General features: G+C 44.5%; 1 protein-coding gene across 1 annotated transcript; it reads left to right on the forward strand.

Moving 5' to 3' along the window:
* The first annotated feature begins 2,357 nt into the window (after nt 1-2,357).
* PRPS1 (phosphoribosyl pyrophosphate synthetase 1) lies at nt 2,358-23,945 on the forward strand. Its single transcript, XM_004000771.5, has 7 exons — nt 2,358-2,640; nt 12,237-12,420; nt 13,526-13,624; nt 14,922-15,046; nt 18,416-18,589; nt 21,530-21,689; nt 22,831-23,945. The coding sequence occupies exons 1-7, from the start codon at nt 2,519-2,521 to the stop codon at nt 22,921-22,923; spliced, it is 957 nt and encodes a 318-aa protein (XP_004000820.1). The 5' UTR covers nt 2,358-2,518; the 3' UTR covers nt 22,924-23,945.
* The last annotated feature ends 47,982 nt before the right edge of the window (nt 23,946-71,927 follow it).

Consider the following 71,927-nt stretch of genomic DNA (forward strand, 5'->3'; position numbering starts at 1 on the left):
ACAAGGTCCATGATCGGCAGCCCCTCACTAATCGCCCTTATCTCACAGGCCTTATTTTCCATATTTTCTCTTACAGGTGTGCCCCACTTCCACCGACCCAACAGTCACTCTGCATCAGACACACCAACCATTTTACTATTCCACAAACAAGTTAGACACTCTCCTGCCTTGGGGTCTTCGCACCTGCGTTTCCCTCAGCTTGTCCCAGATATCAACATGGCTCATTCCTTTATCTCCTTCAGGTTTTGCTTCAAATGTTATCTTCCCAGATAGGGTTTCTCTGACTATCCCACTTAAAATTATACTCTCCCTCTCCCCTACTACAATCCTGGCACATTATCCCACTTCCTTGCCTGATTTTCCTCTACAGCACTTATCACCATTTGACATATTATATATTGTCTTTATTTACACATTTATTGTTCGAGAATGTAAGCTCCATGAGAGCAGGATTTATTTAAAATTTTTTTAATGTTTATTTATTTTTGAGAGAGAGTCAGAGGATGAGCAGGGGAGGAGCAGAGAGAGAAGGAGACACAGAATCCGAAGCAGGCTCCAGGTTCTGAGCTGTCAGCACAGAGCTCAATGTGGGGCTCGAACCCATGAACCATGAGATCATGACCTGAGCTGAAGTCAGACACTTAACCAACTGAGCCACGCAGGAACCTGAAGAGCAGGGATTTTTGATTGCTTACTGCCATATTCTCAGTGCCCAGGACAGTATTAAAAGTATTCAATTGGGGCACCTGGGTGGCTCAGTCGGTTCAGTGTCTGACTTTGGCTCAAGACATGATATCAAGGTTCACGAGTTCGAGCCCTTTATCAGGTCCTGTCCCCCACTCTCTCTGCCTCTCCCCCACTTGCATGCATGCACATACACCTTCAAAAATAAACATTAAATTTTTTAAAGTATTCAATATGTATTGAATGGATGAATTCCTTGGGCCCTAATACCTTCTAGTCCTCTCAATGCCTAGCACAGTGCTTTGCATGCCATAAAGCACTCAGTAAATATTTGATGAATGAACTATGATGGAAGACTACTAATATTCTGCCTTGAAGTTTGCTTCCTGCTCCAAGTACCCCTATACACCTGGGCCTACATTAAATTCCTGAACTCTTAAAAGTATGACAAAGGGTCAGTAGGAGAGGTCCTCCATGGACACTGCTGAAAACGGCAAGAACAAAGCTAGGATGCTGCTTTGAGTATTTTCTGCCTTTGCCACTTGGACAAATCCCTTTGCATCTCTGGGTCTTAGTTTCACCATATGTAGGATGAAGCTAGGAGACTAGATGATTTCTGAAGTCCGTTCTATTTTTACAGCTTGTAGTTATGGTGCTCATAACTAAAATTGTATGATTCTAAAATTGTATGATTTTTCTCTTCCAACCTGTGATTGGAATATGCTTACTGAAAATGTGGTGTCAGAATAAAGGCCCTCTTTGGTCCAATTAGCAAGCATCATCATAAAAATAATAAAACGTGGTGTAAAAGGCCATATTAGCAACATGCAGACATGACAGTGAGGCTCCCATGAGGCAGATAAGACCAAAAACTAGGTTTTCTGATTCCTTCAGGGTTCTTTATCTCAAGTCCCATACATATATTTAATTTCCTCTCCTTTCCAAGGGTTAGATAAATCAGATCTTTATCGGCAAGATATTTTGGAAAATCCACACTCCTTTACTTGTTTGAACACACTTGGTCTCAGCATCCGAGACAAAACACAACTTTCTCTTGCCGTGTCTCTGGATGATTGAGGTGACATGTCCTCAGTCACTTTCCCCTTGGGACTTGTCTTCCAGGCAAAGGCAACACAGTACAGTTGCAAAAGGTAAGCATGCCCTTTGAATGCACCTGTGGTACGGGTGTCTCTCTGTGATGTAAACGTGCTTTAATTCAGCCCTATCCTTATAAGGAGATAAAAATCACATTCAGAAATATGCAAACTCTTGTTCAGAAACCTCCCCTTCATTCTGACAAACTGGCTGCCATCCTGATAAACAGATTTTCTTAAAAGGAACTGTAAACCAGAGCCAAACTTAATTTCTGGCACTGAAGGAAAAAAAAAAAGCGTGTCTGATTTCCCGCTTGCGAGAAAGATCTGGCACTATGCGTCACCAGCATCCCTGCACTCCCCAATCAAACGTGGTTTGCTTTGGCGCTCCTGAGCCAGCTCTCGCCCACAGCCTGGCTACGGGGGCGGGGCTATACCTTAGCCTCGCCCCTTTCGTGGCCTCCAGCCAATACCTGAGACAACTGGAGGCAGGCAAGAGCCACAGTGAGGACCCGCCCCTCGCTCCCGTTCAGCTAATCAGGGCGGACGGGGTGTGGATTTCTTTGCTGACCCCGCCTTCCTGGCGGTGGGCAATTTAGAGCCGCACGCCCGGCGGGAATGTAAGATGGCGGAGTAGCAACGCGAAGCGGTTTGGACCTGAGTCTGTGGGCCGACTTCGGTTCCGGTCTCGGCAGCAACAGTGATCGCTGAGCAGAGAGTGCCTAGGGTGGTTGGCCAAGATGCCGAATATTAAAATCTTCAGCGGCAGTTCCCACCAAGACTTATCCCAGAAAATTGCTGACCGCCTGGGCCTGGAACTAGGCAAGGTGGTGACTAAGAAATTCAGCAACCAAGAGACCTGGTAAGGACGAAGTTGGGACCCCAACCCGGGGCGGCAGGGACCCCGCTTGGGCGGCAGAGAGTAGGGGGATGGGGCCGCCGCGTGAGTTCTGAGGGACCGCAGGGAGGGGGGGAAGGGGAAGGGGCAGCTCTGTGGCAAGCGTGCCCCACGGGCTGTTTCCGTTATTTTACCTCTCGCGGGAGGGTCACGTTCATTCTCACCGTGAGGTGGGGTGGAGTCAAGATGGAGCATGAGGCGAAGCTGTCGGGTTTGAAGTCAAGGGCCGGAGGACCCAAGGCGGGGTAGTGGCTGCCTAGAGCTACGGGAAGGGAAAGACGCTTAGCCTCGGCCAAGGGGACACGTGGCTTTGTCGCTTCGCTGTTGAGCTATCCTGACTGGACTGGGTTCACTTTAACTCTTGGACCAGCTTGCTTGGGAGAACCTTACTGCGTAATAAGCCCTCCTGGTGTTTCTTTTAGAGTCTAAGAAGCAGCTTTTCAATTCGAAATGGTGTCGGTTGGGTTTCGTTTTGAAGGAAATTGACATTATGTACTGAGGGCGCCAAAATGATTACTAAGGACTTCCCTTGGATTGGCAAGCGTTGGCTTTTCACATCTTTAGAATCGGAGCCATACTTAAGTTAAATCTAGTTGATCAAATAAAGTGATGCATTAACTCTGCATCCTGATTGCCAGCATCTCAGCTTGAGCCATCCAAAAATTTGGGGGAACCTTAGTTCTCGAATCCTTGACCTTTCCCAGTGCGGGTACTGGTACAGATGATACAGAAACATATTTTTCAGTAGCAAAGTCCTTCCTGAACTCGTCCACTCCTCTTAGCGCTGTTGTGAGGATTTTAGGAAACAGTTTTCATCGCAGAGTGTTAAGATAATGGAGGAAAGATAACACAGTGGAAGACCGGAATTGCATAGTACATTGCAGCTGGAATTTTTTTCATTGCCTTGCTAATTAAACGTGCTCCCTCCCCCCACTCCCAACCTCCTCTTGCACCTTGGGGCCATCTTAAAAGATAACTTAGTTATTTCATCCTTTCAGTGTGCCTTCCACCTAAATGTAGAATCTTCTGGTTCTGATAGGTATACTTTGTGTTTTGTGGTCCTGTTGATCAAATCAGAGCCCGGATGCAGTCATCTAGTCAGTCATCTAGTAAGGGGAAAGTTTACACCAAGTCTAATGGTCAGTTAAATTAGTTAAGGTTACTTTCAACATTTTTTCCTAAATGCTTTTTTTTTCCTTTTTTTTCTTTCTTTAAACTTACTATGGAAGTGTAACTCCCCTATCCTTTCTAGATCTGCTTATAAAAGCATTCATCTGTAGTGGACAGCTTCCTTCTGGATACTTGATTGTTGTACTGCTGGTTGTGATGCAGATGATAGTGCAAACACTGACACCATCTGTAACTAGGCAATACTTTAGTCAGAAGAGGCTAGCCAAGCTGCTGTCTTTAGCTTTGACCACACCATTATGACACCCTAATAATGAAACCATACAGGACCAGACATTGCATGTGGCAATACAGGTGGGGACAAGAATGATTTTCATTTAGAGGGGTTTTTTGCCCGCCTTAGAGAACTATGGTTATTAAATCCTCTTCCTACACTTCTAGGAAAAATCCAAAGACCTTATTTTTCTTTGTGTTAACCCTTCACCCTCTGTCATAATGCAATACTCTAGAGCCTGAAACTATATTGGGAGAGGGGGAGGACGAGAACAATTCAGTGTTCTGACCGATCTGGATTCATCAGCAATCCCCATCTATTTCTGAAATCAGGCTGGTTTCATTTTTAAACAGCTGGACAGAGGCATGCTTGGAAACATTGGTTAAGATTAAGCCCAATGTGGAAAATGGCTGACTGGTTTCCTCGTTTCAGGCTTAATAGCTTTTTGGTTCCCTAGGTGTTCTGAAATCTTCATTGAACATAATTGAGTATGTTGCCCGTGGAGCTTCCCTCTTCCATCCCCCACCCCCATCTTTGGCTCTTCTGCACTGTAGAAATGGTAACTACTGCCCTGTGTGACTCTTGGGCTCTGAAGGGCATAGACAGAGCAGCTCAGTGGGTACTCTGGGTCATCAGATGGAGAACTGCAGAGCCCATCCTCAAATGAGACAGTTTTGCTATTTGGCAGAGTCACAGGGGTTGGTGCTCTCTCAAGCAGAGTGGCGTTACTTCTCGACTCAGGAGCCTCCCTTGCTGTCCAGTTACGCAGGAAACATACATATAGGTGGGTGTATTGCACACAAAAAATAAGAGAGATTAGAAGCTCAGGCTCTGGAATCAGAGAACCTGCATTTGAAATCTTAGCTTTTCTTTGCCTCACCTGTAAAGTAATAGCTACCCATAGAATTACTGTGAAGATTAAATGAGATAAATTAGAACATTGTCCAACCCAATAAATGCACAGTGGATGTTGGTAAGCAGTTGTGGTGATGGTATTGCAGAAACTACAGAAGAGGACAAAGGGGAAAAAAGACCTCCCAGATAGTGCCGCCACCACCCAAGATCAGCTGTTCACATTTTGATTTATGACCTTCCAGATATTTTGTGTGTTTATGTACTTTTCCAAAAATGTAAGGTATCTATGGCTTTCATCACTTAGCAATATATTTTGAATAATTTCTCCCCTTAATATTTAGTCTACATGGTTTTAAATAGCTGTTCTGGTCTTCTTACAGTTTTACCATAATTTTAGATAACTGAGTAGTAGATATTTCCTGTTGTTAACTAATGCTTTTATATGAAAACCTTTGAACACAAATCTTTGTCCATTTCCTTAGGACAAATCTCTAGAAGGGGAGTTACCAAGTTAAGGGGTAGATGCCATTTTTCAGGCAACTGATAACATGTTACCAAATTGCCCTCTAGAAAAGTTGACCCAATTTCTGCTCTTGCCCTCTAGAAAAGTTGACCCAATTTCTGCTCTCATCGGCAATAATCAAAATAATAGTAATTAATGTATAATGAGTGCTTAAGAGGTGCTAGTTCCTATGCTAAGTACTTTATACATTTCTAATCCCCTCTACCCTGCTGAGAAGTTACTATCCCCATTTTATGGATGAAGGAACTAAGATTCAGAGGTTAAGTAACTTGCCCAATAGTGGGTACTATTGCTTACAATTTTTGTTGATGGAGTATCTCATCTGGCTTTTAAAACTTGTGAATAAATTAAAGTTTTTGATGTTTTTTTGATTCTCTTCAATATCAAGAAATAGCTTTGGTTTATTTGGTTACTGTGGATAGGCTCAGAGGGGGGAGGACTTTAACTTTGATTGTCTACGATTTTCCTAAGAACCTTGGTTAGTTAATCCCTTGGTTAGTTAATCCCTTGCATTTTGCACATGCCAATGTCTCCATCTAAATTCTTGAGATTTTCTTAAGAAGACTATCCACCTTTTAGATTTCGCTTTATTTCCTATTGTGTTTCTTAGCATTCCATGCTGGTTGGATGCACTGATGCTAAAGTAAAGATAAAGCAGAAGCTGTTTTTCTCATTGGATGGACATAGCCAGCCTGGCCTTGCCAGAAGATTGGGGGAATGATTGGCCCAAAGCCATTTGGAGAACACACCGTTAGTAGCTAGAGGGAGAGAACATGGAGTGTTACCCTTTAAATTGCTAAACTAGGTCTTTCCACCTGATAAATTGCATTAAAAGCAAACAGGTTTTAGCCACAGCTCTTCTACCATCAATCACTGCCTAATTTATCATCTCTTAGACTTAGAGGAAACCATAGAAATAATACTAAGATTTTTTGAGGACTCACTGAACTATTGATTGACCAAGCTGTATAATAGGAGTATAGTTTGCAGGTATTTTAAGGCTTTCTGAAAGTCTGTACCTTATAATACTACTGGAGGGGCAAGATTGATCTTGATTAGTGAGATTAGAATACACAGTAAAATAAGGCAGTGTCCTAGTTTTACTTACACTGCTTTATTTTGCATATAGTTAAATAAATAAAATTTTCAAGTTGCCAGATACATGTCTGGTCATAACACCTTTCTATGCTTCAGGATTTAGTCCTAAATTTGGTTTTGGGAAATGGCTGAACTGTTGGTTGACTATCATCGGGTAATATGATAACACAAAAGTGTTACTAGCAATTGTGTTGGGTGGTGAGCTGGTGCTTTTATAAAAATTATTATTCAAACCTTATGTGATGTTGGAGTATGATTTTTAAAGGCATACCTCTGCTAAATCTATGTATGTAACAAATGGTCTCTCATGTTTAACTTGGCAGTGATAATTTAATTTTATAATTAATACTTTAGCTGCTTTCAAGAAAGGATTTGAAATGTGTATCATGATAGTCACACGATTTGTTAAATAGATGCTTCAGAAGCCTTCTAGAACAAAGGCCTATCATAATTGTGCCAAGAATTTGGCACAGGGTAGTTACTGCAGTCTAGTGTTACTTTAACTGCATCCCTTGGCTTCCTGGTAGCCAAAGGGATAAAGCCACTTGCAGTGGATTATGTAGTTTTTCTTTTTTTCTTTTTCTTTTTTTTTTTTTGAGAGAGAGAGACAGAACAGCATGAGCAGGGGAGGGGCAGAGGGAGTGGGAGACCGGGAATCTTAAGCAGGCTTCACACCCAGCGAGGGGCTGGATCTCACCGGTTGGATCTCACATGGTGAGATCATGACCTCAGCCAAAATCAAGAGTCAGATGCTTAACCGAGTATCATGAAACTCTTTAGATACCTCCAGGCACAAAATTCTGGGAATTTCATGGGTGGGATCCTTAAATAATGATATTGAGTAACATAAGGAACAATGTAAACAATTATTATGGGTGTTTTTAATATTACTTCTGATAGTTTAGGCATTTGTAAAGAGAGATAAGCCATCATGTGTTGTTTTCTGGTCTTACTTGAAAACAAAGCTTTGGAATAGATAATTAGCCCTTCTCTTAGCCTCTTGGAGCTTTTGTTTAAATTCCTAATCAACACCACCTGGTTCTGGGTTGAGTGTATGTCTGGACCACAGATGATATTCTGTGTTCTTGACTGGAATAAGAACCATAGGTCTTCCATATCACATGTAGAGGATAGAGGTGACTTTCCTGGAAATCAGTGTGCCTGACCTTTGTTCTCCCCCAAGGAAATGGAGATCTTCCTCAAGGAGGTGAGGTATGGGGCTCACCCCACACTGTGGGTGGGATTAAATTTTTCTTGAGTTTTGAAGTTGCACAGGTATTTGAAATACTTGGTTCAGACCCCGGAGTTGTGCACCATAAAACATAGAAGGGACTCTTGTGGACTGGAACTTCTTAAAGGGTGGGCAGTGTTAGTGAAGGAGATCTGAGAAGTCCCTTAAACACCGCTGTCTCTTGTTTGGGCCTACCACAATGAGTAACCTGCAGAGCGCGTTCTCCTCCAGGAGGTGTGACTTAGCCTTGTCCATTGTGTTTTTTACATTTTTAGTATATTTTACTTATCCCAGTATATCCAAAAATATGATAATTTCAGCACATAAGCAACTTTGAAATTGAGATACGTTTTGCTTTTGTTTCTCCCACCTTCACAATAAATAGAGTGTGTATTGTATGCTTGTAGCACATCTCAATTCAGTTCCTCTGTCACTAGTGACATTTTAGGCGCTCCATAACCACACAAATCCAGTGACTCCCAGATTGCTCAGTGCCATTCTAGGACCTGCACTTTGGAAAACATGGGAGTTACTCTCACAGAAAGTGCTCCCTGGCTCCCTCCTGCTTGTCCATTTGAATTTTGAAGAATGTCTTCAGAATGTAATTTTGGCATTGGCGTAGTTAAGGTTGCCGACAGACTCCATTGTTTTTTTTTGTTTTTTTTTTAATGTTTATTTATTTTTGAGAGAGGGAGAACACCAGCAGGGGAGGGGCAGAGAGAGAAGGAAACCCAGAATCCCAAGCAGGCTCCAGACTCTGAGCTGTCGGCATGGAGCCCGACACGGGGCTCAAACTCGTGAACCCTGAGATCGTGACCTGAGCCAAAGTTTGGACGCTTAACTGACTAAGCCACCCAGGCTCCCCCAGAGTCCATTGTTTTTTAAGGCTGACCTTGGTGATTAACAGATGTCAACTTGGCTAAGCCGGGGTCCACAAAATTGCTATATCATTTATTCTGTTGCCTCGGTATCAGTATTTCAGGATCCTGCTGCAAAAATCTTCGTAGCTGTCGTATTCTGGTGCTCCCAACAGGTTGTATGTAGTTCCACCCAAAATGAAATCTCTGCCAGCTGTGTATCTGTGAAGAGGGTATGAACAGATTTATCAAAATCTTTTAAAGAAACATGTTGGACCCATTGCCTCTAGTGTGAAGTGAGTTACTTTGTGAGGAATGATAGAAGTCCGTCTTCTAAATTTTCTCACTAGTACACCTGCAGAAAGTTCACAGTATCTTGAGTGGATACCGAGAGGCATCCTAGTCCTGCCGGATATTCATTCGTTCATTGTTTGTGCCCTAGAGGCACTGGCTGGCTGGGGATACAGAAGAGTGCAAAAAATCTGGTCCCTGCCTTTGTGGAGCTTATGTTCTAGTGAAAGAGACAAGCAATAAACAAGTGTTTACAAAATAAAGTGATAACAAGTTATGATAAGTGTTTTTGAAGATAATAACTAAAGTGGTGAGGGAATGGCTGGGGAGGTCACTTTATTATGAAACATTTCAAACACGCAGAAGTAGAAGAGTATAGTGGTTTCCCCCAAGGTACCCATCACCCAGTTCAGCAGTTCTCAATTCCTGGTTTAATCTTGTTTTCATCTGTTTTTCCCCCTTCCATACACACCCACAGTTACTTTGAAACAAGCCTAGATAGTATATTGCCCTTGTACATTTTAGTAACCACAGTCCCATTTTCTTGCCTCAAAATGTTAACAGCAATCTCTTAATATCAAATACACAGTGTTCACATTTCCCTGCCTCATAATTGTGGGTGCTTTTCTTCTCTGTTTGCTCGAATTGGTTTGCAGACAAGGTCCATATATATATTTTAATTGGTTGATTATTTTTAAGTCACTTTTGATCTTTTGCTTCTCAGGAAGTCACTTTTTTTGATAAGAGGGTCAGAGGAGATACTTTGATTGAAGTCCTAAGAAATAAACCAGCTAGTTGTAGGAAGAGCATCCCCAGGTAAGTGGGAAGAAGTGCAAGGCAATGATGTGAGCAGGGAATGTTAAGGAAGGCCATGTAACTGATACATAGTAAGCTAGGGAGAAAATCTTTTGAGATGAGCTATCTCTCAAATCAAAAAGCCCAGAGTTTTCCAGATTCCCTCACAGTATTGCACAGTTTCTCAGAACATTATACAACTGGACTAGGTTCTTTGACTTAATGCAGAAATGCTTTTGTTTTTAGCTACATTTCTGTGACTTCAGCTTTCACTGAGGGCCACAGTTAATGCTTTATTTACTCAAGTACGTACAAAGCATGATTATGCGCTTCTGTGTTCAAGTCAAATTTTGAGATAGTTGTAGATCCACAGGTAATTGTAAGATATGATGCCAAGACGTTCTGTGTACCCCTTACCCAGTTTTCCCAAAGCTCCCAGCCATAGTCATTCCAAACTAGAGTTTTCTTGCAAAACTGTAGTGTGACACAAGAAGCAGGATATGGACATTGATGCAGTCAAAATACAAAACCATCCTGTCACCACAAGGCTCCATCCTGTCATAACCACACCCACCTCTCTTCTCCCTCTCTGTATTTTCCTTATGTTGCCTTTGTCTGGTTTTTTGGTGGCTCACTACTACTGGCCTTGTAAAATGCATTGGAAAATATTCCCTCCTCACCTGCATTCTAGAAAAGATGGTGCACAATTTGTGTGAATTCTTCAGATGTTTGGTAGAACTCTCTAGTGAAGCTGTTTTTGGTCAATCTTAGAGACATCCATTTTTTAAATTTTTTTTAAAAGTTTTTTTATTTAAGCAATCTCTGCACCCAATGTGGGGCTCGAACTCACGACCCTGAGATTAAGAGCCGCATGCTCATCTGACTGGGCTAGCCAGGTGCCCCAAGGCTTAACCAGTTTTTTAAATTCCCCTTCCCCCAAGAACCAGCTTTGTGTTTCATTGGTTTTTCTCTATTGTTTTTGGTTTCATTGATTTCTGCTGTTATGGTTAATTTCCTTCTGCTTACTTCAGGTTTATTTTGCCCATTTTCTACTTTATTGATATTAATTATTGAGCAAATCATGCACTTTTAACATAAGGATCCCCAGTATAAAATACTTCTTTAATTCAGTGCCTGAAGAAGGTTTATCTCCAGATATCCCAAACTAACGGGTTTTCTTCTTTGTTCTGTCTACCAAGAATCTCAGCTTCCCTGTTCTAATTGGTTTCTGGTTTGATTTTTACCATTTGCTTTTATTTGTCTTGCTTTACAATGTAAACTAACCCCATTCTTTTTATTTTTTATTTTTATTTTTTTAATGTTTATTTTTAAGAGAGAGAGACAGAGCGCGAGTGGGGTGGGGCAGAGAGAGACGGAGACCTATTTTCCAAAGCAGGCTCCAGGCTTCGAGCTGTCAGCACAGAGCCCGATGCAGGGCTCAAACTCACCCATGGGGAGATCATGACCTGAGCCAAAGTCGGATACTTAACCAACTGAGCCACCCATGCACCCAACCTCATTCTTTTTAAAATTAATTGTTACTTGAACTGGAAAAGAATAAATATAACTGTCTCCCTATATTAGCTGCTTCTGGCAATGGAATTCTCTCCTGTTGAAGTTTTTCTCTTGATCAGTAGGAGTTATCCACAATTCTAACCTACTCCTGGTTGATACACGCTATGTGACACACACACGCACGCGCACGCAAATACCACCACCTCACCTACAGGATTAATTGGGGGAAATGTGTTGCTCTGAGGTGTCACGGAGGTTATGATTTTTTAATTATAAGTTATTCTTGGTAACAACCCAAGCATGGATATTAAAACTTTCATTTTATGGTTAAGTGTAGCCCTACTCCATAATTAACTTCCTGTGGAATATTTTTTAAACAAGACATACTAATTGGAAAGAATACAGTTCGCATAAAATGGAGGCAAGGACCACATCTGTTTTATTCTCCATGTGTCCCTGGCACTTAGCACAGTGACTGGCATATGAACATTTACTGTTTGTTGAGTGAAGTGCCAATATGGTAGATGTGGTACTGGCTTCCATAGAAGGCATCGTTATAGAACAGTAGTGTGATTCATTCCTCACATGATCTCTCTACTTTTGTTATACGTGGATTGTGACAGTCACAGGCTCTGTATCCAATTTGCATGCACATGTCCTATTCCTATACATAATGAGACACAGGCAGCTCATTGAAATTATGGTCCGGTTACTTGTAAGTTCTTTAGCCAGGCTTTTTCATGCCATGTCTCATGTAACAATAGGTAATATTTGTATAGTACACTGGCATAAACTGAGGCAGTAAACTGCTTCTGGAACAGGGGCTCCTCCTGGGGATCTCCCAAAGTCTGAGGGGATCAGTGACCATGTGCAGCTAGAACTCATTAACAGCATACTAGTAGGGAAGTTATACTTTTTAGGCTGTACTGTCTGTAGAAGTGTAGTATGGTGCTTTAAAATCTGTTTTTTGTTTTCGTTCCTTTCTCGTTGTAGTGTGGAAATTGGCGAAAGTGTACGTGGAGAGGATGTCTACATTGTTCAGAGTGGCTGTGGTGAAATAAATGACAATCTAATGGAGCTTTTGATCATGATTAACGCCTGCAAGATCGCTTCAGCCAGCCGGGTTACCGCAGTCATCCCATGCTTTCCGTATGCCCGGCAGGACAAGAAGGATAAGGTGGAAGCAGAATCTACTTTAAAAAAAATTTTTTTTGTTTTAATCAGAAGAAGCACATGCCCAGAGTCACAAAAAAAACTTCCTTAATTCTCAGATACATATTTAGAGGATATTGTTGTTTTTTTTAATCACATTCTCTTAGGTATTACCCAATGTTCAAAACAATTGACATGTGATTGGTTTATATAAATCAACATCTTTGTAGTCTGTATTTCTTCATCGTACATCTGTGACTCTCAGCCCACTGTGACTTTTTAATTGTATCAAGAGGACTAAGCACCAGCTACCGTGGAGTAGAATATTTTTTAAACTGGTAGATCCTCTGGGACCCTCGTCATAAAACTTGAAGTCAGTTACATGAATACGTGGTCTCATTATACACATGCACATCTCCCCTTATTTATCTGGTATATTAGAGGTTAAGGTACATGTATAAAACTTTGCAGGTCTGTTCTAACAGTCAGTGCCCAAATTTTACGTACAATGTCTGGGAGAAGGCCAGACATTTTTATTCTGAGACTATAGTGCTCCTACAGAGTATAAAGGGCATGGGCTTTGCTAGTTTATCGTGCAGCAGGTGTGTTTATCTGTCATTTAAGGAGGTTGAAGTTGTTGGAATATTGACCTCAAGATGAGTAAGCAAGTGGTATAATTTGCACAATAAACTAGAATTTCCATTCTGTGATCTGTCTTTTAAGTTTTGACATGTTAGATGCAATACAGGTTTGCGTATGTATGTGTCAAAAGAGATTTTAATAATTCTTGTGAAAAAGATTTTTTAAGTCAGCCTAGTTTGAATAATTGAGCATTAAAACCCTTAAATAGGCTGAAAATATGTACATTAAGAAAACAAAAGGTAGGAAGGTATTTTTCTTCTCTGAAATATGTATCCTGATTTGGAAAAGTGATATTCCACTTAGTATTTGTGCTAGATTGCAATTTACTTATATAGTCAATGGCCATGGCACTTGCTATGAATTTCCTGGTAGCATGGTGCCGTAAACATAGTAGGTGCACAGTACGCAAATGTTTCTTGAGCAAATGAATTGTTTCTCAAAATGGCTTTTTGGTTTTTTGTCCTTCTTCTTTTGTCCCCTCCATTTAGAGCCGGGCTCCAATCTCAGCCAAGCTTGTTGCAAACATGCTCTCTGTAGCAGGCGCAGATCATATTATCACCATGGACCTGCATGCCTCTCAGATTCAGGTATCTGGAAGCTAAATATTCAGCATTAGAAAGCAGGGGGTGTGGGGAGGAGAGAGCTTATAATGCTAAGAGTGCACAGAAGCAAAAACCTGCCCAAAGACAGCTTAAATAAACTAGACATCGACATCATTTTAAACATCCTCACCTTAAGCATTGTTTACCATCTCAGTCATTTGGAGTGGTTGGATAAGGGAGGTGGTCTGGTATTCTGAGAAGAACATGGACTTTAGGTTCAGACCTAGTTTGAATACTGGCTGACACTTACTGGCTTTATAACCTTGCACAGATTATTTAACTACTCTGAACACGCACTGCATTGTTATTGTGAGTATTAAATTTATGGTATAAATGCCTGACTCAGGATAGGTGCTCAGTAATTGGGAACTGTTTTTGTCATCATTAAATTTAGAGCCACAGATATCAATCTACTTTCTAGCATAAACACAGAGTAAGGGGAACGCAGCATTCCTTTGTATTTTGTACTGTTTAAAGGGACTTTCAAATCATCATTGGAGGCTTATGGCAATCCAGTGAGGTACACAGGGTAGGTGGTTATGACCATTTTTTAAACGTGTTTTTATTATTTATTTTTGAGAGAGAATGTGCATGCACGTGAGTAGAGGGACAGAGGATCCAAAGCAGGGTCTGTACTGACTGCAGAGAGCCCAATGTAGGGGCTCAAACCCACGAACCGTGAGATCATGACCTGAGCCAAAGTCAGACACTTAACTGACTGAGCCACCCAGGCGCCCCTGATTATACCCATTTTATCGAAGAGGAACAGATTTCTTGAGAAACGCAACTAATCTGTAGCAACTAGTATTAGAACAGAGATCTTTTACCAGTTACTCTCTGTGACCATTTATTATAAATACATTCCACTAAGTTTACGTATCAAAGCGTCTTCTAACTGGTTTAACAGTTAGCTTTTGCTCCCTAACAGACCAGCCCAACATTTGATGGAATAAGGCAATAAGTATTACCTCATGGGTCTCCACATTGACTGGGCAGTCACGGTATTGGCTGAACTTGGCCGTTCTTCCCAAGGGCTCTTTCATGGTCCTGTAGTCAGTTGTGGGTTAGCTGAAGTCAGGCCTTGCCCCTCTTGGCCAGGACTCTCTTGGCCAGCCCAGGTTTGAGAAGCCATTTTTAATCTGCTACACTGAGCATGCCTTCTAATCAGTTTGAATGTCACAGGAAGGTATTCTTTGGGCCAGTTATTACCCTCTTTGTATTAGTCATTTATAAATCGAAGAGCACAAAAAGAAAGCAAAAGTGACTCAGCTTCTTTCTACAGGGCTTTTTTGATATCCCAGTGGATAATTTGTACGCGGAGCCAGCTGTCCTGAAATGGATCAGGGAAAACATCTCTGAGTGGAGGAACTGCACTATTGTCTCCCCCGATGCTGGTGGAGCTAAGAGGTACGGCCAAACTGTGCATTGTTCTCACAGTACTGGGGATATCTTTCAGACAGCTATGTCAGAAAGTTGACATTTTTCTAGCAAGCGACAGTTTTTAAGTTCAGTTGACCCTTGAACAGCATGGGGATTAGGGGCATCGACCTCCCCACCCCCTGCCCCATGCACTCCAAAATCCGCATATAACTTTTGACCACCTCAGAACTTAACTGCTAATAGCCAGCTGTTGACCAGAAGTGTTACCAAAAACATAAACAGTCAATTAACACACTTCGTATTTTACGTGTGTTATAGATAGTATTACAACAAAGCAAGCTAGAGAAAAGAAACTGTTGTTGAGAGAATACATTTACAGCATGGTACTGCATCAAGAAAAATCTATTTATGGGGCGCCTGGGTGGCGCAGTCGGTTAAGCGTCCGACTTCAGCCAGGTCACGATCTCGCGGTCCGTGAGTTCGAGCCCTGCGTCAGGTTCTGGGCTGATGGCTCAGAGCCTGGAGCCTGTTTCTGATTCTGTGTCTCCCTCTCTCTCTGCCCTTCCCCCATTCATGCTCTGTCTCTCTCTGTCCCAAAAATAAATAAAAATGTGGAAAAAAAATTAAAAAAAAAAAAAAAAGAAAAATCTATTTATAAGTGGACCTGCACAGTTGAAACCCATGTTTTTCAAGGGTCACGTATACTTCAGAATGGGTGTATCAGTAGCTGGGACACGAGCTGGACATAGTTTTACTGACCTGAGTCACTGCCAGAAAGTGACAGAAAGACAAGGCAGCCTAGAGGGGGTCCTTAAGTAGTTGCAGTGTTGTAGGCTTGACTGAACCGCATTAGTAACTTGGCACCACAGAGCTAGCAAGCAACACCACTGTGAACCCATCCAGAAGGCTGGGAAATTGGGGTTTCCAGTGAATGGCACCAGCTATTGAACCATGTGCTATTATTGGACAAATAGGCTTTCACTCCCCTCATGATGCTGTTGGTTCTACCCGTGTTAACCCTGGCATTGAGACATTAAGCAGGAGGGAAAATAAAATGTGGTAACTTTATATTTAAAACCAAGACCTTAACATTTTAAACAAACTGATTGCCAGGCATTGCCAGTTTCAGTGCTTCACAGCTCACATGGTGCCGACTAAGCGCTCTTGATTTCCTTAGTGGATCACTCATTAGTAATGCATTCAAAAATCTGACACATGTTCTTCTTGTTGTGGAAATAGAATGAAGAGGCTACAAAACACAGATGATTGGGGAAAGCTAATTCCAGTCTTTCTAAAGGCCATTTAAATCTTCAATGACTGTTTGTCCACAACCTCTTTATTTCAGTAACTCCAACAGAACTGATAAGCTGAGCACTTGAGTTCCGTTATCCAGCCAGATGTGTGGCTCTGTGAGTCTCATGTAATCGATAGTTATTATCTGTAAAAGTGACAGAGCCGAAAAAGCATCCCCCTAATGGCAGTTGTCAAACTTGTCTTAACTTGTTGGGCATTATTTTCACATCTTGCCATGGGACTTAGAAAATAGTCGTGTTTGAAACAAATTATCAAGCCAAGATCTTCTTTCCAAAGTTGGGTATAGGAAAACTGCCTTTAGTAGGTGACTTATTGCCACATGACCACTCTGTGTGTGTGTTTATAATTCTCTTTCCATAGTGGAGGATTTGCTGAGTGAGTAGCTATCAGTTTGGTCTTGGCAGGGTTTTTGGAGTAGGTAGAGGTCCCTGTGTGATTGTGGTTTGCACAGAGTTTTCCCCTCCATGGTGTAGGGAGTGACTTTTTCCAGCCCTTCCTGCTTTGTCAGTCACTGATTTTTTTTTTAATGTTTATTTTTGAGAGAACGTGAGAACGCGAGCAGGGGAGGGGGCAGAGAAAGTGGGAGACACAAAATCCGAAGCAGTCTCTAGGCTCTGCCCTGTCAGCACAGAGCCTGATGCAGGGCTAGAACCCACGAACTGTGGGACCATGACCTGAGCCAAAGTCAGAAGCTTAACTGACTGAGCCACTCAGGTGTCCCCTGTCAGTCTTTGATTTTGTTGGCCATGGAGTATGGGCAGTCTGGGATGCTTGAGCTAATTGAGCATGCATTTGTCTTGGATGAGTAAACATTACAAGGAGATTGGTTATTCTTATGTTCTATGCCCACACAATTCTAGTAATGGGGAACACAAGGTATGGTTCATTTAGATCAGGATACATAAGCTGTTCAGGTTGTGGTTTGGATCTTGCACGTTCTCTATTATATGGTCACAGGCTCTCCCCTGTCCAGCACAAACTCCGTTATGTGACCATAGGCATAATGGAAATCAGACATAATGCTCTGGTTGTATCAGTGCTGCATTAAAAAAACAAGACCTGGGACGCCAGGGTGGCTCAGTCCCTTGAGCGTCTGACTCTTGATTTTGGCTCAGGTCATGATCCCAGGGTTGTAGGATCAAGCCCTGTGTGGGGCTCTGTACCGAGCGTGGAGCCTGCTTAAGATTCTCTCTCTCTCTAAAATGAAAAAATAAAAACAAGACCCAAACCACAGGCTTCTTCATGCACGATGATGGCACAGTGGAGCATGGACCTACATGTTACTGGAACAGCGTGCTGTTATTTACATGGGATGGATTTCTGTCTGAGTGAATTCTGTGGTACTTTGTCATCAAAGATTTGTCTTCTGTGTCACTTACTAGTTTGGTTTATGTTATTTTGTAATAGAAAAATAAGATACTTTGATTTGTTGGAAATCCTTCGGGCTGTCCAAGCAAAATGTCCCATTTTCCTGATTAATTGGTACAGTGTTCCTTGTAGTGCTCCTAAAAGGAACATCCAAGCTCAGTGCCCATGTACAGTTGACACTGACAGTTGGTGGATCACTGGGGGTAAGTGCAGTGAGCGCACAGGCACTGGAATGGGCTGGGGACTTACTCCTCTCCTGTCAGAGGCTCAGGTTCACTTCTCATCACATCCGTGCATCCAGTTGGGACAGTCTGTGCACCCCTGGCATTAACTAAAGGAAGTCTTCGTTCTCTTCCCTTCTGCTGCCAGTCTATTAAATGAATGTGCCTTAGCATCCTGCTGCTTCCCAGGCATCTGGCTCTCCCCTGCTGTAAACCGGAATTAATTATAATTGAAGTCTGACTAATCTCAGGATACAGATGCATTAGTCTCTAAAACCTGCTTTGTGACGTTTGCCTTTGAGAAGCCAGTCAAGTAGAGTTGTTTTCTTCCAGCCCCAGGAACAGTTTGGTTTCGAAGAGTGGTCTCCCTGAAAAACAAACCCACTGTTTAGTCCCTGTGTTGGCATCTTTAGGAGACACACACACACACACACACACACACACACACACACACACACACTGTTTGAACTGTGAATGCGCCGCTGTCTTGCAGAGTGACCTCCATCGCAGACCGGTTGAATGTGGACTTCGCTCTGATTCACAAAGAACGGAAGAAGGCCAATGAAGTAGACCGCATGGTGCTGGTGGGAGATGTGAAGGATCGGGTGGCCATCCTGGTAGATGACATGGCCGACACCTGTGGCACTATCTGCCATGCGGCTGACAAGTGAGTGCCAAGAGGTGGTGGGGCCAGTGGTTAGAAGTGAAAAGCTAACTGCTTGCTATCTGCAGGTGAATTGAGGGAGATGAGAACTATCTTTGGGAGTTTTTATTACCCTAGGCTTGAATTGCAATATGCATCAATTGATGAATATTTTATTTTTCCTCCAGATTCACTTAGTTATTTTTTTCTTACTGTGCTCAACTATATAAAACATAAATTTGCCACTTTGACCATTAAGTGTACAATTCAGTGGCGTTAGATACATTCGCAGTATGTACAACTATCACCACTGTATTTCCAAAATGTTCTTATCACTCTGAATACTCTACTTTTGATAGTTGTTTTTTTTAAATTTTTTAATGTTTTATTCATTTTTGAGAGAGAGAGACAGAGACAGAATCTGAAGCAAGCTCCAGGCTCTGAGCTGTCAGCACAGAGCCCGACGCAGGGCTCAAACTCACGAACTGCGAGATCATGACCTGAGCCCAAGTCGGATGCTTAACTGATTGAGCCACCCAGGCACCCCCTTGATAGTTTTTTTTTTTAATTTTTTTTTAACGTTTATTTATTTTTGAGACAGAGAGCATGAATGGGGGAGGGTCAGAGAGAGAGGGAGACACAGAATCTGAAACAGGCTCCAGGCTCTGAGCTGTCAGCACAGAGCCTGACTCAGGGCTCGAACTCACAGACCGCAAGATCATGACCTGAGCCAAAGTCAGATGCTTAACCGACTGAGCCACCCAGGTGCCCCGATAGTTTTTTTTTTTTTAAGAAACAAATTAAGGTAGAAATGTATAGGCCTGAACAGACAGGACTATACAGTTGGCCCTTGAACACAGATTTCAACTATGTGAGTCCACTTATTGTGCTTTTTTTTGATAAATACAGTAGAGGACTATAAACGTGTTTTCTCTTCCTTATGATTTTCTTAATAACATTTTCTTTTCTCTAGCCTATTTTATTGTAAAAATACAGCATATGGGGCGCCTGTTGGGTAAGTGTCTGACTTTGGCTCGGGTCATGATCTCATGGTTCATGAATCTAAGCCCTGCATCAGGCTCTGTGCTGACAGTGTGGAGCCTGCTTGGGATTCTCTCTCCCTCTCTCTCTGCCCCTCCCCCACTTGTGCACTTGCTCTCTCTCTAAATAAATAAAACTAAATAAAATAAAAATAGAGCATATACTATAACATGCAGAATATGTCTGAATGGACTTTATGTTATCGATGAGGCTTCTGGTCAGCAGGAGGGTATTAGTTATGATTTGGGTGAGTCAAAAGTTGTACTCAGATTTTCAACTATGGGGGTGGGTGGTTGACACCCCTAACCCCCATGTTGTTCCAGGGTATACAGTATTTTCCTATTTATATTTTACCTAAGCCAGAAACCCTGGTCCTACCTCTTGACTGTCCATTTTAGTTGCTACCACCTTCGTTCATGTTATTTCTCCTCTCTTGCCTGCACTGTTCTAAACTGCCTTCACTCTGTTCTCTCTGCTGCTGGTAATCAATCTCTTACCTCCCCAGTCTGTCTTCTCTCACACTGCCTCCCCTCTTGCGAATCTGTCTAAAACTAAGGCTAGATACCATCACTCCTCTCCTTTAAAACCTTAAGTGGCTCCCCATTGCTTATAATCCACATTACTGTGGACAGCATAGTTTTTCGTGATTTTTCCTTAACCTCTGGGTGTCTGTGCCAGGCACAGGCCCTGGCATATAATAGGGGCTAAGAAAATATTTGTGTGCTGAATGATTGCTGATTTGGATCCTGGAGTATACATTTATAAAACTCATTTCATCCTTATATTATTAAGGTAATGCTAATTGCTGCAACAGATCAACTCCCTGAAATGTCAGTTGGTTAATGCGATAGTTCTTGTTTGTGGTTTAACTCCAGTGCAAGTATTCCTCTTTTGGTTTTGTAGTGCCACATCTTTAACATAAGGCTTCCAAGATTACCTTGGAAGACATTTCCATTTTGGCCAGCCAGAAAGGGAGAAAAGAGCATGGAGAATCACCCGTGGAAGATTTTTTTAAGAATCTTTTTTTAATTTTTATTTATTTTTGAGAGAGAGAAAGAGAGCATGAGTGGGGGAGGGCCAGAGAGAGAGGGAGACACAGAATCTGAAGCAGGCTCCAGGCTCTGAGTTTTCAGCATAGGGCCCAATGCGGGGCTCGAACTGTGAGATCATGACGTGAGCTGAAGTTGGATGCTTAACCGACTGAGCCACCCAGGCGCCCCACCCATGGAAGATTTTTATAAGCCCAACCAGTTGTGTACGTTGTATCTGCCCACATTCTGATAGCTAGAATTAAGGCATATGGTCACTCCTAACTATGCAAGAGATACTGGGAAAGGTAGTCCAGCCATGTGCCCAGGAAAAAAAGGAGATGGATTTCCTTGAGCATAGCAGTCTGTACCAGTCTCACTATGTTAATCCAAACCTATTCAGATCAGTTCTTAGTCCATATATTTGTCTTTGCTGTGAACCGAATTGTGTCTCTCCTAAAATTCATATGTTGTGGTTCTAGGCCCCCTAGTGCGATGATATTTGGAGATGGGGCCTTCGGGAGGTCACTAGGTTTAGATGAGGTCACGAGGGTGGGACCGTCTCATGATGGGAATAGTGCTCTTGTGAGCAGAGACACCAGAGAGCTGATTACCCCATGCATATGTGCACACAGAGGTCACATGAGTGCACAGTGAGACAGTGGCTGCCAACAAGCCACGGGGAGAGGCCTCAGGATGAAGGTCACCCTGTCACCACATTAATCTTAGGGTTCCCGGCCTCCAGGACTGTGAAATAAAGTTCTGTCTTTGAAGGCACACAGTCTGTGGTATTTTGCTATGGCAGCCCAAGATGACTAATACACTCCTCTCCCCGAACTCAGGTCCTGTGGTGACAGGTGAGATTAATCCAAAGCATCTCTGCTTCTTCCTCTAGACTTCTCTCAGCTGGAGCCACCAGAGTTTATGCGATCTTGACTCATGGAATCTTTTCTGGCCCGGCCATTTCCCGCATTAACAATGCATGCTTTGAAGCAGTAGTCGTCACCAATACCATACCTCAGGAGGATAAGATGAAGCATTGCTCCAAAATACAGGTAAGGATGCAATTCTTGCAAAATACTCTAAGTATTTATTTAGGAGGTGGTTTCATACATTGAATTGGGTGTCTACGTTCTGAAGCCTCCCCGCTTTGCTCTTAAGGGCTCAGTCTGTCATCAGGATCTGTGGTCCAAAAGTAAGAAAACAAAATCAGGTTTAAAAGATTCAAGTTGCTAGATGCACCTCTGGAGGATGGAGCGCCAGGGATGCTACATTTCAACAGACTGTCTCAGTGATCGTGATACCCGCTCACATTTACAAGTCCTTGCTCTGCAGTATGTGTGTCTCGCTATTAACTGTTGGCCCCTACAGACATAACATGAAACCTTTGAACCAGTAGTACACCCCTTAGGATGGCAGTGTTTCTCAAAGCATGCTCTGGAAACAAAGTTCATTACCTATGGTCCTTGTTAAAATGCGGATTCCTTTGCTCCATCTGAGACGTGCACAACCAAGAGGTCCTGGGGCCACTGTTTTAATTCCCCAAGGAATTAGACACTAAAGTTCGAGTACTGTTGTATCAAAAGAACAAGGCCTTGCTTAATTAAAGTGTACAGTAGTCCATTCACTTTCTGAAATTAATATGTAGAATTGGAGCATCCATGTCCTTCTTAAGGATTTTTTTTTTCCAGCTTAAATGGGTTTTGTTTTTCATTCCTAAGAATTTGTAAATGTCAACCCACCGCCACCTTGGTGAGTCTGAGTGAGGGGTTTTCCTCCATTAGCGCTTTGACTCTTTCCTAAGTGGTGATACTAAAAATACAACGCAGAGGAGCACCTGGGCGGCTGTCAGTTAAGCATCTGACTCTTGATTTCAGCTCAGGTCATGATCTCACGGGTTTGTGAGTTTGAGCCCTGAGTCGGGCTCTCTGCTATCAGGAGAGCCTGCTTCAGATCCTCTATCTCCTTCTCTCTCTGCCCCTCCCTGACTCATGCTTGCTCTCCCTCTCTCTCTCAAAAAATAAACGTAAAAAAAAAAAAAGGCTGCAGAATGGCTGGGTGTGGCTCCCAAAGGGAAATAGCACAGTGCAGCTGTTTTAAGAGGAAGGACCCTCACAGGTCTGCTCCGCAGTGTCTACAAAAGGGTGGGTCCTCTGTCTGGGTGTTCCTAACCTGCCGATTTTCTCACTTTCCTAGGTGATTGACATCTCAATGATCCTCGCAGAAGCCATCAGGAGAACTCACAACGGGGAGTCCGTTTCCTACCTGTTCAGCCATGTCCCTTTATAATAGAATTACGCTGAGGCTTTTTACAAATAAAGTGAACCCCGCTCCTTGTTCTCCCATGGCATTTGATGAAAAATCCAGCAGAAAACCCAGCTTGCTCCAGTGTAGCTTTCCACACCCCACATCAGGTATATTAGCGTTTCTCCTAAATTAGAGAAAGACGGATTGAGACTCACTGCTGGGATTTCCTTCCTCCGTTGTCTCATTCCGGCTTCTTGGATTCTGTGAGCCTCGCAGCTTTGCAGCTTTAACCACAGCCGAACTGCTGCAAGATTGCAGGCTTGAGAGGGTGTTATGTTGTAGGGGTGTTTGAAGTTGATGAGGGAAGCTCAGACTACTTTGCATGTGAATTCTTCAGGGTTTCCTTGGTTCCGAACCACTGGTGACAAAGCCGACCCAGTTCCCATCTTCCAACCCCCAACCTGTGAAAAGCTCTCAAAAGTCTATGCTAAATTACAGCAGGAACCCTAGGCAGCCCCAACCCAGCTCTGGTTGCTGAGTCCTGTAAAGCAGGAGCCAGCGGGCAGCTCTCTGGTTGGCAGGGCGGGGGGGGGCCTGAGGGGTGGCAGCACACAGGGCAGTGAATGCTTCTTGGGAGGAAATAGCCTGATCCTTCACCCCCTGCTTGGGGACTGTGTCCCTTGGATTCTCCTTTGTACCTGTTCCTTTACATTTGACTTGACCTTCAGCCATCTTGCCCTTTCCCTGGCCAAATAACCCTCTCAGGCCCAAATGTTCCTTGTACTACAGTCTTCTGGAAAGCAAACTTACCCCCTGCTACGTGATCTCTAACATTTACATGGGATTGTTTCTGCTGTAGCTTAATCTTCCTGAGCCCGCTACCACCCTGGTAGTAGGTTTTAGGTGGGGTCGTAGTGCCTTTAGATTAATTTAAATATCTCATTTTCATCTTCCTCCCATTGATTTGGCCTCTCCAGTGACCTGAGATTTCTGTTAAAAAGGTTGATGTTACTGTTTACTGTCTCTTGTAGAGGAAACTAATAAAGTGTCTTTGTGTGATTGTGGATCTGTATCATATCTGTACCGGTCTTTCTGCCAAAGGTTTGGTCTAGGTGTCTTACGGCCCAGTGATCACTCTTCTGTGCTTCCAGACTGTCAGTTGCATTGTTAAGCCAAGAGAAGACCTTGGCCGCATTTTTATCCAACCTTCAGACCTTGAGATGTCTGGGGTGTGCTAAGAACTAGATACAACGTGATTCTGTGCATTGTATCTGAATTACAGTGCCTGTGAGGCCTGCTGGATCTCTCGTTCTTATTCCTGGGGAATAGGAATCCAAGTGCTTTCTCAGAGGAAGAGTGTAGTCTTTATAATTTATTCATTTTGGAACCAATTTTGCCAAATGTAACATTTCCCTCCATCAGTAGTTGATACATGTGTGGCATTTAATTTCAGGCCTTCTAATTAAACACTGGGGAAGGTAAATGTGTACAACTGAATGAATGCTAATGCATTCCAGAAGGTGAAGGGATTTTTTTTGGTGCATCATCAAATCAGGGCGCTCTTTAACTTCGGGAGAAGCCACATGCTTCTTGCTTTTGTTTGCTCTGGTTGTGCTTTATGTTGAATAATGGGATGTTGACTTTACCATGAGTGTTCTGAAAAAAAAGTGATTCAAAAGGGGACTGAAATGAGCTATGGAGTGTGTGCCTCCGGCCTGCTAGCCTTCTTTCACCGCAAGTGCTCTGGGAGAAGCTGACGTGGAGAACCAAGTGCCCTATCCTGCCGGTCACAACTTCCTGAAGCATTGGACCCATTGATCAGGGCTTGCTGCGCCATAACTTTTGGACTCTATTGTGGGCCCCTTTGGGTAATCCAGTTCCTAGAATGAGGTTTTAAGGTCATTCAGGAAAGGCCTTCAGTCCCCACCTGTGGCCCCTGTGCCTGGGGGAAGGTCAGTATTCAATTCCCCGTGACACTCAGCAGAGTTCCATAAGTACCTCCACCACCCTTCTTTTTGGGAGAAACCCAAGGGTCCCGGATGGTAAGTGACTCCCAACTGGGGAAGAGCAGCAGGAACAGACCTGGTGGGGTGTAAGGAGGAGATACCGGAGCTGAACAGAGTTGCAGCCCGATCACAGTTGGAGCTATACCTGTAATAGGTGTAGGACCGCTTCTGAGCAAAAGGCATCACCAGGTTCTCTACATCCCTCACCTCCCACCCTCAGAACCAGAGGAAGGGAGGTTACTTGGGACAAGGCTAATCTCATTGAGTCCCCAAGCTAAAGATTCAGTTCATCTCAAACTGGGGACTGCTGGTCACCTTGCCAGATTTGGAAATAGAAGCATTTTCTGCTAGAGTTCATTTTTTTTTAGGTTTTTGAAAATGTTTACTTTTAGGAGAGAGAGAGTGCGTGAGCACAAGCAGGGGGAGGGGCAGAGAAAGAGGGAGACACAGAATCTGAAGTGGGCTCCAGGCTCTGAGCTGTCAGCACAGAGCCCAATGCAGGGCTTGAACTCACGCAGCACAAGATCATGACCTGAGCCAAAGTCAGATGCTTAACTGACAGCCACCCAGGTTCCCCCCTGCTAGAGTTCATTTAATTTGACTATTAATAACATGTAGCCCTTGACCTGAAGGTTATTAGGATCATACAAAAAGCCTGAAATTAAGAAAAACTGCCCCTCTTAGTGATCTTGCCTCCTGCCATCTCCCTCTTACTAGCTCTTGATGGAGGGGTGGGGAGGGGAAAAGGCTTCTGGAAAGGAATCTGGTTATTGGCGGCACCTCCCCCACAAATAACTCTAGAAGTGAGGGTGAAGAAAGAAAGTTCTGCGCTGTTGGTGGGCCCACCACTCAAGACTAGGGACCACTGAGGGAGTAAAGGTCCTGTTTGTGAAAATAGCCATTACATTTGGTGAGGAGATGGAGTCAGCCTCCTACCTTTCAGTCTGCACCCCTGGTCTCCAGCCAGATGCCTCTTCAGTTGAAGGGCTCCTGGAGCCCTGAGCCCCAGCTTCCTCTGCCTCTGGTCTCCCCTTGCCCTGCCTTTGCTGGGCATTTTGTCTTTGTTGCCCTTGATGATGCCTCTTGCCACCAGTGCATACACAATATGACCAAAAGAGGTTTGGCTGGAGGAGCACCATGCATCTTGGGAGTCCTCTAGGGATGCCAGAGCACCCCTCCCCCATCACATAACTGGGGTCGCCAGTCATACATTACTGCCCGCTCAATGGCTGCCAGTGGGAGAAGAGGATTAGAGTTAACACAACCATGGGGGCAGGAACATACTGGAAGTTAATTCACACCTCATTTTCAGGCCAAGGATTGACCTTGTGCCTGTTAGTCATTTGCTACCTATTGCCAACTGCTGGCTCCCCCGGAAGACTGTTCTTACCAGCTCATCCTTTTGCAAGTGATTATCCCAAAGAATACACCATATCTCTACCCTCCCGCACACACACACCAGTCATTGGCCCCTCGACACAGCTGCTCGGAATAGGTGGCTCCTGTCAGGTCATGGTTTAAAGGCAAGAATGCTACAGCTAGACTCCCCCCACCCCTTGTGCTTTACTCCTGCCATGTTTCAAGGTCTGCTTCTCTCTTGCAGATCTTTTTTCTACTAGTCTGAGACTCCTTGTTGAAGAAGAAAGCAAATTCTTCCCTGAATCCTGATAAAGTTCGATGCTCCATAAACTCTTTGATAAAACCGTTTCAAGTCCCATGTTTCAAAGCATAGTTATTTACAACTGTAGGGGAGCTAAGAGAGCGACAGGCATATTCAGACCCGGACAGCCTGTGGTAATGATTGTCTAGTTCTCTCCATGGCCCCGAAGATCGCCAAGGGAAAGGGCTTGTGGGGGCTAGATTCCCCCCACTCTGCCCTTCCTGAGACCACTCTTCTGTCTAAGCACAAGGGGCCATGAGAAAGAAGACACTCCTTCCCAACCACCATCCCCTCGCTCCCTCTCTCTTCTTCCTGGGAAGGCCCAGATGCCCTTAGCCACTGATGTTACTTTTTTTTTTTCAAGTGAGCTATACACCCGATGTGGGGCTCAAACTCACGACCCCAAGACCAAGAGTCATTCATAGGCTCTACTGACTGAAGCAGCCAGGCGCCTCAGCCTTTGATGTTGCTAAGTAGTCTTGCCATGAAGCTTCTTAGGCCTGCTGTTCTTTTGGAGGATGTTCCCTTGGTTTTTTATTCACAGAATGAAGGGGAAGAAGAGACAAAGGGGCAGGGTAGCTCTCTCCAGCCCAGCCCTTGCTCACCTCCCCAGCCCCAGAGACCCTGAAACCTGGCTGGCTCCTTGCTGCAGCTTCAGTCCATGTGGGTGTGATCCTCTTTGTTGCTGGCCTATTGTATGCCCCTTGGTGACAGCCTACTGTCCCTGCCCATGCCCTAAGCCACCAGAGTGAGACTCTTCTCCATCTTTCCCTTTCCTGAGCTCTTTTCCCCCAAGATAGACCTCCAGTAGCTCAGCTACCAACTATAAAATTACAAAGAGGGGGACGGGAAAGCTGATTTGAAAGCAAAATCAAACCGTGCAGGGTGGCAATAGGCCTTAATCTCATTTCCCTCCGCCCGGCTTTGTGTTTTCAACTGGCTCGCGTCTTTTATTTTTCAAGTCTCCACTGCCACACTCGGCGTGTCCATTCACTGCTACAGCTGGCTCTAGTTGTTTCATCCATATAGTTGCCATGAACCCACTCACATCTTGTGGTTCTGATCCAGGCTTTGAATATAAGACAAAAGAGGGCAGCCAGGCTTGACCAATCCATTTTGCCTGGGCAACACACGGAGCAGTTTTTCTGCCTCTGTCATGGAAATCAGCCTGGAGTCACACTACCCAACTTTTCTCCTCACCTTCCAAGTTCTTGGGGCAGGGCCTCCAGTGACAAGGTGGATGGGGACTCTGTGGTGCTGCAGGGGCTACAACCAGGCAGGGGAGGAGCACCATGAGGAGAGGGCCACCCAGTAGAGGTTGAAGCCTGGCTTGAGGACACTGCCCCCTCTGGTCCCTTTCCTGCAGCTATCATCTGGCCCTCGGGCCCTGTCACTACAGACAAACTGCCACTAGGAGGAGCCAAGCAGAGGCTGGAGGGAACGGACACCTGGGAAAAATGGCTCAGGGCTTGAGACTCCTAAGCCCCTACTGGTCCTCCAGGTCCCCTCTTCCCCTTAATGTCCCCAGCAGCCAGGGGACAACACGATGCCAAATTCATTCAGCACACAAGTTGCACAAAGTGTAAGTACATAGCTCCGTGTCTTTTCATGAACCAAGCGCTGTGCCAGATGCTAGGAACACAGAATCTGACAAGGTCCCCCACCTGGAGGCACTATGGTCTAGGGAGGGAAACAGGGCATTGGTGTGATAAGGGTGACGATGAGGCAAGAGCAAGGTTCAATGGGACCACAAGAGGTGAGCAACTCAGTCAGTGTTGGGAGTCAGGAAGACATCCTGGAGAAAATTATTTTGACTTTTGAAGCAGTTGATTAGAAATTGGCCAAAGGTGGAATGGGGAGAAGGATGTTTCAGGCAGACAGAATAGCATGTGCTTACCTGGGCACCCAAAAGAATGTGGCAGGTGTGTATGTGCGTGCACACGTGTGTGTTTGAGAGTAGGATGGGGAGCTGTGACCAGGGATGGGGCTGGTGAGACCAGACCACAAAGGATCTTTTTTTTTAAGTTTATTTATTTATTTTGAGAGAGAAAGAGACCGTGCGAGCAGCGGAGGGGCAAAGAAGGAGAGAGAGAATCCCAGGCAGGCTCCATGCAGTCAGCACAGAGCCCGACGTGGAGTGTCACCTCATGAACCATGAGTCAAGATCAAGAGTCAGATGATTAAACCACTGAGCCACCCAGGTGCTCCCAGGAAGGATCTTATAAGTAGAGCAACCACACACCTATGGTCCCGGTGTATTTATTGATAGCGCCCCCTTTCACTCTCAAAAGTGCCCTGGTTTGGATAACAATGCAAGCCTATAATATGGTAACCCTACTTGTAAGACATGCTAAAGTGTTTGAACTTTATCCTGGGAGCAAAGAAGAGCCACCCAGGGTTTTCGGCAGGGTGCTGACTGGATCAGAGTCACTCAGTTAAAACAGAATGGCAGTGAGGTGAAGAGTGGATGTGGGGTGGGCAGCAAGCGTGAAAGAGGAAGTGCAGGTAGGAAGCCGTGCAGTTGTCCGAGGGGAGGATGAGGGCAGCCGAGGTGAGAGAAGTGCTGGTGGAGAGAAGACCAATTTACAGTAGATCCAGGAGGAAAGTGCCACAGAACTGGGTGACAACTTGTTTTAATGTCATGATTGAGAGAGGAATCCAGGACAACTTCCATTCTTCTGGCTGAGTGCACGGCGGTCGCTGGTACTGTGGACAATGGGGATGATGCTGAAGTCTGGTTGTGGAATTGCTCAGTTTAAGGTACCTGGGACACCTCACCAGGAGGACTCAATGGGCAGCCATGGCAGCCAGCAGAGAAGTGGCCGTCAATACATTTTTGCCCAGATGCCATCTCCAGACAGTCATGAAGTGGTGGGGCTGGAGACCAGCCTTGAGTACTCTGGGTGTGTGAATCCAAAGGACAAGGAGAAGTAGGGGAGGTTATGGAACCAAAAGAAAGGTGGGAGAACAATGGAGAAAGGTAAAAAGGGTTTTAAATGCACAAGATAAAAATCTGGGCTACAGGTTACTTAAAGGGGGAAAATAAATAGAAGCCAACAGAAGGTTCTAAAAGAAACGAGTGGAGGTCTGTTGAAAATTATAGACAGCCTAGGGCAGCATTACAGACAATTTGGGAAACATGCCTGTGAAAAGCCTTCACTCATAATATGTCACTTCATCACAATGACAATTATTTCAGTATATTTAGGAGGGATACAAAAGTGAAGGAAGAGCAGCAGTAGCAGGTTAACTAAAGAAGATCTACAGTAACCGTTTTAACAGGTCCAAGGCCAGACTTGGAAGGCTACATCAGCAACCCAGATAGGGAATAGCAATCAGAGGCTCATCTAAAGGGGGACAAGGGCTTCAGAACCCTGTGTCCATGCTGAACAGACTCCCTATGCTTTATTAAATATCAAAATATTTTGAGATAATTGTAGATGCACATGTAGTTATGAAAAATAACAGAGATACCACAAGCCCTTCACCCAATTTCTCCTAATGTAGGTAACATCTTGCAGAACTGTAGTATAACATACAAACTGGAAGTGATTCACTGATACAAACAAGATATAAACAGCACGATTCATCACCACAAGGAGCCCTTCATTGCCTTGAAGAGCCACAGCCACTTCCCTTGAACCCCAGCACCCTCATTAATCCCTGGCAATTAACTCATCTATGCTCCATTTCCAACATCTTATCATTTCAAGAATGTTGTATAAATAGAATCATACAACATGTAATCTTTTGGCTTTTTCTTTAAACTCAACCTGATTCTCTGGAGATTCACCCAAATTGCATTTCAATAGTTTGTTCCTTTTTAGTGCCGAGTAGAATTCCATGGTATACATGTACCAGTTTGTTCAACCATTTATCCATTGAAGGATATTTGTGTTTCCGAGTTTTGGCTCTGGAGAATAAAACCATTATTGACACTCAAGTACTGGTTTTTGTGTGAGCCTAAGTTTTTAATTCTCTAGGATAAATGCCCAGAAATGCAGTGGCTGAGTCGTATGGTAGTAGCACGTTCAGTTGTTTGTTTTTTTAAGACACTGCCAAACTGGTTTCCAGAGTGGTTGGACCATTTCACATTCCCACCATCAATGTGTGAGTGGTCTGGCTTCAAAACCTCTATAGAAACGTAAAGATGAATGGAAATTAAGATGGATACACAAGCGCTTCAGCAAGGCTTGTTGTTGAACTGAATAAGTTTTTCTCCTCCTCATTCTTGAAGCCTCTCCTCTCCCCTTCACTTGTTTTTCTGTAGAATCCTTTGTTTCAGGAGCTTGATATGGATATTGACATCTCCCTGACCTCAATGTATACTTAGTAATGAGACTGGGATGGCCGGCACCTGTGCTAGTCTAGTCGTGAGACTACCTCAAAGACATGATGAAAGTAGCTGGCAGCACAACAGCACATATCAGATTCCTATGAAAGCTGCCCAGATCCTGTATTTTCCTATAAAACCCCTCAGCCTCTTCCTACCCCCACCCCCAGGTGGGTCTACAGTTTTGAAGGCATCGGCTTTATGCAGACTCGTTGCCTGGCAAAGTAATAAAACTATTGTTCCTCTTTATCCCCAAACTCCGTCTTTGTGTTATATTACGTCTCCAGAGCACAAAGGTCAGTTTTCTGCAAGAAAACAAGAGTTTCTCTGCATCCTCACCAGCATTCAGTGTTGTCACTATTCTTTTTTTAAATTTTAGCTATTCTGATAGGTATGTAGTGATGTCTCACTGTGGTTTTCGTTTTCATTTCCCTAGTGGCTCATGATGTTGAACATCTCTTCGTGTGCTTATTTGCTATCCTTATATCCTCTTTGCTGAAGTGTCTGATCCAACCTTTCAAAGCTCTCTGTTTTAGCTGGCTCCCTCTGACACTGCTCCAGCGCTGGAAGGGGGAATCGGCATCACCGTTGGGGTTTGAAGTATGGGTCCCACTCAGCCTCTGTTGATAAGACCAAGTAGGGAGCCTCCAAGTTACTGCTGGATTGGGACTTCCGGCTTCCACTAGGCCTCTGCTGATACCTCCTGGCAGGAAGGGTGGGAGTTCCTTGTAACTGCTTCCCCCACTCCCCATGACCTCTTGTGAACTCCTCCCCCCACTCCCCATGACACCACACAGTTGGAGGAGTGTGGTCTCCTTACTGCTGGGTGATGGTGAAAATCTTAAACTCTCCACTTGATCTGACACTACCCAGCCAGGAAGGATAGTCATTACAGCCTAGTGGGAATGGAAGTCCGGGCTCCCCACGTGGTCTCCACTGATACCTCAGGAGGAGGGAATCTCATTATCATTCAGCCAGATGAAAGTCCCACCTCTCTACTCAGCCTCCTCTGAACCCTCTTGACAGGGGGTACAGGCAAGGGCTTGGGGTGCTCATTATAGCTTGAAGTCAAAGTCTCTGCTCTCCACGTGTCCTTTGTTGGCAAGGGTGGGGCCACAGTTTTTCCTATGCTGTTTGGCTACAGTAGAGAGATCAAGATCTAAAATTTTCTGTTTTCTTAGGCTGCCCTTTTCCTAGAGAGAGATGACTTTTGCCAGGGTTCTTCTGCCTGCACCTATTGGTGTTTCCCAGTTATCAGCTTCTTCAGCTCCAAGTCTGGAATATATGAGGCAAAAAAGAAAACCCAGGAAACTCCTGATCATGTTGTTCCTTGTGTCAGAACCCCCTAGCTGCTCTGCTTTCTCTCCCTCTTTCAGAGTCTTCCATGGTTGTTTTATATATAATGTCCAGAGTTTTCAGCTCAGGTATTCAGAAGGAATAGGCAAAAGTAAGTCCACTTGATCTTTCTAGCAATTTGTATGTCTTTGAAGAAACCAAAACTTGTTGTCATATAAACACATAGGGAAGGGCACAGCTCACTAAATTTTCACAAACTGAACATACCTAGCAACTGGATCAAAAACCAGAACATGACCAGCACCCCTTTCAGTCACTACTGTCCACACTACAGTAGCTACTACCTCTGTGGCTCTTACCTGGCTGGCCTGGCAGAAGGGCATCAACAGCTGGAGACTCACTCTGACTGGCTTAAAGTCTCTCCAGTGCGTGCATGCGTGTTCATGCATGCATGCGTGTTCGTGAGTGCACGTGCACATGCCCTCTTGTGTATAAGCCCATGGGTTTTGGCACCCAACTTTTATCAATGTGACTTCCTTGCCAGACCCGTGGGTTTGAAAGTTCTTCACAGACCGGGGTTCAAATTTGAGTTCCATTATTAACCAGAAGTTCAGTGTACTAAGAGCATGGGCTTAGCACCTGAGTTCAAATCCTCTACCACTCCTCAGCTGTGTGGTGAAGAAAAGGGCAATAACAGTGCAGACCTTTTGGTGGTGGTGTGAGGATTAAATGCAACTTGTGTGAAGTGCTTAGAACAGTGCTTGACCCATAAGCCCATCCTCAATCACTGGCAAGTATTACCATTATTAGTATTAAGGCTGCAGTGAATATTGAGCAATCTAAGTTATGTCAAGTACCTGATACAGTTGCTGGCATTCAGCAAGCAGGAATTCTCCTTCCTCCCTGCAGGGGACGATAAAGAGTCAAGTACCATCTGTAACTTTGTTCCCATGGGCTGGAGGGAGGGAAAAACTTCAGTGGGGAGAGTAGCCATGATGTGTCATCCTTCTCGGGGCCTGCTGAGAATACGCAACATGCTCCCTTTTGACAGACTTCCTTCCCTGCTCAACAAGGTCAACTCCCACTGCCTCCCTTCATGCCCCTACTCAGGGCTCCATCAGCAAAGGTCTGGATGGAGTAGAAAGCAATGCTGAAGGGAAAGCCAGACTGTTTCTGTAGATTGAAGTCTGCCTCCCTAACTCTAACACTATTTGACTTCCCTCTTAGTCTGGCAAAGGCCCTGGAAGTTTCCAGGCTACCACAACTCCATATCCCAGCCTGGCCTCTGTGAGTCTCTTCCTCTCTGTGGCAAACGGTGTGGGCTGCCACGCCCACGCCTGCCTTGGTGAAGCCCCAAGATGGCTTCCAGTACCTCACTTTGTGCATGAAGGGGAGAGTTTGTCACTAAATGTCCAAAATGCATTTTGACATAACCTCTATTTTTAAACTGTGTCACTACACATTTCTATGAGGAGAGAAAGAGAGAGTATGTGGAAGTTAAACAGAGCTAAAGCATTCTAGCTCCCCAAAGTGTGGGGATCGGCTACGCTAATAATTGAATGTAATTTATGAACTCCCTACGCACCTTGTTCCACTGCAGAGAAATCTCTAGATTTATGGCATTGCCCTTCTCTCTGCAGACAGCAGAGGGCCTCATTAGCACAAACTCAATGTCACTGGCAAATATATGGGAAAGGAAGTTGGCCAAGGTTCTAGAAGCACAGTAAAACTTTGGTTAACAGAAATGTGCAAGAAAATTGGCTGTTCAGCTGAATTCTCTCTCTCCACCCCCCTCTCTCTCAAAAAAAAGACTTTTATAAGTAAGGGTTGAGAAAACCTTATTGTTCCTCCCCTTGTGGTTGAAAATTCATTCAAAATTCCCACATTGTCTTCACTGCCTCAACCAGTAATAGGGATCCCGGGTAGGGTCTCCAGATTTAGAAAATAAAAATACAGGATGTCAAATACAGGACATTATGTACTTTAAAAAATAAGCTTCTGAAAGATGGAGAGAGGATGGCAGAGGAGTTAGGGTCCCCACAACCTGAGAAACAGCATAGTGGTAAGTTTCCTGGATTTTCTTGCCCTGTATACCCTGGACTGGGCACTGGAGCAACGGGCAATCCATAAATGCCAATGGGCACGGACAAAGAAGCCTTAACAAAATCCAGCTGTTTCTAGGCAAAGGAACAGGAATGAGATAGCCTAACAAGACAGAAAACTTACAGACATTCACTGTGCCAGGGCAACCAGAGACCACAGCTCTATCTGCCCCAGGCCAGCAAAGGTCCAGTGGGAAGCCAAGATTTCCACATTCACTAGGCTGTAAGGAGGTGCCTCCAAGGTCTCACATGGGTGGTTTCAGAAAATGCCTAGCATGGGCCTGGGGCTTTCGCTTTTGCCACCTGACCGTAACAAGACCCCTCACCCCATAGTGTCAGTGGGGGCACTCCCGCCCTTCAAAGTGGGGGCCTACCGGGGAATCCTGAACTCTCATTCCTGTTCAGCCTCTGGGTGTCACTGGAACCCCAATGGGAACCCTGGACTTCTATCTCTCCTGGCTTGAGACCATGTCTTTCTTCCCTCACCAGCGTGGTATCTGAGGAAGCTTGCTGAAATAGAAGCTTTAAATAAGACCCAGAGTCTCATTATACCCCAAATGTCGAAGTTGCAGTAACAAATGACTCGGATTTCCAAGAACCAGGAGGATCTTCGCCTCACTGAAGAAAGGCAATCAATAGGTGCCAACACCATGATGACAGAAACGTTAGAATTATCTGACAAAGATCTTAAAGCAGCCATCATAAAAATGCTTCAATGAGCAAATATGAACATGCTTGAAACTACTAAAAATTAATAGGCTCAGCAAAGAAATAGAGATATAAAGGGACAACTGGAGATTTTAGAGTTGAAGAAAAAAAAAAAAAAACAATGGCTAGACTCAACAGCACAACAGAGGGGCCAGAGGAAAGTGTCAGGGAGTGAACTCGAAGATACAACAACAGGCATGACTCATTCTGAACACCAGAGAGAAAATAGATTTGAAGGAAAAAGAAACAACAGAAACTTGGGGACTTTGTATGACTATAAAAAAAATCTAACAGGGGCACCTGGATGGGTCAGTCTGTTAAACATCTGACTCTGAGTCAGGTCATGATCTCACAGATCGTGAGTTCGAGCCCCACGTCAGGCTCTGTGCTGACAGCTCAGAGCCTGGAACCTACTTCGGATTCTGTGTCTCCCTCTGTTTCTCTGTCCCTCCCCTGCGTGCGCGCTCTCTCTCTCTCTTTCTCAAAAATAAGTAAACATTAAAAAAACCTAACATTCATGATATCAGAGTTTGAGAAGGAGAGGAGAAAGAGGATGGTGCTACAAAGGTACAAGAAGAAATAATGGTTGAAAACTTCCTAAATTTGGCAAAAGACATAAACCAACAGATTGAAGAAGCTGAGTGAGCCCCAAACAGGATAAAATCAAATATAATCCACACTGAAACACATCATGGTCACACTTCTAAAAACCAAAGACAAAAGGAGCTCCTGGTTGGCTCAGTTGGTTCAGTGTCGGACTTCAGCTCAGGTCATGATCTCGCGATTTGTGGGTTTGAGCCCCACATCAGGCTCTCTGCTGTCAGCACTCTGGATCCTCTGGATCCCACTCTGGATCCTCTGTCTCCATCTCTCTGCCTCTCCTCTGTCTCACAAATGCTCTCTCTCTCTCTCTCTCTCTCTCTCTCAAAAATAAATAAATATTTAAAAAATTTAAAAACCAAAGACAAAGAAAAAAAATCCCAAAAGTAGGGAAAGAGAAATGATACCTTACCTATAGGGAAAAGGAAATTCAAATGATAGATTTCTCATCAGAAACTTCCTTCTCATCAGAAGGAAGTGCTGACAGAAAACTGTCAACCCAGAATCTAATGAAAATACCCTTCAGGAACAAAGGGAAAGAATCAAGGCATTCTTAAATAAAGGAAAATGAAGGACAGTGAGTCATCAGCAGACCTACTCTGAATTGACAAAAGAAGGAATCGAATCTTGGAACATCATGACAGAGGAAAGAACTCAAATATGGGTAAATACCATAGAAATACTTCTCTTGAGTTTTCTAAATTATGTTTGATGGTTGAAGCAAAACTTACAATCCTGCCTGATGTGGTTCTCAATGTATGTCGAATATTTAAGACAATTATATGCCTGTCAATTATACTTCAGTAAAGCTAGAAAAAAAATAAGGAATAGGGTAAAAGACAATTATGAATGGGAGAGGGTAAAGGGACATAAAGGGAGATAAGGTTTCCAGGCTTCACTCAAAATGGTAAAATGTCGGGGCGCCTGGGTGGTGCAGTCGGTTAAGCGTCCGACTTCAGCCAGGTCATGATCTCGCGGTCAGGGAGTTTGAGCCCCGCGTCGGGCTCTGGGCTGATGGCTCAGAGCCTGGAGCCTGTTTCCGATTCTGTGTCTCCCTCTCTCTCTCTGCCCCTCCGCCCTTCATGCTCTGTGTCTCTCTGTCCCAAAAATAAATAAACGTTGAAAAAAAAATTTTTTTTTTTAAATGGTAAAATGTCAACACCAGTAGGCTGTGATAAATTACATATATTTTATTTTATTTTTTATTTTTATTTTTTGAGAAAATTTTTAATGTTTATTTTTGAGAGACAGAGAGAGACAGAGTGTGAGCGGGGGAGGGGCAGAGAGAGAGGGAGACACAGAATCGGAAGCAGTCTCCAGGCTCTGAGCTGTCAGCACAGAGCCCGATAAGGAGCTTGAACCCATGGACTGCAAGATGATGACCTGAGCCAAAGTCAGACGCTCAACTGAGTCACACAGCTGCCTGACGTATATTTTATATAATGCCTAGAGCAATCACAAAAAAGTTATACAAAGACATACACCCCAAAGCACTAAAGACACAGGCATACTTCATTTCATTGTGCTTTGCAGATATCGAAGGTTTGTGGAAACTCTACATGGAGCAAGTGTATTGGAGCCATTTTTCCAACAGCAATTTGGCCATTTCGTGTCTGTGTGGCATATTTTGGTAATTCTTGCAATATTTCAAACTTTTTCATTGTTATTATATGCTACGATGATTTGTAATCAGTGATTATGACTCACTGAACGCTCAGGTGATGGTTAGTATCTTTTAGCAATAAAGTATTTTTAAATTAAGGTATGTGCTTTTTTTAGACATAATGCTATTGCACACTTAATAGACTACAATATATTGTAAACATAACTTTTATATGCACTGGGAAACCAAAAAATTCATTTGACTGGCTTTATTGTGATATTCGCTTAATTTGCAGTGGTCTGGAACTGAACACACAATATCTCTGACATATGCCTGTAATGAAAATAGAATCCTAAAAATGGTAAAGGCAGCACACAGGAAGTTAGGGAAAAGAAACAACAACAACAACAAAAACAGAACAAGCAGGAAACGAACAATAAAATGGTGATCTTGCTCTCCAGCATATCTAGCAAATAATTACATTGGTGTATGGTGTTGAAATACACCAATGAAAAGCCTTAGATTGGCATAGTGGATTTAAAAAACATGAAAATATTTTTACTTTAAAATATATTTACTTTAAAAAATCTAAAAATTCTTTTAAACATGGAAGAATATACCACATTGATATTAACTAGACTTACTCTGGTAACCATTTTTGCAGTACACAACATGTATTGAACCATTATGTTGTGCAACTGAAACTAGCAGAATGTTAGATGTCAATTATATGTCAATTTTGTAAAAGTTAGAAAAAAAATTCTGGACGCCCAGCTCAGTTTGAATTTCAGATAAACAATGAATAATCTTACAGTGTAAGTGTGTCCTGTGCAACAGCTATCTTAAATTCCCCATAGCACTGTTTTCTCCCCAGTTTTGTTTTGTTTTTCATCTCTCCTACAAATCAATAGCAGGAAGAAAAATAAGCAGTTTAACTCCTGCGTCCTCTCCAAGGAAACAGAGTTGATTGTCCGTGAGGTAGATTTCTCACCCAGGATTATTGTGTGGATTAAATGAGTTAATGGAAATGAAAGCCCTGGGCACCCAGGAGTTGCTCAATGAACATTACTTTCCTTCTCTCCTGAAACATCAAGAACTTTCGGGCATCCTCAGCCTGGCTGTGGCTGCGAGATAAAATGCAGTTGACCCTCTGCCCGCTGAATGTCATTTTTATTTTAGGAACTAAAATAGTAACTAAATTTTATTGAAAGGATAAGACATGGCTAACAAAAATCCGGGCGGTACAAAATGGTATAGGACGAAAAGGAAATCTCTCCACATCACAGTCCACAGTCCTCCACTTCCTCTCCCTAGAGGCAACCGCTGTTACCAATTTATCCCTTCCAGAAGAGTTCTATGCATATATATGCCTATATATAACCCTCTTTTTTCCCACCAGTGTGAACATACTAGATGTACTGTTCTGCACCTTCGCACGCTATTTTTAGCTTCTAATTGCCTGGCTGCAGTGGGATACAGGCGGTGGATCCTGAGGGTCCGTATGAAAAACAGCCCTTTGAAACTCGTTGCTACCGCTATTGTAAGGATGTTGTCAAGGATGTCGTTCATTGTATCCCACAGCATCCTGTCTGAGGACCCCCAAGAGGAATTCCTGTCTGATCTGGGTACTAAGAACAGTCGCCCTTCTGAGCAATGAGTTTGTTTTTATCTCCTGGACATTGTGAATTGTGCAACAACAAGGTTTCCCCTTTCCTGTTGGCTGCTAGAAAGCTTATAGCCAACTTTTGGGCCCACCCCTCACGGGAGCAGAGGCTTTTATGTTATGTATTTCTACCCTTATTCTTGGCTCCGCTTTCTGCCCACCCTTGTTTTTCTATCTTTAATTTATGCTGCCCTGGCCTACCTTGTGTGTCCTTTCAAACCGACTGAAATCCTTTCTGAGGAAAGGTGAATTTGGAATAATTAAATAACCTCCTGGCATAGCTCACTCTCTCTAGTCGCCACCTACTCCCTCCCTTATCCCCCATCATATTCTTTCAGCAGCTTCCTAGCGCTCCTCTCCGGTCTCCTTAGCAATTCCTCTCCCCTCCAGCCTTATGTCCCAGCCAGCCTTCATTGCTCTTGGGCCTTAATGGGGGCTCTCTGGCTTGTCATTGCCCCCACCCCCACCTCTTGTGACGGTCTTCACCTCCGTATGCATTGTGGGTAGCCTTTCGATGCTCGATTTGATCATTCTAGAACTGAAGACTCTGGCACCCGGCCACACATTAGAATCATTCTCCATCCATCCAAGTTTCCAGCTGGCGTCCCTGGCAGCCGGGCCTGCCATTCGGTAATGTCAGTGGTGTGTGCTGTAAGAACAGGGCCATCACAGGCTCACATTACCTCTCTGGACCAAGGGGGGATTCCATAGAAGAGATGAATTGTTTTTGAAGGGAGCTGCATCCCAGCTAACCTTGTTTCCCAGGTTGGAAGGGCCAGGAAGGCAGAGTGATCTCTGGAAAGAGCATGTAGACTGTACAGAAAAGTTGGGAACCCCTTGTTCTATTCCCTGCCACTGAGTGACTGGTCAATGTTAGACAAGTCCTGTCCCCTCTCGGGACCCTAGTTTTTGAATCCCTAAAGATAGAAAGATTAGAGAATCTTTAAGAGACCTGCCAGCTTTGGCGGCTCTGTGAGCCAGTCAACAGATGTTGGCAGATAACCTGCTGGAGGATGCACTCATCCCTTCCGGCTGCAAGTCTGTCTGTGCTGGGCTCGTTAATAAGACACTTCTAGTCCTCGGCCATAGAAGGGAGGTTCCTGCGATTACCAATCTTCTAAACTGGCAGAGATGCCCCTATAGGCTATGGTAGTCTGAATTTAAACTTAATATACTAAGAAGTTCAAGAGAGGGGTGCCTGGGTGGCTCAATTGCTTAAGCATCCAACTTCAGCTCAGGTCATGATCTCTCGGTTCGTGAGTTCAAGCCCCGTGTGGGGTTCCGTGCTGACAGCTTGGAGCCTGGAGCCTGCTTTGCATTCTGTCTCTCTCTCTCTGCCCCTCCCCTGCTCACACTCTGTCTCTCTCTCTCAAAAATAATTAACATTAAAAAAATTTTAAAAAAGAAGTTCAAGGGAAACCCAGCTAGAAGGTCTGACAGGTCCACTGCTTAGCTAGTTGATTTTCCTTTCTTTTTTTTTTAAGTTTATTTACTTATTTTGAGAGACTGCAAAAGCAGGGGAGGGGCAGAGAGAGGGAATCCGAAGCAGGCTACATAATCAGTGCAGAGCCAGACATGGAGCTTGAACTCATGAACTGTGAGATCATGACCTGAGCCAAAGGCAGACGCTTAACAGACCAAGCCACCCAGGTGCCCCAACAATAGCTGATTCTAATACTTCGTATTTGAGTGCAGTAAGGAACCAGTCCTATTCAAAATACCTTCAATGAATTAACTCATTCTTCATAAAAACCTAGTGAAGTTGGGACCATTACAATGAACACCTTATGCAGCCATGAGTCAGAGTTAACAAATATTCACTTTTTGCCATTTTTACCTTCAGTCCTTAAAAAAAAAAAATTAAAACATTGCAGAAACAGCCAACACTTCCCCGTCCCATGCCTCTTCTGTCTTCCCCATTGGGAACCATTGTTCTAAAGTTGGCAGTTGGTGAGGGTGTGTCGTATTTATATTTTTGTACTTTCACTACATAGTGTATATCCATAAACAGTAGGCAACATAGATGTTTGTTTTTAATTTTACATAAACGGTGTCAGAATGTAAATTTTCTTTTGAATAAATGGTGTCAGAATGTACATTTACTTTTGAAATTGGAGTGGTTAATTCAGTACCTTGCTAGAGTGGATGGCCTTTGTTCATACCGTTTCCAGATGATAAAATGTCAACAATTTGTGCCCATTTAGACTTACTTTGACCATAGGATTCCTTGGTCTGTGAGGTCTTCAAGATGTCTTCCTATCTGTTTTCCATGTACCAGCTTTTTGTCTCTTAAAACAGAACCAAGCTAACTACCTATTAGGCCACCAGCCAGGAATTTCCTCAACTTCCGACCTGCTTCTGACCAAATTATTTGTATCTTTATGCACCACCTTAACCCTCTTCCTTCCAGTTTCATCAGTCCCTCTAGCTTCAAATATTACCTGTTGAATGGGTTGACAAACAAATCTGTAGCTACAGCCAGAATTTCCTCCTTATCTCCAGACCTGTACATCCTTGCCCTAACTGGACACCCTTTATCCGGATGTCTTAAAGGCACTTTGGATTCAACTTGCCTCAGACTGAACTCATTGCCACCTTCCTCTCCAAAACAAAACACAACTCTTAAAGAATTGTCTATACACACCATTTCAATGTCTCACTTCCCATGCACTCCTGTTTTTTGAATGTATGTTCATTCCTCAACTCATTCCCATCTACGTTCCATTCTTCATAGTCTTCACCAAATAGTCTTCACCAAAACTATTTTTTAACACTTTTTTTCACAATTGAAGAATAATTGACATGCAACATTAGTTCCAAGTATACAACATGGCGATTCAATATTTATTTATTTATTTATTTATTTATTTATTTATTTAAGTTTGTGTGTATGTATATATGTATTTGTTTATTTATTTTTAACGTTTATTTGTTTTTTAGAGAGTGCAAGCAGAGGAGCAGCAGAGAGAGAGGAGGACAGAGGATCCAAAGCGGTCTCTACGCTGACAGTATCGAGTGGATGTGGGACTTGAACTCATGAACCGGAGAGATTATGACCTGAGCTGAAGTCAGAGCTCAACCAACTGAGTCACCCAGGTGCCCTTTATTTATTTATTTTTAATGTTTATTTATTTTTAAGAGAAAGAGAGAGTGTGTGAGCTGGGAAGGGGAAGAGAGAGACAGGGACAGGGAATCCAAAGCAGGCTCTACACTGATAGCACAGAGCCTGATTGCGGGGCGGGGGGTTTGAGCTCATGAACCGCGAGATCATGACCTGAGCCGAAGCCAGAAACTTAACCGACTGAGCCACCCAGATGCCTCTAGTGATTCAATATTTATATACATTATGCAATGGTCACCACAATAAGTCTGGTTCCATCTGTCACTATACAAAGTTGTTAAGATATCATTGACTACATTCCCCATGCTGTACATTACATCCCCACGTCTTATTTATTTTATAACTAGAAGACTGTACCTCTTAATCTTCTTCACCAATTTTGTCTCTCCTTCCACCCCCTTCTTCTCTCCAGTTTGTTCTCTGTATCTGTGATTGTGTTTCTGTTTTGTTCATTTGCTTTGTTTTTTAGATTCCACATAGAAAGGAAACCATATGGTATTTGTCTTTCTCTGACTTATTTCACTTAGCATAATACCCACTAGGTCTTCTGTGTTGTCACAGATAGCAAGATTTTGCTTTTTATGGCTAATATTCCCTTCTGTATATTTACCACGTCCTCTTTAACCTTCTATCTGTCACTGGACATTTAGGTTGCTTCTGTATCTTGGCTATTGTAAAGAATGCTGTGCCGAACATAGGAATGCACATAATTTTTTCAAATTGGTGTCTTTCTTTTCTTTTTTTTAATTTTTTTTAACATTCAATTATTTTTTGACAGAGAGTGAGTGGGGGAGGGGCAGAGAGAGAGGGAGACACAGAATCAGAAGCAGGCTCCAGGCTCTGAGCTGTCACCACAGAGCCCAATGCAGGGCTCAAACTCACAAACTGCAAGTTCATGACCTGAGCTGAAGTCGGACGCTTAACCGACTGAGCCACCCAGGCACCCTGGTGTCTTTGTTTTCTTGAGATAAATAACTAAAAATGGAATTGCTGAATCTTATTGGAAGAACCTTCATAGTATTTTCCAGAATAGCTGCACCAATTTACATTCCCATCAACACTGCATAAAGGTGCCCTTTTCTTCACATCCTCACCAGCACTTGTTTCTTGTCTTTTTGATCAATAGCCATTTCAGGGGCACCTGGGTGGCTCAGTTGTTTAAGTGTCTGACTTCGGCTTAGGTCATGATCTCATAGTCTGTAAGTTCAATCCCTGCATCGGGCTCTGTGCTGACAGCTCAGAGCCTAGAGCCTGCCTCAGATTCTGTGTCTCCCTCTCTCTCTGCCCCTCCCCCTCCCCCACTCATGCTCTGTCTCTCTCCTTCTCAAAAATAAATAAACATTAAAAAATTGTAAAAAAAATCATATGACTTCACTCATATGAGGGCTTTAAGAGACAAAACAGATGAACATAAGGGAAGGAAACAAAAATAATATAAAAACAGGGAGGGGGACAAAACAGAAGAGACTCATAAATATGGAGAAAAAACTGAGGGTTACTGGAGGGGTTGTGGGAGGGGGGATGGAATAAATGGGTAAGGGGCACTAAGGAATCTACTGAAATCATTGTTGCACTATATGCTAACTAATTTGGATGTAAATTTAAAAAAATGAAAAATAAAATTTAAAAAAAATTTTAAAAATAAAGATAATAGCCATTTCAATGTGTAAGTTGTTATCTCGTGATTTTGATTTGCATTTCCTTGATGATGAGTGATGTTGAGCTTTTTTTCATGTGTCTGTTGGCCATCTGGATGTCTTCTTTGGAAAACTCTCTATTAAAATCCTCTGTCCATTTTTTTAATTGGCTGTTTGTTTTTTTGATATTGAGTTGGATGAGTTCTATATATAGTTTGGATGTTAACCCCCTATCAAATATATCATTTGCAAATATATTCTCTCATTCAGTACATTGCCTTTTCATTTTATTAATGGTTTCCTTTACTATGCAAAAGCTTTTTGATTTGATTTAGTCTCATTTTTTAATTTTTGCTTGTGTTGTCCTTGCCTGAGGAGACAGACCCAAAAAAATATATCACTGACACCAACATCAAAGAGCTTACTGCCTATGTTTTCTTCTAGGATTTTTATGGTTTCAGGTCTCACATTTAGGTCTTTAGTCTATTTTGAGTTTATTTTTAAGTATGGTGTAAGAAAACAGTCCAGTTTCATTCTTTTGGGTATTGCTGTTCAGTTTTCCCAACACTATTTATTAAGGAGACTGTATTTTCTCCATTGTATATTCTTGCCCCTTTTGTCATAGAGTGATTGGCCATGTAAGTGTGGATTTATTTCTGGGCTTTCTATTCTGTTCCATTGATCTATATGTCTGTTTTTGTGCCAGTACCATAATGTTTTGATTACTATAGCTTTGTAGTATAGTTTGAAATCTGACAGCATGATATGTCCAGCTTCGTTTTTCTTTCTCAAGATTTCTTTGGCTATTCAAGGTCTTTTGTGGTTTCATACAGAGCTTAGGATTATTTGTTCTAGTTCTGGAAAGAATGTCATTGGTATTTTGATAGGGATTGCTTTGAATCTGTAGATTGCTTTGAGTATGGGCATTTGAACAATAATTCTTCTAATCTATGAGCATGGGATATCTTCCCATTTATTCTGTTGTCTTCAATTTCTTTCATCAATGTCATAGTTTTCAAAGTGTAGGTCTTTCACCTCCTTGGTTAAATTTATTCCTAGGAATTTTATTCTTTTTGATGCAATTGTAAATGGCAATTGTAATTTCTCTTTCTGCTACTTCATTATTAGTATATAAAAATGCAACAGGTTTCTGTGTATTGGTTTTGTATCTTGAAAATTTATTGAATTTATTTATTAATTCTAATAGCTTTTTTTGAGGCCTTAGGGTTTTCTATATATAGTATCATGTCATCTGCAAATAGTGGCAATTTTACTTACTTTCCAAATTGGACGCCTTTTATTTCTTTTCCTTGCTTTACTTGCCGTGGCCAGGACTTCCAATACTATGTTGAATAGAAATGGCAAGTCTGGGTATCCTTGTCTTGTTCCCAATTATAGAGGAAAAGCTTTGACCTTTTTATCATTGAGTATGATGTTTGTTGTGGGTTTGTCATATAAGGTTTTTATTATGTTGAGGTATGTTCCCTGTATAACCATTTTGTTGAAGGCTGTTATCATGCATCAATGTTGGATTTTGTCAAATGTTTTTTCTGCATCTATTGAGATGATCATGATGTTTATTCTTTGTTGCATTAATGTGGTGTATCATGTTGATTGATTTGTGGATATCAAGTCATCTTTGCATCTCTGGAATAAATCCCCCTTGATTGTTGTGAACAATCTTTTTAATGTATTGTTAGAATACAGCTTGCTAATATTTTGTTAAGATTTTTACATCTACGTTAATCACATATATTGGCCTATAATTTCCTTCCTTCCTTCCTTCCTCTCTCTCTCTTTCTCCTTCTTTCTTAATTTCTCTCCTTCCTTCCTTCCTTCCTTCCTTCCTTCCTTCCTTCCTTCCTTCCGTCTCTTACAGTGTCTTTCTCTGGTTTCAGTATCAGAGTAATCCTGGCCTCATAGAATGAGTTTGGAAGCATTCCTTTCTCTTAAATTTTTTGCCATACTTTGACAAGGACAGGTATTAACTCTTCTTTAAATGTTTGGTAGAATATACTTGTGAAGCTGTCTGGTCCTGGACTTTTGTTTGTTGGGAGTTTTTTTTAATTACTGATTCCATTTCATTGCTAGTAATCTATCTGTTCAGATTTTCTATTTCTTCCTGATTCAGTTTTGTAAGATTGTGTTTCTAGGAATTTATCCATTTCTTCTAAGTTGTCCAATTTGTTGGCCTATAATTTTTTTGTCTCTTATGGTCCTTTGAATTTCTGGGGTATTGGTTATAATTTTTCCTCTTTCATTTCTGATTAATTTATTTGGGCTCTCTCTCTTTTTCTCATGATGAGTCTGGCTAAAGGCGTATCAATTTCATTTATCTTTTCAAAAAACCAGCTCTTAGTTTTACTGGACTTTTCTATTTTTCTCTATTTCACTTATTTCCAATCTGATCTTTATTATTTCCTTTCTTCTACTAACTTTGGATTTCATTTTTAGTTTTTCAGTTCCTTTAGGTATAAGGTTAGGTTGTTTACTTGAGATTTTTCTTGTTTCTTGAGGTGAGCCTGTATTGCTATAAACTTTCTTCTGAGAACTGCTTTTGCTGTGTCTTAAAGATTTTAGGGGGTGCCTGGGTGGCTTAGTCAGTTAAGTCAGTTAAGTGTCTGACTCAGCTCAGGTCATTATCTCATGGTTTGTGAGTTCAAGCACCACGTGGGGCTCTGTGCTGATAGCATGGAGGCTGCATGGAATCTGTCTCTCCCTCTCTCTGCTCCTTCCCTGTTAACTCTCTCTCTCTCTCTCAAAATAAATAAATTAATTTAAAAAAAGATTTTAGAGTGTTGTGTTTTCATTTTCATTAGCTTCAAGGTATTTTATTTCCTCTTTAATTTCTTCATTGATCCATTGGTCATTTAAAAGCATGTTGTTGAGTCTCCACATTTTGTGTTTTTTCCAGTTTTTATTCTTGTAATTAATTTCTAGTTTCATAGTGTTGTGGTCAGAAAAGATGCTTGATATGATTTCAGTCTTCTTAAATTTATTGAGACTTGTTTTGTTGCCTAACATGTGATTTATCCTGGAGAATGTTCCATGTGCACTTGAGAAGAATGTGTATTCTGCCGTTTTTTAAACTTAATTATTTTAAAAATCTTATAGTTGACACAGTGTTATATTAGTTTCAGGTATACAATATAGTGATTCAAAAATTCTATACAATACTCAGTGCTCATCAGGATAAGTGTACTCTTAATCCCCTTCACCTGTTTCACCCATCCCCCCACCTCTCTCTCCTCTGTCAATCATCAATTTGTTCTCTATAGTTAAGAGTCTGTTTCTTGGTTTGTCTCTTTTTTTCTTTGTTGGTTTGTTTTGTTTCTTAAATTCCACATATAAGTGAAATAATACATACTCTGCTGTTTTTAAATTTTTTTTTTTTAACATTTATTCATTTTTGAGAGACAGAGAAAGAGCGCAAGCAAAGGTTGGGGCAGAGGAGAGGGAAACACAGAATCTGAAGCAGGCTCTAGGCTCTGAGCTGTCAGCACAGAGCCCGACACAGAGCTTGAACTCACAAATAGCGAGATCATGACCTGAGCTGAAGTCGGTTGCTTAACCGACTGAGCCACTCAGGCGCCCCAATACTCTGCTGTTTTTAAATGAAATGTTCTGTATATATCTATTAAGTCCATCTGGTCTAGTTTATTGTTTAAAGCCAATGTTTCCTTATTAATTTTCTGTCTGGATGATCTATCTATTGATGTAAGTGGGGTGTTAAATTCTCCTACTGTTATTATATTACTGTCCATTTCTCCCTTTGTGTCTGTTAATATTTGTTTTCTATGTTTAGGTGCTCTTATGTTGGGTGCATTAATATTTACAAGTGTTATATCTTCTTGTTGGATTGATCCCTTTATCATTATGTAATGCCCTTCTTTTTGTCTAGGGGCACCTGGGTATTTCAGTTGGTTAAGTGTCCAACTTGATTTCGGCTCAGGTCATGATCTCACAGTGAGATCGAGTCCGCTCCAGAGTTGGGCCCTGTGCTGACAGTGGGGAGCCTGCTTGGGATTGTCTTTCTCCCTCTCTCTTTGCCCCAGCCCTGCTCGTACTTTCTCTATCAAAATAAATACATATTTAAAAAATAATACATATAGTCATTTTTTCTGATGTGACTATTGTTACTTCAGCTTTCTTTTTGTGTGCATCTGCATGGATTGCTTTTTCCATCTCTTCGCTTTCAGTCTATGTGTCTTAGATTTGAAATGAGCCTCTTGTAAGCAGCATATAGATGGATCTTTTTTTTTTTTTTAATCCATTCAGCCACCCTACGTCTTTTGACTGGAGCATTCAATCCATTTACAATTAAATTAATTATTGAGGTATGCAAGCACCTGGGTGGCTCAATCAGTTGCGCATCTGACTTTGGCTCAGTTTTGTGATCTCACAGGTTGTGGGTTTGAGCCCTGAGTCAGGCTCTGTGCTGACGGCTCAGAGCTTGGAGCTGTTTCATATTCTGTGTCTCCCTCTCTCTGCCCTTCCCCCTATCAATCTGTCTCTCTCAAAAATAAACATTAAAAAAATAAAAATAAAATAAAATAATTATTGAGGTATGTAATTATTGGCATTTTATTCATTGTTTTCTGGTTGTTTTTGTAATTCTTCTCTTGCTCTCTTCCCTTGCAATTTGATGACTTTCTTTAATGTTATCTTTGGATTCCTTTCTCTTTATTTTTTGTGTATCTATTATAGATTTTTGGTTTGTGGTTCTTATGAAGTCCGTGTATAACAACCTATGTATATAACAGTCTGCTTAAAGTTGGTGGTCATTTAAGTTTGAACACATTCTAAAAGCACTACGCTTTTACTTCCCTTCCCCATGTTGTATGTTTTTGATGTCATATTATACATCGTTTTGTGTGTGTGCATCTCTTAACAGATTATTGTAGGTATGGTTGATTTCATGACTTTGTCTTTTAACCTTCGTATTAGCTTTATAAGTGGTTGATATGCTACCTTTACTATATGTCTGCCTCTACCAATGAGGTTTTTTTCTTTGATATATTTTTTTATTTCTGGTTATGGCCTTTTCTTTTGTCATTAAAGAAGTCCCTTTAATATTTCTTATAAATCTGGTTTAGTGGTGATGACCTCCTTTAGATTTGTCTGTATGGGAAACTTTATCTCCCCTTCAACTGTGAATGATAACCTTGCCAGGTAGAGTATTCTTTTTAAAAAAATTTTTTAATGTTTCTTTACTTTTGAGAGAGAGAGAGAGAGAGAGCATGAATGGGGGGGGGGTGACAGAGAGAGAGAGAGACAGACAGACAGACAGAATCTGAAGCAGGTTCCAGGCCCTGAGTTGTCAGCACAGAGCCCAATGCGGGCTCCAACCCATGAACCGTGAGATTGTGACCTGAGCCCAAGTCGGATGCTTAACTGACTGAGCCACCCAGGCGCCCAGGCGCCCATGCCAGGTAGAGTATTCTTGATTGTAAGTTTTTTTCCTTTCAGCACTTTGAACATATCATGCCACTCCCTTCTGGCTTACAAAATTTCTGCTAAGAAATCTGCGAAAGTCTTATGGGGTTCCCTTATGTGTAACTAATTGCTTTTTCTTGCAGCTTTTAAGATTCTCTATTCATCTTTAATTTTTGACATTTTAATTATAATGTTTTTGTGTGGATCTCTTTGGGTTCATCTTGTTCAGGACTTTCTGTGCTTCCTGGGCCTGGATGTCTGTTTTCTTTTCCATGTTAGGGAAGTTTTCCGAAGTTATTTCTTCAAATAATTCTTCTGCCCCCTTTCTCTGTCTCTTCTCCTTCTGGGACCCTTATAATGCAAATGTTAATATGCAAGATGTTGTCCCAGAAGTCCCTTAAACTATCCTCATTTTAAACATTTTTTTTCTGTTTGCTTTTCAGTTTGGTTGATCTCTACTCCCCTGTCTTCCGCATTGCAGATCCATTCTTCTGTATCATCTAATCTGCTATTTATTCACTCTAGTGTATTTTTTTATTTCTGTTGTTGTATTCTTTAGCTCTCATCAGTGCTTTCTTGGTTAAAGTTTTCACTGTGTGTACCCATTCTCCTGAGCTCTCATCATCTTTATGACCATCACTTTGAACTTTTTTTTTTAACTTTATTTATTTATTTCTAGAGAGAGAGAGCATGAGCAGGGGAGGCTCAAGAGAGAGAATCTCAAGCAGGCCTAGCGTGGAGACCGGTATGGGGGGGGGGCTTGAACCCACTAACTGTGACATCATGACCTGAGCCTAAATCTAGAGTCAGACACTTAACCGACTGAGCCACCCAGGTGCCCCATTACTTGGAACCCTTAGGTAGATTGCTCATTTCGGTTTCATTTAGTTCTTTTTCTGAAGTTTTATTCCTTCTTTTGGAACATATTCATCTGTCTCTTCAACTTGCCTGACCCTCTGTGTTGTTTTTACATATTAAGTAGTTCAGCTAGATCTCCTACTCCTTTTTTAAATTTTTTTAATAATGTTTATTTATTTTTGAGAGAGAGACAGAGTGCAAGTGAGAGAGAGGGAGACACAGAATCTGAAGCAGGCTCCAGGCTCTGAGCTGTCAGCACAGAGCCCGACGCAGGACTCAAACTCACAGACTGTGATATCATGACCTGAGCTGAAGTTGGACGTTCAACCGACTGAGCCACCCACGTGCCCTTAGATCTCCCACTCTTGAAGGAGGGGCCTTAGGTAGGAGATGTTGTTTGGGGGCTCAGAAGCACAATACTCCCTGGACATCACAGCCAGAGGCTCCAGGGTTATCCCCTTTGTGGGCTGCATCCAGTCTCCTTCTTGGGCAGGGCTGTGCTTGCTGTAAGTACATTGGGGGGAGGCACTGGCCCTTGGCCTGGTTGGCTGCAAGGCCCAGCCACAACTGCTGCAAGTGTGCTTTTGAGTGAGGGTGGCCCCCAGGGGCCAGGCTGCAACTTACCAAACTTGTTCTTGTCAAGGTCCCCAGTTTCCTCCAAGTTACCAAGTCCAATGGCCAGCTGTCTGTTCTTAATGCACTAGGCCTGTCAGCACCAGTTGTCGCATTGATCACTCACTCCTTGAAACTCTTTCTTCACTTCTTTTTTGGGACCCCTCTACACTTGCTTGGTTCTTCCTACCACACCGGTTGCTCCTTCTCAGCTTTGCAAGGTCCTTCTCATCTTTGTGATCTTTAAACAGTGGAGTATTCAAGGCTTAGATATATGATAAATCAAATATATATAGGATACATCAAAAATATATAGGATGAATATATCAACTCCCTTATTCCAAATCTGTTGATATCTGCCCATTGCCCACAGCAGTTTTCAAACTTGTTTGTAGGTGGTCTTTTTTTTTTTTTAATCTTTGTTTATTTTTGAGAGAGAGAGAGTGAGCACATGAGCATGGGAGGGCCAGAGAGGTGGTGGGGAACAGAGGATCCAAAGCAGGCTCTGTGCTGACAGCAGACAGCCTGATGTGGGGCTTGAACTAAGGAACCGTGACATCATGACCTGAACTGAAGTCAGATGCTTAACCGACTGAGCTACCCACACGACCCTGTGGGTGATATTAGAACAAACAAACAAAGAAACAAACAAAACAGTGGCACTTTAAAAAAAGACACTTTGTGAGGGGCACCTGGGTGGCTTTTGGTTGGTTGTCCGACTTTGGCACAGGTCATAATCTTGCAGTTGGTAGGTTTGAGCCCCAGGTTGGGCTCTGTGCTGGCAGCTCGGAGCTTGGAGTTTGCTTCAGATTCTGCATCTCCCTCTCTCTCTGGCCTTCCCCTGCTCACTCTCTGTCTCTTGCTCTCTCTCAAAAATAAATAAACATTAAAAAAATGTTTTTTTAAACAAATGAAGCTTTTTAACACAAGTAAATGTGGAGCTACTCTAGCTGGAGAGCCATGGAGATCCTACAGCACCATCCACCCAACATCCTCCTCATACCTGCCTCCCTTCTCACTGCTGGCAGCTACTGGAGTAGCCCCTTGGAGGCCTCTCTGTGGAACCTTCATACTCCAGGAAACACAGTTGGAAACCCTGTAAGATAAAACCCAAACTCTTACAAAACAAAGAAAATGTCAACAATAAGAAAGTTGTTCTCCATGCTCTGGGCCCTGCTCCCTTGCCCATGTCCTGGCTTCCCACCCTATCTGCTCTTCACACTTTGGCCACAGCCAACCAGTGGCAGGTCCTTCAGTGAGTCTCAGCTCTCAGCAGCAGTTTCGGCCCTCAGTACACACATGTCACGTACCCTTGGAGAATGCGCTATCCTCCCTGCCCTGCCTCTCAGTCTGACAAACTTAGTTTTCAAGAGCCAAGACAAAAATCTGTAAAGTCTTGCCTGGCTCCTCCAGGAGGATTTAGGGAGTCCTTCTTCATAGTCCCTTGGAGAAGTCTGAGAGTTACGTTTTCTTGGCCTGGGTGCCTCAAAGGGCAGGGATCTTACTCTGCTTGTCTCTGGAAGCCGTAGCACCTGGTTTATCACAGACGCTCAATCAATGTTTAGAAAACGGCCAAGGAGACTACAGTGATGGTTTTGACTCTATTAATAGGCCCTATTGATATGTCGCTTTAACCAACAAGACTAAGTAGAGATCTTTACTATCTTTACTGATAAGCACGAAATCAACTGTGCCTGGTGGCTTAGTTTCTTTTCTCCCAGCCTGGAAGTCATAAACAATGTGTCCCCTCTGTCACAGGTTCCGGAGGGGGAAGAGAGGTTTCTTAGAGCCAGCTGAGATTGGCAGCTTTCCTGAGCCATATCTGGCCTGAGCGGGAGCCCCACAGGACCTCCAGGTTATCAAGCACACAATGGCTACAATGTGCTGGGCTGCAGGAGTGAAGAGAACAATTTCTATAGCCCCTATATTGTTTACATGAACTTCACAAAAGCATTTCACAACAGTGGAGGGGCGCCAGCCTTAGCTGACTATCAACACAGGGAAAGGGGTGGGGGATGGTGGAGAGGGAAGTCTATAAATTCAACACCAACCCACCCTGGAAAACACACTGAGGTGGCTCCCACTAGCTCCTTGAGAGTTTGTTTTGTTTTGATTTGTTTTTCAAAGAGGTAGTGAGGGGGATAAAGGGGACTTAATAGTAACAGCTCCTATTTATTTAGCATTTACTGGGTACCAGAGATTGTACTGATGATTCTGTGTATATGGTTCATCATAATCTTTTGAGATGATACTACTATTACTGTTCCTGCTTTACAGATGAAGAAACTGAGGTATGGTGAGGCCAAGTAGCTTGCCTGAGGTTCACAGGAGCAAGCCAGGATTCAAACTCCCGCAGTCTTGTTTCAGAGCCCAAGCCTTTAACCAACTGCACTTCACTATCCCCCATTGGTTGTACCAAGGCCACTGAAGCCGTGGTCCTGCTCCTCGGAAAGCTGACGAAGATGGTAACCAAAGACGGACACGTCCTCAAGGAGAGAGAATATGGCCATAACTACACGGGGCAGAAATCAAAAATAAAGCCCAGAGAGGTTTGCCAGAGTTGCTGCTGAGGATTGTGGGCAACAGAGTGGGGGCAAGTGAGGAACTTTTCCCAAAGGTGCTGAAACAGATTCTTGTACACCCATATTCACAGCATTCGGCACTGTTCACAATAGCCAAAAGGTGGAAATCCAAATGTCTCTCAAAGGACAAGTGGATAAACAAAATGTGGTTTACACATACATTGAATTTCACTCAGCCTTAAAAAAAAAAAAAAAAAAAAGAATGAAATTCCTGGGCGCCTGTTTGGCTCAGTTGGTTGAGCGTCTGACTCTTGATTTCAGCTCAGGTCATGATCTCATGGTTCATGGGTTCAAGCCCTGCAATCAGGCTCTGTACTGCCAGCAGAGCAGCACAGGGCCTGCTTGGGATTCTCTCTCTGTCTCCCCCTCTCTCTCTGCCCCTCCGAGGCTCTCTCTCTCTCTCTCAAAATAAATAAACTTTTTAAAAAACTTTTTTTTAAATGAAATTCCATTCCATGCTACAACATGGATGAACTCTGATGACATTATGCTCAGTGAACGCAGCCAGACACAGAAGGACAAATACTGTCCATTTATATAAGGTCCCTAGAGTAGTGAAATTCTAGAGACAGAAAGTAGTATAGTGTTTACCAGGGGCTGAGGGGGGGGGCAAGAATGTGGAGTTACTGTTTACTGGATACAGAGTCTCAGTTTGGCAGGATGGGAAAGTTCTAGAGATGGACAGTGGCAAGCAGTGGCTGTGGAGCAATGTGAATGTTAGGTACTTCATGCCACTGTTGTACGTGTAAGAACGGTTAAAATGGAAACAAGATACAATAGAATGAAATAAAAACAGACTTAGCAGCCACCTGGCCCACAGAGCTTGCAGCCCATAAGGAATGGTGGTGGGTTTTGAGGTCAGATGGCAAGAATTTGGTCACTCTGGGAGGAGCAGCAGCGAGCGTGTGTGGACTGAAGAGGGTGCCAGAGAGCTCCGGAATGGTTTCTTCCAGTCACCTCCTTCCTCCCACCCCTCCCCCGACACTGACTCCCAAGTGCGTGTGAGCGCCTGCACACACACACACACACACACACACACACACGTACACACCCCTACCCCACTCCAGAGCTGACGCAGCCAGCACAAGCAGCAGCTGGGTGTGGCCTGACCCCCAGGGAGTCCTGGGGAATCCCTCCAACTGAGCAAAGGTCCAGTCTGCCTCTCCCAGCTTCTCCTGGGAACACTCCCTCCCGTTTGCGGCGGTGCGAGCTAGTGTATCCTCCAGTGAAAACATTTTTAAGGGGTGTTACCTGTCCAGGCCTCGGAATTGTCCTGGGGGGCGGGGCGGAAAGGAGGCAGGCCAGTCCAGTGGAACGATCATGGACGCTCAAGTGCCACAAACGTGGATTCGAATCCTGATTGGACCCTTTGGCCCAGTATTTGACCTCTTTGTGCCTCAGTTCCCTTATCTGTTAAATGTGATCAAGAACAGCACAGGGACGTACCTTACAGTTGTTGCCAGGATTAAATGTGTCAAGTGCTTGCAACACTGCCTGCACGTGGTGAGTGCGAAATAGGTTGTCAGCTACTATTATTCCCTCACAAGGTGGCTGTGATGAAAGGCTGCAAAGGGTGAAAGCACCCAGTACCACATGGGCCTGTGAGTGGTGCTAGCTAATAATAGTAACAGGAACAGTAGTAGTGGTGGTGGTAATAATACCAGAGACCCGGGGTCGTCGGCAGAGAAATGGCCAGAGGAATGTGGAGACACAGAGCAATGCTGGGGGAAAGAAAGCCACGGTGTGGGGTCTCTGGGGAAGCCAGTGACAGCCAGTCCCCAGAGAGCACTGCCCTCAAGCAGCCATTCAATAAAGCATGGGGAGGGAAAGGAAGAACAGGCAGTAGAGAAGCAGGGACATGTTGGCCTTCCACGAGTGGGACACCTTCAGGGAAGGGGGAAGGAGGCAGGCCTGCCTCCGAGTCTCCAGGGACCAGCTATACAGTACCAGCCTCTGTTTCAATTCCTCCCCTCTTGGTGTCTCAGCTTTGTTTTTGTAGCTGGAGAGGAAAGGCCTGGGCGGGGCTCTGCTGCACAGCACCAGGAACCACAGACCCAGCCGCCCCCGGATTGAGGGTACAGAATGTACCCAGACTGCAAACCACACCCTTGTAGCCCAGGGAGGCCCCTGGGGCTTCTGGGGGAACTGTCACACTACATTGTTTGAGAGCCCTGTGCCTAGCAACCAGCCTGGGGTTCCACAGCCCTCATACTGTAGGATGACAGTGGGATGTCCCAACAGGTCAGGACTGAATTAAAGAACTTCTTGCCAAAGGGTCTCCCAGGACTTAGGGTCCCTCTGATCTGCAGAGAGGTCCACAGACCCCTCCTGTTGCTAGAGTAGGTCTGGAGCTGGCATAGGATAGAGCTTCCAGCCTAAGGCCACCGTAAGGGGACACTCCCAGCCACAGCCAACTGCCCCCCCACCCCCAACCAATTTAGGGGAATGGCGTCTGCTTCCCTCCACCTGTCTGCACCATCCTGCTACAATAGCACCTAACTAGAATTTCCAAAGCAGTGAAGAGAGACAGACAGATGGGACATTCGGGGAAGGTGGAGACAGTTTCCTGAAGCCTGAAGTGACTAGAAAATGAAAACAGATTGGGAGGGGGCCAAGCCCACGGCAGATGGGGGAAGGACTTCCAGGTGGGTAGGCTGGAGGAAGAAGGTCCTGTGAAACCGGGATGAAATTCAGCGAGGGGACAAGTGCAAGGGGTTTGTTAGCGACAAAATCTAACAACATAATTTAGCTCAACACAAATAAGAAAAACACCAAGAGAAGGAGGGAGTTGACCACAAGTTGAATATGAATCAGCCTCAAAATAGAGCATGGCTCACTTAACGTTGGCCACATTTTCCAAACCAAAGATCAGGGTGCATATTTGACAAGAATGAGTGTACTTACAGGGAAACAAGCTTGAGTGTTTGGAACTGAGGCTCTCCCCAACAAGCCTAGGTGGTAGGCTCACTGAGACCATGCCTCTGACAATCTAGTCTGTCATCAGAGGGCTGTGTCCAGAATCTGGGGGAAACGGAGAAGGTTCAGAAGAGAACAAAAGATATGAAAAATGTGGCAAATATTCATAAAGTAGAAGCCGTTTGAGGAGGTGGACAGGACTCAGGTACAAATGTCCAGCAGCTGGACCCTTGGGGCCTGTGCAACCTCAGGAAAGTTACTTAACCTCTCTGAGCTCCAGTCTCCTGGTCTTTAAAACTGGGATCATAATATCTGCCATAAAGGCTGTTGTAAAGATTTAAGTGATAGAAAAAAAATGCAAAGCACCAAATGCATAGTAGGTCCTTGATAAATGCATAGCTATGGGTTTGGAAAAGGGAAGGAAAACATGTGAGAAGATTTTATGAGGAGGGTACTAAGTAGATGTTCCCTCACATCCATGGAAACTGTAACAAGGAGAAAGGGACTATGGCCAGAGCAGGACTATGGGTGGGAGTGGGTAAGAACCTGGTGACCATTAGAAGTCGCAAAGTGGCAGCTGACAGGCTGAATCCAGCCCTCAGGCGTGTTTGGGTTGGCCCCAACAGTGTTTTCCAAAGTTTTGAGTTAATCGCCAATCTTTTTAAAAGTGGATGATTTCACATAAAAGTCCAGAGTTCTGGATTTTCTTGAAAAAGCAGAAAATCTAGCAACTCTGGACCCACATGTCTGCATGACAAGTGTGGGAGGGGAGTGAGGGCTGCTTCTTTTAGAAGGTCTCACACTGGTGCTCCTCTGTGACAGGCAGAGGCATTCTGTTAAATGCAGATGCTAATATCCTGAATGGGCAAATCCTTGAGGACAGAACGTAGTGATTGCCCATGGCTGCAGGGAGGAGGGGGTGCAAACTCATATTGCTAACAGGTAATGGGGTTTCTTCTGGGGGTGATGGAAATGAAACCAGGTAGACAGAGGTGGTAGTTGCACAAAATGGTAAAAACCACTGAATCGTGCACCTTAAAAGAGAGTATTTTGTGGCTTGTGAATCATATTTTAGTAAAGCTGTTACTTTAAAAATGCAGATTCTGGGGGCGCCTGGGTGGCTCACTGGGTTAAGCATCAGACTAAGCCTTAGGTCATGATCTCAAGGTTGGTGAGGGCGGTTGGTGGGACTCTGTGCTGACAGCCCGGAGCCTGCTTTGAATTCTGTGTCTTCCTCTCTCTCTGCCCCTCCCTCTCTTGTGCTCTGTCTCTCCCTCAAAAATAAGGAAATAAACATTAACAAAACAAGGCAGATGCTGATTCAGTAGGACTGAGGTGGGGGTGGAGACTCTGCCTTTCTAAGGAGCTCCCTGGCATGCTCCAGACTGCAGGTCCTTGGGACCAGCTCTGTGCAACTCTTGTAACCGCTGGTTTTTAGCTGCTGCACACTGGTACCACCTGGGGAGTTTTTAAAACTACTGAGGCCTGGATCCCACCCCCCAGGGATTCTGATAACATTAATCTGGGATGAGCACATTAATTTGGGATGAGGCCCTGGGCATCCCGATTTTTGGAAGCCCCCCACCGTGATTCTACTTTGCAGCCAAACTGGAGAACCACTGTCTCACATCCTGGCCACGGTCCCCTTTCTCCGTCACCTGCCCTGGTGTGCCCCAGGCATTGGACTCCAGGCTAGGCTCCAAACCCCGGAAGCTCAGCTTCCGGGCCTCTGCCAAGCCCGCCTGGCCCTGCCCACAGCCTTAATCCCACCCTAGTTGTGAAGTTTCTGAAGCCAAACATTGCCTCCCCCACCCGTGCCCAAGTCCCTTGCTGGTGGATACTGTTCTGTTTCCTTGGGCGAGTTTGGGCCAGAGCATTTGTCAGAGGCTTTGGGAAAGTCCGATCCTCCCCGGGTGCCTCCGGTAAGGCCGGGACTCCCCGGGAGCCCAGGCAGGGTAGCCCCGCCGCCGCCGCCCCGGCCACTCTCCCCGCCACGCCCTTGTCTGGCAGCCGCATGGCAGCCCACACGCCCGCCGCTTCCCCGCTTCCCGGGGCGGCGGCGCGTGGGAAGACATGTGCTCACAGGGGAGGGTGAGGCAAGGCAAGTGCTGCCGATCTGCCCGGGCTTGGAAGCCGCCCGCGAGCCAACCGCGGCGACTCTTTCAGTGGGCCGAGGCCAGGGGGAAGGGAAGACAGTGGGCGGGTGCGGGGCGGAGACCTGCCCACGGGGCTCACTGGGTAATTCATTATTGCGTGCAAGCCTCTCTCAGAGGCGAGGCCCCGAGCAAGGTCCAGACATGGGCAAGTCATTCCAAGTGAAAAGAGGTTATAACCACGAAAAGAACATTTCGTTCTAACTGAGTGGGAGGAAGACAGCTGGGCAAGGCCAATGGAAAGGCCCCCCATCTGCCTGTAGTTACGGGACTGATACCACTTCCCAGATGTTTGAAGCAGAACATCTCTATCCACCCCCTCCCCCGACCCCACCCTCTGACTACTTATTTTCTCCGTGCAGTTGGCTTGAATGTAGCTATTTGTGTCCTCTTTTTCTCAAGGGCTTGCTTGCCTTTTTTTTTTTTCCTAGAGATTGGAAATGATTTAATGAGATTCTACCTAGAAGGTGCAGAAAAAGCTGGGGAAAAGCTGGTATTAAGGGCTTGATTGCTGAGGCTATCCTAATTGATTCAGCACTGGGGACATTTTCACTCTTGCTTTTTGTAATTCATAGGAGGCCACAGGGTCACAGAAGCGTCTCTGGGGGCCTGTTGTAATTTGGAGAACAAACACAGGCCTCTGGTGGTGGTTGCTGCTTGGCTCTCCAGGTCCCCTTCTCTTTGCAGACTAGCTTTGTCCCCTTGGGTTTTTGGTGTGTGGTATGAATCGGGGGGCACAGGGGTGCCTGAAAGACAGCAATGGAAGATGATAGCAGGCCCCCCTTGCCCCCCCCCCCCCCCAGGAAGGGCCCAGGAGGAGGTGAGCTTTTGAGCTCTTTGAGCTTCTCAGCTCCTTCCTTCCACCCAAGAGATCAGAGAAACTGCTAGAGATGGGGCTGTGGCCCCAGGGCAGGCCGGCTTTGGACTGGAGCAGGGTTGGGCATTCTCAGAAAACTCAGTCCCTTGTTGTGGGCTGCCTCCCCACACTGAAAAAGCGCTGACAACACAAATTCTCAGCATCTCCTCTGCCCCACCAGGCCTAGCCAGCCTGCTCTCCACCCCTGCCCTTTGCCCTCTGTACCTGACTCCTTCTCCAACAATGACACAAGAGATAAAAGGCAAAAGGCTGAGGTATACAGGGCAAGTGGCTCTGAATTAGGATGAGAGGCCCCCAGAGAACCACCATCTGTGGAGCAAGGACTGAGTTCCTCAGAGAAGGATCTTTGGGTGGGGGGGAGTTCTGTCACCAGGCAATGGTGGCCTGAAGGGATGGTCCCAAGATGTGACCTTGGGGAAGAGAATCTGATGAGGGGTGAGGGAGAACAGAGAGGGCATAAGATTAAAGGAGCACAATTCTACTAGCTAACATGTATTAAATGGTTTCTAAGTGTCAGACACAAGGCTAAGTGCTTCACATGGATAATCTCATTTAGTCCTCTGAAGCGCCCTAATTACCACCATTTTGCACCTTGGTAGTGGAAATCTAGGCATAGAGAATGTTGAGTAACTTGTCCAAGGTCCACAGCTGTTAAGGGGAGAGTGATGCTGAGAACTCAGTTCCATTTGAGTTTAGAGCTGCCACCCTTAACTAGATAGCCTCCCCACTGATAGCATAAAGGCCTCAGAGGCTACCAAGGAGGGTTCTGGCCACTCCACCCCAGGCCCTGAGGGACAACTGCATCCTATAGATCCTGGGAAAGACAGCAGGGATCATAGGGAAATTCTCACCCCATCCTCTGTGCCCAACTTTGCAGCATGTGGAGAAGAGCCCTTCTCTTCTGTCAGCCTCTGGTCCCTGCCTGAGCCATGTGTGGATCCCTGTGCAGCCACGAGGCTCAGGGGATAAGGGTGGGACTTGATGTTGGCACAAGTGTCTGGGTCAGAGTGGAACAAATCAGCACGCAGAGAAGCAGGCTCTGCCTTCTTGGCTCTTGCATCCACAAGGAGTGCTAGACTTCAGCTAGGAAAGTGTTCTAGATGTCCCCCCCGCAGCCAGTAGGGCTAAGACGAGGCCATCTCTTTCATCAGTTGTGCTAAAAATCACCCCCAGAAAAGGCAGAACTGTTTAGATACCTGTTGTTTTCCCCAGTGGGAACCTTTCGGTAAGGGTTTGCACAGGGAGCCCTTTGAAATGTTCTTAGTGGTTGCCTGATCCTTGCCCCAGCAGGCAGGCCCTTCTAGCCAGGGACAGTGAATCACCCAGACCAGAATCCATGCATCTGTTTGGGAGAACACTGTGTGCTGTGGACCGGTGCTGGAGCCCAAGGGGAAAGGGAAGTGTGAAAAACTGACCAGCCAAGGGAGAGACTGGGAGAGGTTTCTTCTATGGCATCTGGTCAAGTTCTTCCAGCTAAGCTTCACCAGTGTGCGCCACACTTTCCTCTTTTATGCTCACCGCCTCTGCCATGACTCAGGCCTTCCTTGGTCCTCTGTCCCCTGAATTGCTGTCACAGCCTCTAGCTGCCCCATCTCCCTCCCCCCATCCTCACTCCTTGCCACAACCTGAGCCATCTTTCCAAAAGACATATCTGATTATGTCAGTCCTCAAGTTAAAACCCTTCAGTGGCTCCTCATTACTCTCAGGGCAGAGAGGGTAAAACTTTTGGCATGACATTCAAGGCCTTAGTGGTTTAGCTAAAACATGCTCTCTACCAGTGTAGGGATACTGGAGAAAATGTGGAGAGGCCCAGGTAAATGTGAATTTCAGATATCCAGCAAATAATATTTTAGTTTAAGTATGTCTCTTGCACTGGGTCCTATATTTTTATTTGCAAACTCAGGAAAACCCTACTCCAGTGGTGTATCCATCATTCCTGATAATAGCTGTACATGAGGTCCTTCTCATCTCCTGGAAGGAGTCACCAGCATCCAAACTGATTCCTTTGCCCCTGGGCCCTCCCCTCTTCTAGAACATCCACCCCCTGCCCCAAGATGTTGCCTAAGTCATTCTCTCACTGCCATCCAATAATGCTATTTACATTTCTCACCTCTGTTCTAATCCCTCTCTTCTGGGGTCTTGTTGCATCCACTGTCCCACCTAACATTTGGCTGTGTCATGTTTTGCATTGCGACCTGCTGATCTGTGGAGAGCGTTTCTTGACTGGCCCCACAAGGCCTCGTCCTTTTCATTCCCTCCTTCCTCCCATCACTGGGTAGTGGGGCCTCGGTAAATGTAGGTTGACTGATCAATGGTTGATTTACTCCCTCACAAGACTGTGAGCTCCTAAAGGGTAGTTTCTGGACCAAACGTCACATAGTTCTGTTTGGTTGGCACCCATGCTGAGCCAGGATCTGTTTCCAATGTGAGGATCTAGAGATGAATAGCATTATGCTTGCGCCCTCACGGAACTCACAGTCTAGCCAGGGAGTTCCAGTGTGTACGGGTACTTACACAGGAACGTGAGTTGTGCAATGAACAAAGCACATACAGGGTGCAAAGTGCTTACAGAGGTGGAAGGGATGAACAGAATTTGGGAAATGGGATGTTGGATAAATTATAGCAGAGGTTATATCTCCTTAGGGGAGGGTAAGGGCATTCCTGGCAGGGGAACCAGATGCACGCATGCATGGAGGCAGGAAAGCCCATGGTGTGTGTTCAGGAACCATAGGAAGTTCAAAAGCAGGGTCAGGCATGAAGGACCTTGAACAGTAACATGAGATGTTTGGATGGTGGATGATGGGAAACTGTTCAAAAGGGTTGAAGAATAGGGGCACCTGGGTGGCTCAGTCAGTTAAGCGGCCGACTTTGTTTCAGGTCATGATCTCGTGGGTTCAAGCCCCATGTTGGGCTCTGTGCTGAGAGATCAGAGTGTGGAGCCTGCTTCAGGTTCTGTGTCTCCCTCTCTCTGCCCCTCCCCTGCTCATGCTGTCTCTCTCTCTCTCAAAAATAAACATTAAAAGGGGCGCCTGGGTGGCTCAGTCGGTTAAGCGTCCGACTTTGGCTCCGGTCATGATCTCGCGGTCCATGGGTTTGAGCCCCGTGTCGGGCTCTGTGATGACAGCTCAGAGCCTGGAGCCTGTTTCAGATTCTGTGTCTCCCTCTTTCTCTGACCCTCCCCTGTTCATGCTCTCTCTCTGTCTCAAAAATAAATGTTAAAAATTTAAAAAAATAAAATAAATAAACATTAAAAACATTTTTAAAGGGTTGAAGTATAACCTTGACATATAACATTGTGTACATTCAAGGTGTACAACGTGATGATTTGATATACATATATACTGTGAAATGATGACAATAGTAAGGTTATTTAACACATCCATTGTCTAGTTACCATTTCATTTAAGTGCTTTAACTGAGCAGACTTCTGTACTGAGAGAGGCGATCAAAGCCCAACACAAAAGACCACACATTGCATTATTCCATTTATATGAAATGCCCAGAAAAGGCAAATCCATAGAGACCGAAAGTAGATTAGTGGTTGTCTGAAGCTGTGGGGGTGGGAACAGGAAGTGACTGCTAATGGGCACGAGGGACCTTTTCAGGGTGATGGAAAGGTTCTAAAATTGGATTGTGGTAATGGTTACACAACTCGGTGAATATTCACAAATCATGGAGTTGCACACTGAAAACAGGTGAATTTTATGTTACGTAAACTATACCATGATGAAGCAGTTTAAAAATAAGAGACCATCAGTCTGGCCACACTGTGGGAAAGGGATTGGAATGAGGCAAGCCTAGGTGTGGCCAGAGCAGTGAAGAAACTTCTGCAAAGGTCTGGGCAAGAATTAGTGAGCTCTGGCGCTAAGACAATGGCAGAGAGGCCCGGGGGGAGGGTTGGAGTCAACAGACATTTAGGAGGTCCAATCAATGAGGTTCGGTAAACAGATTGCCTGGAGGGGATAAGACAGATGGAAGAGTCTAGGATGATACTCTGGTTTCTGGCTTTGACAGGTGGGCAGATGGCACCAGCAAACCTCACAGTGCTTAGTACAGGGCCTGACCCTTAGCACATGTTGGTGGAATGCATAAATGATTGAATGAATGAAGTGCCTTCATGTCATCTCCTCTCCATCTGTTGCTCCCTCTCACCCATAGGCTAGTCCTCTGGCCCCCAGTGTGCTTATTTCCAGCACTGCCCACTCGGAGGCATGGAGCTGCCCAGGGATTCTGCTGTTCCTGGATTCACCTGCTAAGAAACACTCATCTGGTTTCTTCTCTCTGACCCAGAAACCGTCAGGGCACACAAGAGACCTCTGGTCTGGGTGAGGAGGGGAGCAGTTGGGAATGGATGGCCACCAAAGCCCTGAGGACTCGTCATGGCCTCAGGACTCCTCTCTCATGCGGTTAACCCCCACCCTTACCTGGACTCTGCCACTCACCTACAACCCCCTCCCCATCAATCACTGCTGCATCCCGAGTCCTCAGGATGCCCTGCCGTCCTAGGCTTTCACTTAAGTTCCCACTTGCATCAGTCACCTGTCAGTCCATGGACCAGCATCCATCTGAGTGTTCTCTTTGGAATGCCTGCCTCAGAATGACGTGGGGGGTGTTTAGTAAGACGCAAATGGCCAGCCCGGCACCTGACCCACTCAATCAGAATCTACAGGGCTGTGTAGGAGGAAGGAAGTTCTGCCCTGTTTCAGAAGTTTCCCCCGGTGGCTGGGAGGCGCAAGAATGTGAGAGCCACTGTAGGCAAAAGCATGAACATGGATTAGGAGTGCTTGTAAGCCAGGGCACCTGGATGGCTCAGTCCGTTAAGTGTCTGTCTTTGGCTCAGGTCATGATCTTGCAGTTCGTGGGTTCAAGCCCCATGTTGGGCTCTGTGCTGACAGCTCAGAGCCTAGAGCCTGCTTTGGATTCTGTGTCTTCCTCTCTCTCTCAGCCCCTCCCCCACTTGTGCTCTCTCTCTCTCTCAAAAATAAATATTTACAAATTTTTTTTTAAAAGGAGTGCTTGTAAGCCTGCCACACCGGCATGCAGCCCCCGGTGGCCACTTGATGGACAGAGAGCCCTCCCCAAAAAGCTCCCCACAACATGGGCAGCCTTCCCTGACATTCATCCCTCCATCAGGAAAGGCACTCTAGCACAACCGCTAATCGGATTATCCTCTTGCACAATCTTCTCCCCCTCCTCTCTCCCCCACTAAATTTCCACAGGACAATCAGTGCTCAATTGCCCTTTCCTCTGTCCTCCCAAGCACTGAGGACAGGCGGACACGCATGAGAATTGGTTGTTTACATGAGAGCTCTTGAAGAGCCCAGACCAAGTTTGGGAAGACGAATGCCTTTGGAGTAACAACGTCTAGGACAGAGCCAGGCATACAGTAGGTGCCCAGTAGATACTTGAGGGTACTGAGTCACTAACGAAAGGAGCAAGAGGCATGAATAACATAAATGAAAGTCATGCATCTGGCTATACAGAGTGACCACATTCCGAGTGTACTAGAGACAGACTTGCCCTCCAGGCTTGCCTAACAGTGAGGTCAATAGGTCAACACCACTGTGTTAGAACCCTGGAGAGGGTGGGAACACAGTGACCAGGCTAAAGAGCTGCAGGGCTGGCAGGGACCTTTATTCATTCATTCATTCATTCATTCATTCTTCAACCAACCAATTTTTTTAAAGTAGCCTCGACACCCAGCTTGGGCCCAAACTCACCACCCCAAGACCAAGACGGGAGGTGGCATCAGGAACCGGATGCTTGACTGACTGAGCCACCCAGGCGCCCCTCCACCAACCAGTTTTTCATGAGCTCTTCCCATGTGCCAGGCACTGCACAAGGTATCAAAAATAAAACGGTGAACAGGACAGACAAGGCTTCTGCCCTCACAGAGCTTACAGTTTAGTGGGGGAAGACAGACATTAGATAATTATAGTTGTGAGAAGTGCTATGGAAGAAAAGAACAGTGCCCAGTGAAAGCGTATATAACAGCAGAACTTGAATTAGCAGGGCAGGAATGGGTGGGAGATGCTGTTCAAGGACAGTTTATACCCAAGGAAGTGACCTTGAGCCAAGACCACAAGCATGACCAGGAGTTAAACAGGCAAAAAACTGAGGGAAAGCATCTCAGGCAGGAGGTACTGCTGTGTGGGGACCTGAGGCAGTCACAAGCTTGGCATGTTTGTGGAATATGCAAGAAAGCTGGTGTGGCAGGAGAGGGAGTGAGGGGTGGGGAGGCAGGAGCTGAGACTAGGCAGCAGATAGGGGCCTTTTGAATCACAATAAGAGGCTTGGATTTCATTTATTTATTTATTTATTTACTTGCTTACTTATTTTTTTAAGAGAAGAGTGTGCATGTGCATGCAAGCGGGGGAGGGGCAGAGGGAGAGAGAGAATCTTAAGCAGGCTTCTTGGTGCAGAGGGGGACACTGGGCTTGATCTCGTGACTGTGAGATCATGACCTGAGCTGAAATCACAAGTCATATGTTTAACTGACTGAGCCACCCAGGTGCCCTTTGATTTTTATTTCGAGTGGGATGGGAGGGTTTCAGGCCAAGGAGTGGTGCAAGATCTGATTTGTGTTTTAGAGTCCCCTGGTTGCTGCGTTGGTAATGGATTGAAGGAGGACAGGAGTGGAAACAGAGGGACACATCAGGGAGTTGTGGTGAGCTGGTCTAGGGTGGCAGCTGTGGAGACTGCAGCGGATGAGTTCGTTCAGCCCACACATTTTACAGATTAGGAAACTGAGGCCCAGGGAAGGGAAAAGACTTTCCCAAGGTCACTTGGCTTCCTGGTCCTGTTTTCCCACAAAAAGTAGGTTAATTGAAAAACCAAGCAGGGAAGGCTAAGTGGATCCTGGCTGGCTAAATTCACTGATGCCACATGGCACATCTGGGGTTCTGGAAGCCCATGCAGATGCTCAGAGTGGGATGGAAATGGAGGGACCCTGGTACCCATTAAGGCAGCACTCTGTAGTTCCACTTCCTGGGGGTGTAGCGATGCCAGCATCAGCCTTCAGTTGCATATCCCAGCTCTGTTTAGTCTGGCCGTGGCTCAGCCAGGAGCTAAGTACTTACTGGCCAGTTCCTTCCTGCTTCCACAGTATAACGAAGTGCTGAGCTGGGCAGAACTCCCAGTGCAGGCAAGTAGCAACCTCATGCGGGGCCACGTGAGGTCGGAGCTGGGGGGGGGGGGCGGGGGGGCGGGCCAGCACGCCTGAGCTCGCATGGAATTGGCTGCTCTTGGACACACCACTTCCGCGGAAGGCCAATCACAAGAGCCACAGCACCCTTGCTCTTACCCGGCTCCACCCTCTGCTCTTGTCCTTGTGAAAGCCAGAGAACTTCCCGCCGCAAAGTGAGCTGGGGGAGAGAAGTTCTTTCCCTCCCCTGTCCCACACCCGGCCCAAAAGGCCCTGGGGAGAGACGCCTGGCTCACCGTCCAAGTAAGATGAATGGGCTGCTTGCCAAAGAGAAACGTTTGCTTTTTGGAAAGAGTGTTGTTGAAGACCAATTAGGGAGAAATGACCCCAAAGGGATGGTCAACCAAGGCTTTGTTGAAATGGCCTTGGGTGTAGATAATCATGAAAATAATCCTAGGCTGGAAAAAAATCTCACAAGTCCTCCCTTGCTAGCCGGCATCGATGTCCACTTCCGTGGCACCGCCCCAAGTGGCATTTGCCATCTCTTACACCAGGTGTCCCCCCAACCTACCCATGTGCTTTGGGAGTGCCATTCTTAGGGCAAGAGAGGCACCAGGTGAACTGAAAAAGCTCAGGGAAACTTTTCTAATCTTGGTTCTTTTATTAATGAATTGGATAACCTCCCTCTAAGTCTGTTCCTTCACCTAGAAAATAAGGAGTCTGAGTAAATGCTCCTTAAGAGCACTTTTAGATGTGACATGTTGGGAGTCTAAGAGTTGTTATGCACCAGATACCAGGCTAAGCGTTTTACTTTCTTCATCTCTTTTAATCCGCACAACTCCTGTGAGGTAGATACTGTCATGTGTCCCTTCCACACTTGACAGGTAAGGAAAAGGAGGCTTGGAGATGTTAAGTGACTTACCCAAGGACACACAGCTAGCAAAAGGCAGAGCCACTACACTCCTGCTTCCTTAAACAGCAAGTTTACTGGCTCTACACTGTCCAAATTGTCCTTGAAGTCCTGACAAGCTAGGAATGTCTAGGAGAGAAAATGACTTTGCCTCCTCATTTTACATTTTGAATTCCAAACTGACATGTCTGTAGAAACAGGTAGACACTTTGCTGCTGGGAGCTGAGGAATCAAGAGAAGGTCTCTTTTGGGGTGCCTGGGTAGCTCAGTTGGTTAAGTGACCGACTTCGGCTCAGGTCATGATCCCACGGTTTGTGAGTTTGAGTCCCACATCGGGCTGGCTGCTGTCAGCACAGAGCCTGGAGCCTGCTTCAGATTCTGTGTCTCCCTCTCTCTCGGCTCCTCCCCACTCGCACTGTTTTTTTCTCTCTCTTTCTCTCTCTCTCTCTCTCTCTCTTTCTCTCTCTCAAAAATAAATAAACATTAAAAAAAAGAGAGGTAAAGGCTCTTTCAATTTTTTCCTGGCAGCGGTGCCATGGTGGGGGGTCCTGGGCACTCAGGGAGAAACAGGAGGGCACTGCCAGCTGGGAAAGTTGGCAGGAGAAATGCCTCATGAGGGCATCACCTGCTTTATAGAATCGGATCCCTCCCTTGGGTTCTGGGATGTCTGACAAATACTGGACAGGTTTGCAGGTCTATACTCTAATGATATTAATGAGGGCAGGGGAGCCTAGTGAAAATTTAATAGACAAGTATAAAAAGTTTCACAGACTCTGTCTGCAGAAGTTCCTTTGAAGGTCTACACAAGGCCGCAAGGGCTGCTTGGAGCTCTCTGTCCAAGGAAATTATTAACCTTCCTCATTTCTGAAGAACGATGCGATCTGTTTATTAAATGCCTAAATTAAAGGGAGAGGATACAGTGCAGTTGGGGGTTTTCCACCATAATTCATCTGAGGCTCTCAGTCAGGGAAATTCGAGCCCGGGGCTGACTAGGCTTCCTGACCACTTCCTACTCCCAGACTTCCTCCAACCCTATGCCTTTAATAAGTTCAGGTTGTTCAGAGTTCAGCTTTCATTAACCCTTTGAAGTCTGGGTGGATAAATGACAGTTAAAGTCCACAAACCACTTAATGTACATCAAAGATTGGCCAAGGAAACGATTGTTCCAGCATGGATGTTTCTATTGTAAGGATCAAATGAGATAACGTGTGTGTGTGAGTGTGTGTGCGCACGCATGCACCTGTGTGTGAAAGCACTTTCTGATCCTTAAAGCACAGTAAAATATTTTTATTATTATTTTTTTCAATAGGATGTCTTATTTTTTTGCAAGATGGATGCCTGTCCTCATTAAGTGCCTTTGGACCAACCTAACTGGTACTTGTTGAGCCTGGGAAAGTACTACCTCTTGTGTTCCTCAAGCTGATTAATACTTGATTAAGAACCTTCTGATAGGCCTGTTGCTTTGTGCACTTGGAACCAGTGTAATATGTGTATTGTTTCTCCTCAACAAAACTGTGAAAGGCAGAAGGTGAAGAAGGAACATTTCCAGCAATACAGGGCCTTGGGTTTGTCCATTGCTTCACCTAAGAAAGGGGGGGGGGGTCTCAGGAACACAAGGAATTCTCTTGTGTGCTGAGTAGCTGAGGTACCTTCATGCACATTGGAATGAATCAGTCACAAAGACAGGTCAGCTGAGAAATGGAGCTCATGTCCTGAGAAAACTCTCTTCCAAAAATGCCTGCAGTGACTCCCACATTTAACGGTGGAAAAGAAAATTGGTAAAGCCCTTTAAAAGGGAATTTGATAATATCTCACAAAATTATATGTCTTTACCTTTTGACTCACCAATTGCTCTTTTGGGAATTTATCCCAAGGATATGCCTCTAACAATATGGAAATGCATATGCATGAGGTTATTCATTACAGCGTTGTTTATAATTGCAAAATATTTGAAACTTACCTAAGTGTCCGTAACTAAGAGAGTGGTTGAGTAGGCTTTTTGGTACAGCTACAGAGGCACCTGGGTGGCTCAATCGATTAAGTGTTCGACTTTGGCTCAGGTCATGATCTCATGATTCATGAGTTCCAGCCCCACATTGGGCTCCCAGATGATGGTGTGGAGCCTGCTTGAGATTCTCTCTCTCCCTCTCTCTCTCTCTCTCTCTGCCCCTTCCATGCTCTCTCTCTCTCCATCAAAAATAAATAAATAAATTTTTTTTAAAATGAGGATACTCTCTATGAACTGATATGGAGTGATTTCTAGGATATGTTGATGGAGGTGGAAAAAAGCAAAATGAAAAAAAACGTATCTGTAGTATGCTTCCTTCTGAATAAGAAAAAGGGGAAGTAAGAAAATGCAGATACATCTGTTCACACATACAGAAAGAAACACAAGAAGAATAAATCAGAAGCTAATAGAATTTGTTACCTATGGGAGTGGGTGGGAACAGCATATATATAATAGGAGCTTCATAGGCATTTTCTGACAATGACTTACAGGTGTCATGAAGGACACAGTGGAAGGAATGGTAGAGTCAATCTGGAGTACCAAGAAAGGTTTCTGTTGCTGTCTTGAAAGATTAGTATGTGGTCACCTGGTTGGCTGCTGAGATTGGCTGGGCGATTGTCCCAGAGAGAGGGAACAGTTATGAGCAAAGGTGCAAAGATCCAGAAAGGGGAGACAGCCCGGTATATAAAGTGGTTGGGACATTGAGGAAGAGGGTGACAACCGGAAGAGAAGGCTGGAAAAGGCAGTCAGGAACCAGAACATGGATTTCCTTTTATGCAATGGTAAGAAGTTGGAATTTTATTCCAAGTGACAAGAAGCTGTTGGAATATTTTGAGCAGAGGAAATGATATGAGCCAGTTGATGCTGCAGCAGTCTCTCTGGCTACAGTGTAGAGGGTGGGCTGATGGGGAGAGAGTGGAAGCAGGGAGGCCAGTAGTAATACTTATGGAAAGGACTGGTCCTGCTCTGGAGATATTTTGAAGGTACAGCGGGTGGGACAAATTGGTAGATTGGGAGTGGGGGAGGATGAAGGAAAAAGAGGAGTCTGGGATAATTCCCAGATTTCTGGCTTGAGTGATGGGGTGTCTGATGGAGCCGTTTAGCAAGATGAGAAATGCAGGAGAAGGAGCAAAACTTGTGGGAAAAGGTGGTAAGTTTTCTTGGATGTATCAAGTGTGGGGTGTCGGTGGGACACCTAGAAGTTGGATGTATGGGTGTGGGGCTCAAGGGAAAGGTCCTGGCCTGGACCATAGGTGTGGGACCATATACATGGAGATTGAAAGGATGAGGCCAAAGCGGGAGAATGTATGTACTATAGTGAGAAGAGAAGAAGTTCAAGGACCGAGTCCCAGGGAACACTAACATGAAATAGTGGCGTAAGATGAAGACCCAGTAGAGGGAAACTTTTAAAACGAGTGTTAATAGAAATAGGAGAACAATTCAGAGAGCAGAGGGCCACAGAGACCCAGGGGAAGACATTTGCAAGAGGAATGCAATCAATGACTGCAAAGTGGCCATTGGGGCATTCACTTCTGATCTTTGAGCCTGATGGTTGGGGGTGGAGGAGCCAAACCTCAGGGACTAGGGAGTGTGGGGGAAGTGAGGAAGTGCAGTCAGGGAGGGGGACTCTTCTTCAAGACCTTTGACTGTGGAGGGAAAGAGTAAGATGGGTTGGCAGCTGATGAAGGGTTGGAGGAGAACAGGCAAGTGAGACCATTTGAGCTACAGAGAAAGAGTTACTGGACACACAAGGCTGAAAACCCAGAAAAGAAAGGTATTAACCAGTGGAGTCAGGTAGGGTGGGAGGGTCGGGTGGAGGCCTAGATGGCCCGGAGAGCCCCAGGAGAGGGGTTAGGGTTGATTAGGAGAAGGGAGACCTCTCCGTCTGAAGGGTGACTTCTCATGAAATCATTTTTAATACAAAGGAAGCAGCAAAGATCAAATTATCCATGCATGAATTGGGGCTCTTTGCAAACTTGCAGAGTGTGGGCATAATCCTATGTTGGTTCAGATAGGGCCCTGGGGTTTGGTCACAGGCATCTGGAGAGGAGGGTGCAGACAGGGGCGCTGGTTGCGCGCTGTGAACTGCAGACAGTACACACTTGGGATGTGTTTGTACAGACTCAGACACAGTTTCATGTACGCATGGGAGCCATGATAAATCATCGAGGTAAAAATCTCCCTTGTAACAAATTATGAGACTTTACAATGAATGCATAAGACCTAATTAATAGGTTTGCTGATTGTTCTTTCCTGCCCTGGACTTCTGACAAAAGCTGGAGGGCTGAGAACAGGACAGGGAAAAGGGCCCCAGGCTCCTTTCCTGGTTCTCAGCTCTGAGGTCGCCCCTGGCCCTGAAGGCTCAGCAGAACTTGGGGCAGAAGCGAGACCTGGGTTTGGCAGCAGTGCTGATCTTTTACGAAGCAGAGGCTCATTGGTCATAGTTTGTGCCAAGGGCAAAGGACTCAGGGCTAAGACATTCTGTCCCTTTGCAGACAATAGAGCCTGTAAGCTGCTTCCGAAGAGCTCATGCAAGTCATTGTCTGAAAAAACAATGTGCTGACCCTTGAGTGATATATATTGGACAGAGAAACAAAATATTTGGTTTTGGCCTAGGCTCTGGCTGCAAGCTTGCTGTGTGACTTTAGGCAAGTACCTTCCACTCTCAGGGCTTTAGCTGTTCCATCTGCCAAATAAGTGGAGTGAACAGATGATCTTGAAGGCAACTGCCACCCCAACATTCTATCTTTTTTTAATTAATAGACTTTCTTTTTTAGAGCAGTTTTAGGCTCGTGGCAAAATTGAGCAGAAAGTACAGAGT

This window comes from Felis catus, chromosome X (assembly GCF_018350175.1).
Source record: "Felis catus isolate Fca126 chromosome X, F.catus_Fca126_mat1.0, whole genome shotgun sequence".
NCBI lineage: Eukaryota > Metazoa > Chordata > Mammalia > Carnivora > Felidae > Felis > Felis catus.

Bases quoted from the DNA above. Each gene is read 5' to 3' on its own strand.
- PRPS1 (XM_004000771.5), top strand. From the start codon at position 2,519: ATGCCGAATATTAAAATCTTCAGCGGCAGTTCCCACCAAGACTTATCC. The intron at 15,047-18,415 runs GTACGGCCAAAC...GCTGTCTTGCAG, and splicing joins GATGCTGGTGGAGCTAAGAG to AGTGACCTCCATCGCAGACC. The intron at 21,690-22,830 runs GTAAGGATGCAA...TCACTTTCCTAG, and splicing joins AGCATTGCTCCAAAATACAG to GTGATTGACATCTCAATGAT.